The sequence below is a fragment of the Aotus nancymaae genome, unplaced genomic scaffold (genome assembly GCF_030222135.1).
Source record: "Aotus nancymaae isolate 86718 unplaced genomic scaffold, 86718_ANA_hifiasm-v0.15.2.pri h1tg000088l, whole genome shotgun sequence".
In the NCBI taxonomy this organism is placed as follows: Eukaryota; Metazoa; Chordata; class Mammalia; order Primates; family Aotidae; genus Aotus; species Aotus nancymaae.
The window spans coordinates 2361389-2433477 of NW_026988503.1; positions in this window are offsets into that span (position 1 = coordinate 2361389).

Sequence of the window (72089 nt, forward strand, 5' to 3'; positions counted from 1 at the left end):
CTCTTGAAAATTAAAAGGCAGTTATTAAAAAGGCAGAAAAGAGGACTCTGAGCAACACAGAGCAAATAGAACAGGTAGCTGTTACTTCTGGAGCGAAGGGAGACTAAAAAAGGAAGGATATTAGAATGTAGAAGAGGAACCTTCCCCACCAAAAGCTGAGATTTATACTTCACTGGAGAAATGTGGCTGCCATAGATACCTGCAGCCTGCCAGAGGGAAAGTAGCATGAAAAGTAAGAAGCTTACAGAGTGGGAAGAACTCACAAAAAGCTGTCAGTAGAATATGGCTAGTCTACAGAAAATGGCCCAATGATGGTGGGAACTCTCACGAGACAGCATAAGAGAGGAAGAGCTCTCAGTGAGGGACACGAAGGTGAGGGCCACAGAAATCCAATGTGCCAATCTACAGGCAGCCTCATCTTCAGAAAAAGCACTGGCACCAGGAAGCTCCTTTGTTATGGCCACTTATCTTTGCTATAGCATCCTCTATTAACAAGCCTATCAGTGTGCCAGCTGACAAAGGAGAAATGTTCACAAAGTGCAGCTCCAGTATCAGGTAGTAGCTCCAGTACCAGGGTTAGAAAGTAGATTTAGGTTTGAGAGTCAATACACTGATATGGGCAATAACTGGACATGAGACGTACAACTTTACACTAGATTTACACTAGTGTACAACAAATACACTCAATGTATTCTCATGAAACTACTTTGTGTACCCTACGTGTGATATTCATCTCCCTCTGACATGGGTGGCCCTAAGCCACTTTTGCTGTTTCTAGGAATTTATTGTCTGAATATATCTTGTTTCATGAGGTTGCACATTGAATGTCACTGGAAAGCTTCTACCCCCTTTTTTAAGATACTGAAACATTTTCTCTTTCTCACATTTATAATCAGACTTAATAAACTATGTCCACTTAAATAAATACATAAATACACAAAATATTTGATAACCTCAGGTGTTACCTAAATGTATAAGATCTTTTGCCAATGTTTATAAACATGGATACCATTTAATAAACATTCTGTACTAAGAAACATAACTAGATATTTATTGAAACTGGTATATTCTGAACCTTTGTGTCTACCCAAACTTCATATGCTGAAACCTAATCTCCATTGTGATAGTATTAAGAAGTGGGATCTTTGGAGGGCTTAGCCCTCACAAATGGGATTAGTACTCTCGAAAACGTGGCCTGAGGATGTTTGTTTGCCCTTCCATCAAGAGAAAACACAGTAAGAAGGTGTCATCCATTAGAAAGCAGGCCTCACCATACACTGAACCTGACAGCACTTTGACTTTGGACTCCTCAGCTTTTAGAATTGTGAGACCTACGAGTCTTTGCTGTTTATAAAATACCCAGTTTACAGTATTTTGTCACAGCAGTCCAAATGGACTAAGACAATAACCCTCATAACAGTTTGAGAATTAATAATATTATTAACTCTATTTTATACAGAAATTTTTAAAAAGTAGGCTCAAATGACTTCCCCAAGATGTCATAGCTAGTAAATATCAGGAATATTATACAAAGTATTTAAATTCCTTCCTTTAATCATTTTGGCAAATAGCTTTCTTTTATCACCCTTTGCAGCAGGTGCTGACATAATAACTTGACACTTCACTGTCATACTTTCCATCTTGGTACTGTTAATAAAAATACACATTTTTATTATATGACTAAGATTTGTTTTAGTGGAAATATTAATCTATTTTCTTTCTTTTTCATTTTTAATTTCCCTGTTTTCCCACATTTTTGCTATTAATTGATTCTTTTTGTTTGTTTGAGAAAGACTCTCGCTCAACTCAGGCTGTAGTGCAGTGACACTATCATAGTTCATATCAGCCTTGAACCCTTGGGCTCCAGCAGTGCTCCAGACTCAGCCGCCTGAGTAGCTATAATTGCAGGAATATGCCACCACATCCAGCTATTTTTTCTTATTTTTTTTAGATACAGGGTCTCATTATTTGCTCAGGCAATGTTTTTGGTTCCGATTTTGGGAAAATTTTTTTATATATTTTCCCCTTTTTAAAATTATGCAATCATCTATTTGTGATTATTCCTCATCTCAGTGCTTTGGAACTATCACGTAAAAACATTTGACAGTAGATTTATATTGATCTAATTGAGAGTTTACAACAGTTATTTTCATAGTGCCTTTGTCAATCTACATTCATTAGAAATTACCAATAATTACTTTTTCTTATTTAAAAGAGAAAACAATCATAATAAAAACAACAGCTTAATATGAAGCAAGTTTTTCTTAACAAATATATTTTACTTTGAGGTAAACACAGTTTCATTCTTGTTAAATTTGCTTAGTAGTGTATAGCAATTAAATAAAGACAGATTACTTATATTAAAATAAACAAAATATTCTAAAATATAATTTTAAGTGTTTGTTATTATATTCACAATTTTTGCCAGAACAACGAAATTTTTCAATGTAATCAAAATACTCCTATTTGAAGTAACTAAATGTCTCAAGAAAGAAATTAGTGCTTCTGGAAGGTTTAAAATCATCTTATTATTTAAGCATTGGCTATTATTATTTACAATAGTACATAATTAAAGGTCTGTACATTTTGTTGTTCATAGTTTGAGTTGAGGCTTAAGGGCAAAATTACTATCATGTATATTTTTTATCTAATCGCTAGTTTTGTCATTGTTTTGATTCTCTCATCAATGTCGAATAGTAACTGTCTAGTTTGAAATAGAATAAGCAGTAGGGAATTTCTACCCTCCTTAGACCAAGAGTTTTTTCTTTTAAATGACTGATAGAAAACAATGTTGCCTTTTAGCCCACAGCCTTTCTGGTCTCAGTACCTCTGACATTATAGTATGAAAGTAATCATGAATAATACATGAACGAATGAGCAAGATTGTCTTCCAATATAAACGTATTTATGGATAACAAAGTTTTAACTTCATAGAAATTTTATATGTCATGGGATATTATTCTTTAGATTTTTGAAAAAAATTATAATAAACACTATGCTCTTGGATCATACAAAATCAGGCAAACTGGATCTGGTTTGGCCATGGACCACAGTTGCCTGACCACTGCCTTAGATAAATAGAAGGAAACTTGTTTTTCTTCTCTCCAAGCAAGGATAGGATGTTTCTTGAGTAGAAGGTCATTGCGTTACAAACAATCATAAAATACTATAATTAAAGGGACTTATACAAAGATGTAAGTATTCAGATCACTGGACACACTTTTCCTTAGTTCAGGATGTTATGATACTAATTAGGAAACATTTCAAATCAAGAATTTCTATTCCACAATAGTACTAAGATTTTTTTCTGAAGAGAAGTCAAAATATTCTCACTAAAGTCTCTGACAAAATAAACTTCAATTTAATCTGACTTATTTTTTCCTTGCAGGTGAAATGGATTATTCTTCAGCTTTCACCATTTATGGCTAATTGCCATTTGATATTCACATCTTTTAATATGGGTTTTGTAATCCATTATATTTTAAATGTAGCAAGACTCCAGAATATCCTTTTGTATAAGTTTCATGTAAGTTGGATTTTGAAGGATAATTGTGGTTTTGTATTTGACTCTCACTTCAAGAATTCCTTTTAGAATATAAATTTCTATTTGCTTTTTCCAAGTTAGGGTTAATTTTAAGACCATTTATTTGAAGGTGACTTTTTGTTCAGTTTTGAACTCCAGCTAGTAAAAGACATATTTTACTTTTTTAAAATTCCCCTTAATAGTTAACTACTGGGAGAAACAGAAGAAAATATGTTAGTTTAAGAATTAACAGAAGATATATGGAATACCTGTCATTTTAATTTCATAAATTGTCCATTTATTCATAAAGATGCTACTATCAGCCTTATTAACTCACTGCAAATTAGACAAATTATAGGATGTTCTAGTGCCCTTCCAGACATCCTACTTTGTATCATCATGCCTTGGGGAATGTGAAGTTATTAACAACTTAAACTTCATCTTCTCTGAACCAGTTTATATCTAATTATAACAAAACATGCTCAATTCCCCATCTGAACTTACCATCAATATTGTTAATAGACCTGTTACTTTTTACTTCACTAAGTAGAGAATTTCTAATATACAAAAGATAAATTTCCTGTTTATTTCCACACAATGGCTTAAACTTACCTTTTCTTCAAGAACTAAAAAATCAGTGAATAAAAGCCCTTTCTAGCTTTACAGAATAAAAATTACTGTAAGGCAAAAATTCTAAAATCTATTTTTAAAAAAATAATGCAAAAATAACACCTTTTTTCTTAACTTGTGGCTGTTGTTGTTCAGGAGTTTCAGTTTAAAAATGTACTCAAAAGTGTTTTCTATATTCCATTAATAACAATTGTTCTCTGATTTTAGAAATAAATAAAAACTTTTGATAAGTCTTAAGTGTTTAAAATTCAGTATTTATAGAATTCAGAGTCTACCTTACTTTTACTACTTTTTTTGTTCTATTCTATGGCATTACAGTATCAAATTTATCACATCTTTAAGTGCCATCTTGAATTTGCTCTATATGTGCATTTAGAAGAAATTTATTTTCTTTCAAATGTAAGTGAGAATGGCTAGGCGCAGTGGGTTTCACCTACAATTCCAGGGACTCAGGAGGCTGAGGCGGAAGGATGACTTGAGCTCAGGAGTTCAAGGTTGCAATGACTCTGCTTGTGCCAGTGCACTCTAGCCTGAGTAAGAAAGTGAGACCCAATCTCTAAAAAAAATAATAAGAAGAATGTTTAGAGAAATAATGCAGAAGAGAATAATATTGTTTCCGTATTCTCTCCTTGTTTCCTGAATTTATCATTTAAATGCAAATAGAAATATTAGAAGTAGGGTCTCAGTGGATATAAGGCAAACACAGACTCTTTCCATAAAACATAGAACAAATGAAGGGTATATTTAATAGAATTGTAAAAGAGTTGGTAAGAAGATCTTGCATACAGATGTAGTCAATATAGCAACTATGGAGTGATTTTGGAGTATGTCAAAAAGTCAGTGCATTTCAAAGAATATTTACTTGATGTGTTATTTCCACTTGATTGCAGAACACATAAAATGTAACCACTCTTTCTCCTGTCACTTGCTTGTTCCTCCTCTATAGATTGGAGTGCCAGGACCTCAGTCCATGGATCTTTTCACTTTATATTTGTTTCCTGGTGATCCTATTTAATCTCTGGCATGTAAGTACTATTTACATGCCAGAGACTTCCATCATTATATACCTGACTCCAATTCTTCTCCTATACATTGTCTTTAAGTTATATCCAAATTAGTTATTGATATCCCCACCTGAATGGAATGCTTGAGTTGACGAATTTAAATTTTGCAAGATGAAATACTGATCTTTCCTTCTCTAAACATGTTCCAACCACAACCTTCCCCATCTCAGACAATAGCTTCTCTATCTTTCAAAATGTTAAGGCCAAAAATATTGAAACTGTACCTTCTTTATTCTAGCACACTCCATGTATATTTTACATAAAGACATCTAGTTAACATGGTCTAAAACAACATACCCATAATCAAAGCACTCCCTGATCCCCCTTCTCTCCATAATCAATATCCTGGTTCAAGCTGCCATTATCTTTTACCTGGATTAGAGCAATAGCTCAATAGTCTTTCATCTCTCTGCTAACACATTTATCATTTTAAAATCTTTTTTTCAACATAGATGACACAGAAACCTCTCAAAATGTAAATAATATTCTTTTATCCTTAAAATTTCTCATTGGTTCCCAGTTCACTTAGTTTGGAGCCAAAGTTATTACAAAGTCCTGCAAAACTTAACATATTCTGACCATCACCTGCTTGTCTGATCTTTCTTAACACTCTTCTCATAAGTCTGCTTTGCTACTTTAGTCTCTTTGCTGCTTTTCAAACACCTAGGGATGCTGAGTCCTTCTGGCCTTTGCACTGTTTCATTTTTCTAGAATGCTCTTCTCCCATAACATTGTGGCTACCTCCCTTAGCTCCATAATGTGATTGTTCAAATGTCACTTTTGAAATGAGGTTTGCTCTAACTACCCTATTTAAAATTAATACCTACACTCATATTCTGCTGAACATACTCTGCTTTTTCTTTTATTTTATAGTACTTTATACCTTCTTCTATAATAAATAATTTACTTATTTTACGTATATTATTTATATTTGCCTCCTGCAGCTATAAAAGAACTATTTCTTACATACTATAGGCTCTCAATTTATAAATAGAAGTTGTAGAAATTTCAATATTAGATAATTCAAAATTAGTAAAATGCAATTTTCAATCTCAATAGCTTATTATATAACATAAAAGAGAAACAAGCAAGCAGACCATTGTAATTCAGAATGACAGATATTTCACTACATATTCAGAGAAGAAACATTTGGGGCCATGAGGTGAGGATGATCAGCCTCTTCCCTGAAAACAATGTCTGAACAGTGCATTTTAAGAATTATTAGAAGGTATCATATTAATCAAATATGGAAAGTGAAAAGAAGGGTCATGAACTAGCTTGGAGCCTAGAACACTACATGTAACTTCAGTGTACTATAACCATATCCTAGCATGGGGACGGAAATTCAGGAAGCTCATTTATCAAGATTTTAAGGATGCTGTTACAGAACTCTGAAGATTTAGTAAAGACATCACATGATTAAGTGGTTACTAGAGCTGAAGAGGTAAGAAAAATGGATTATGAAGTACCTTGTAGGTAATGCTGAATAACACATATTTACTCTTTGAAAAGAGTGGGATCCATATGTGTCTTTAGAGAGGGGTCTGATTATACTTTGGTCGTTGGCATCTATCAACTTACCTGTTTCTCTCTCTCACTCTCTTTCTCTCTTTTTCTCTTTTGTCCATCTAACCATCTATGTACATTCACGTAGCTATCTAATTTGTAGTGGTCACAAAAACATTACACTAATGAGAGCTAAGCTAGAAATGGGAATACTAATTGCTAAGCTATTGCAAAATTACAAATGAACCAAGGTAGTGAAATAAAGTAGAAATACATTTAAAAGATTGCTTTTGTTAAGTATTGCTAATTATATATCAGCATCATATAAATTCAGAATTTACAGTGTCACAGAGTAGGACAAAAAACTGTAGTGTCTGAGTCCACAGCCATTTTTAAGTTAAGAATTTTATCCTTTGAAGACAATAATCTTTGGTGGCCAGATAGCTATCTTTGCAATAATAATGAATTTAAAAAAGAACTATGGTGCACAAAATTAGCTAAATTTGGCAATTAATTGAATATAAAACTAGACAAAATGGAAGAAAGTAGAAAGACACCCCAAATTATTGGTGTTAACAGTTAGTCACTGATGCTTTAAATCAATGCAAAAATAAGTAAAGCAGTAGTTTTAAAGAGAGATGATGATGCATTTGTGGATTTGGGTAGCAATCAAAAGAAAATCTACAACAAAAGTTTGTCAGACAATTTCAAAGCACTGGTGTATTTCAGAATAGCAAAATAGAAAAAGAAGTAATGAGTTCACAAAGCCTATAGATAAAAGAAAAAATAAATAAGATTGAACTAATAAAGCATTAAAAGTGAAAAAAGAAAGGTTATTTCAGAATTCAGAAATATAAATACTTAAATACAGAGGCAAAGGATGGAATTATAACAACAAAAAGTTCCCTGTTGTTGATAACCTAGTGTGTCATAAATACATAAACATTTCACATTTCACAGATGGGGAAACTGAGCCTGGAAGATGGCACATAGCCTTCTCAGGTTCCAGAAAAAGGTTGATCTGTTTTTTTCTTGTTTGTATTGATAGAAGTAGGATAGTGGTATCTGGCTTTAAATTATTTTCTCATTTGTCATATTTAAAATTGTGTCTTGAAAATAATGGTATGGCTGCCACTTAAGAAACTAAGTCATAGCTTAAGAATTAGGAAGAAGGAGCAAGAGGACATTATTAAGATGAGCAGAAAGACAACATATCTAGTGCAGCTAAGAAGTTTGGAAATATAAGCCAGAAAAGAAAAACGCCTCTTGGTATTGAGAAGCAAAAAAAGAGTGGTTTTAGAATTGTTCCCAATATAATTTTTTTTCAAGATTTCAGTATTCTTGCCATTAAAATCCACTCTTCAGATCAAATTACTTTCTTCAAGTCTACAAATAGAATTCGGTCATGATATATGGAAATGAGAGGATTATCTTGGATTATTGTTTTTCATTATTTAACAGATGAAAATCCATGCCAGAACAATTACAATGGTGTTATAACAAACAGAGAATTCAGGCAAAAATACCTTGGCTTTAGCTCTAGCTTTGCTGTAATACTAATGAGGGGACTCAAGAAAGATGGTTTAATCTAATATTCAGTTTTCTTTAAGAACTCAGTTTAGTGTCCAACTCAGGCAGAAAATCGAGTTTTAACTCTCATAAACTGAGATTATTTCCTGATCCATTCTACTCAGCTTTCATATCTTCCTGTGCATACCTATTATTTTAATTAGCATGTTAAATTAGAATTACGACTTGTGTGCCTTTCTCAAGATTCTAAGTTTATTTAGGACAGACTTAGGATTTGTTTGTGTTTATCTCTAGTGTGCAACACAGTATTTGGCATACACGGCACTCCCAAAAATGACAGTTGAACTGAAATAGTCTGTAAATGGGTCACTGAGGTATGCTTATGTCATACGGTGATTTGAAAGATAAACCCAATTTATCTGTGAAAGATGGTAAATAATTATTGCTCAACACACTAAACTAATGTTCCAGCTCTTCAGAGAATTAACAACTTAGTATGAGAGATATAACCTGAAACTGTGCATTAATAATATTCCAATAAGAAAGAATATCTAAAAGAGCTACATATAATGTGGATATTTGGGGCATAAGGAATAGTGTGAGGAGAACAAGTAATTTCACTTCATTCTTACAAAGAATGTATCACTAAAGAAACAAAAATTAGAAAATTTTGTGGGGATACCACAGTGAAGGATGCAGAATATTAAGACGTGGAACTCTTATTCTGCCCTACAGAAAAATGAAATTATAAGAAAACAGCCACATATGTACAAAATGAATTAAGAAAGGAAAACTGGAGAGAAGCCAAATGCAATATAACAGTAACATTAAACTGGCAGTGCTAAACTCTGTGTGTGTTTGTGTGTGTTTATTAGTTAAAAAGTGACTGTGAAATAAATGATAATTAAGCACAGATTAATAATAATTTTAAATAATCTGTTTTCATTTTTCAAAGCTTAATGTATTTGTCATAATTTCTGTAATAATATCACAATATGTGCCATGATGGTATAGATTTTTGGTCGAAAATCGAACAAATATAAAGCTACTAGATTATTCATTGCACCTAAACAATCATTTATTTTGTCAATAAGACAGATTTCCACTTACCTATCATTAATATTTTTGGTAGTCAGTTATAATATTGTCCATATGTCTTTGGCTTTAATTTTTGTCACATACTAAGATGCTTATAGACGTATGTCTCATGTGAATATCATTAGGTAACTTTTAATGTGCAGAAAGAATACTTGGAATTTCAGTCTACATTTTCAAAGAAGTGAAAAGCTGAACCAAGAAAGTGGCTATAGAAAAGAAGAGGCAGAAATAAAAAGCACTGCAGTTGTAGAAGAGAGAAAGCTAAATAATTGATTGGGTGTGAGGAAAAAGCAATAAGGGAAACTCAAGATTGACTCAAAGGTTTTAAGCCTGAGTAATAGTGCTTCCATAGATAGAAAGAGACAACATTATAGAAAAAATTGATTTGGGGATAAAAATTATGAGTTTACTTTAGACGTGCTGAATTTGGCAAAGCTTTAAAAGTATATAAATTAACTGCTCTTCATGTAGTTGATAATGTAGTTCAGATATTAGGAATGTTTCTATGTGAGCACGAGATTTGTGAGCCAGACGCTTAAAAGCCACAATACTAATTGGAACTTTTTAGTCAGTCAGTGGAGAAGGAAATTTTTTACAAAAAAGGAGTGAATAACAGCTAATGACTGTAACTAAAGATAAAAAGGGGAAAGTAAGCATAAAGATATTAGCTAGATGTGCAAAACAAGAAGAGTGTAATCTCAGCTAATGAAAGTGGAAAAGATTTAAAAGGAGAGGAATGTCAAGAAAGTCAAATGATGTTCAGATTTCTGAAAGTAAGTCTTAAGATCATTGGGTTTGTTGAAAAAATTCATTGCTGACTTTTTTAGGAATATAATCAATAGAATCTTCAAGAAGGGGCCAGAAGCAGTGGCTCACACTGTAATCCCAGCACTCTGAGAGGCTGAGGTAGGTGGATCACTTAAGGTTAGTAGTTCAAGACCAGTATAGCCAAGATGGAAAAACTTCATCTCTATTGAAAATATAAAAATTAGCCAGGCATGGTGGCAGGCCTGTAATCAGCCACTCGAGAGGCTAAGGTGGGAGAATTGCTGGAACCAGGAGGTGGAAGTTGCAGTGAGCCGAGATCATGCCACTGCACTGCAGCCTGGGTGACACGGCAAGACTCCATCTCAAAAAAAAAAATTAAAGAAAAAAAAATAGAATCATCAAGAAGGAAACATTCTCAAGACAAAATAATTGATTAGATATTGATTACATTGAGATTAACTGAGAATACAGATAAAACTAATATTTTAAGAGTCAAATAAAGGATACTGTTAATCTTACGAAGTTTAAATATCAAATGTTCCAAAACAGAACAGTGGATACTCTGTCTCTTCCTCCCTTCTTTCTCTCTTTCTATATATACATATATGTATGCAACTATATATATACATGCATATACATGTATATATACATATACATGCATACATATATGCATATATGCAAACATAAGTGTGCACATATACACATGCATACATATATGTGTATATATGCACATATATTATATACATACACATATACATATGTGGTAAGGCATCACATAGTAACCTTCAGTCAATGATGGACTGCATATACAAAGGGATCCCATAAAGTTATAATACAGTGTTTTATATTATACTATATTACACGTTTTCTGTCCTCAGATACACAAATATTTACAATTCCTCTACAGTTGCTTATAGTATTCAGTACAATAACATCCTATACATGTTTGTAACCTAGAAGTATTGGCTATATCGTATAGCTTAGGCATGTATCAGGATATATCATCTAGGTTTGTGTAAGCACACTCTATAAAGTTCCCACTACTCAGAGTGTATCCCCATTATGAAGTGAAGCATAAATCTGTGTAGGTGTGTATGTCTATAAACCCATTTCTGAAAGAACAAATATACATATATATATATACACATACACACACACATACATATATATATGGGCGTATATATATGTGTACATATATAAAATGTAATTATCATTGATGATATGCGATAACAGATCATGAGCATGGACAGCAAACTTTTTATTTAATGGAAAACATAATAAAATTTTAGGCTTTGTGGGTGTCTGGGTTTTTTTTGTTGTTCTTGTTCCCTTGGTTTGGTTGATTTTTAAGTTATTTAAAAATGTAAAAGCCATTCTAGCTTACAGGCTGTAGTTTGCCAACTCCTGGTATAAATTATTAACTTGGAAAATAGCCTAGTAAAATAATTATGATATTTTATTCATAGTATAACACTGCTTTTAAAATATGTATGTGTGTTTGAATGTGTGTATGTATGTGTGTGTGTTCACTTTTTGCCTGAAAGATTAAAACCCTGTGTTGTGACAGTAGTAAGTTTATTGATGTTTGCACTTTTTTTTCTGTTTTCCCCAACCAACCAAACTCCTATATATGATTAATATACTTATAAACTGATTTTCTCTTAAATTACTGAAATAGAGATGTTGGGTTATTAGGAAAAACAAAAGTGATGTAATTTTTACAGAGTTTTTCCAAGGTAAATTAAAATATGTCAGTTTTTATTTTGGCTGTACATATTACAAATGCCTATCCATTCTTTTCTAATTTTCATATATTTTGCAATATATTAATATCCCTATGGAATCTCTTTAGCAAAAAATGTACAATATTGACTAGGTATGAAGGAAATAGAATCAACACATTATCATAGAATTTTTAAGAATTGTTTAATGGTTTCATTCTTCAGTCCCAGGTGAGATATGTAATCTCTTTCTGTTTAGATTATTAATAATATACCTTAATCTATCAATGAAAGTATGATGGTTCTTAAGTGATTAAAATTAAAATAACAGAGTCTGCTGCACTCTAAATTTTAAGCCATTTCAAAAAACAAGTGAAACAAGAGATACTCTTAAATCAAACTTTGAAGAAAACATATAATTGTGGTGTTAGTGCTGCTCTATAGACTATTTTCTGAAGATTTAAATTTCTGATGCTCAAAGTGTTCGTTGATGTCTGAACCAATGAATCAGTAATGCCTACTGCTTTAGTCAGATGGCATCTCTAATTGCACATATAGATAATCAATAGAATAATTGAAAAAATGAGCACAGAAACTGTCATTAAGATCCAGGGAAATTAGTAATTCAGAATTCTAGTATAAAATCACTCCCTAAGTCACACTCACAAGTTAATTTCTGCATTTTATAGATTGAAGTAGTATCACCTAATAGCCAAAAACCAGAATTCTAGCATTAGATATTTTTGAGTTTGCAGTTTGGCTCCAATATTTGCTATCTGACACTGTGGAAAGTACTTAATATATCCAGGTCTAAATTTTATGACCTGTATAATGCTATATAATGAAATAAAGCTATTATCTACCTGATTGGGTACTTTTGAGGATCAAATGAGAGTGCTTAAAAAAAGAAGATAAAAATTTTGTATAGCTGCTGGGACATATTAAGCACTCCAAATTGATTTTATTATCTTTTACAACCTGGAAATTAAAGATAACAATAGACCTACTTACATCCAAGGATTCTTGTCAATATTAACACAAGAACAGTGAATGAAAAATTACCTTCAGAAAATTAGAATAGTAACCACTTAGCTTTGGAACACTGACCTTTTGTTTTCTATTCATTCTTTTTTCTTTAGATGTCTAACTGTTGTTTTAAAACTAGGATTATCTCCTCCATGGTAATTTTTATTATGCTCTTGTTGATTTTGTTTTTTCTCTGTGGCCTCAGATGTTAATTTCACTCTTTCTAGCTAGTTAAGGCCTGACATTTCTGGGAAAAGCAAACCAAACTCCAATATTCCTTCTTCTAGTAATATTTCAAACATAAATGTATCATTTTTATCTCTTCAGATATCTGCTTTTGTTTTTCTCTGTATTTTTAAAAACAATTATATAATTCTTAACCATCTATTTTGATTTTACTGCTCTACGATTTTTCATATGGCTTCTATTATGCCATCTTGACTGAAAACTCGCACTCTTACCTCCATATCTAGTGTGCTTTCCTGGATATCCTATCTCATACATTTTCAAAAGAAAATATACTGTCACAGCTTTTACAGGTTGTATGAAAGAATCACATTTATATAAAATTAGCCCTATATCCACGGTTCTGCATCTGCAGATTTAACCAGCCATGGATTAAAATTATTGAAAAATAATAACAATCTGAAAATTAAAACCAATACACTTTCAACATAATTTACACATTATTTATATTGTATTAGACATTATATATCATCTAGAGATTATTTAAAGGGTATAGTGGATATGCATAGGCCATATGCAAATATACTATTTTAAATAAGAGGCTTGAGCATCCACAGATTCTGGTATCCTTGGGAATCCTAGAAAAAATCTGCTGAGTATACTAAGGGATGATTCTACTTTCTTTATTTTTCTAACAGTTTTTGTGTTTCTCTCAAAAGGTGTTTGTGAACATTAATCCTTCCTTTTTCACAGAATTCATAAGCATATACTCTTATCTTGGGAAAAAAAATAAAAACCAGAAACAGTATTCATATGGCCCAAAAAAGTTTCTCTGCCTCTTGCCTCCAGGTAGAATAGAAAACACATCCTCTTAGAAGATATAAAAATAAAAGTTACTGTAATATACATATATTTGTAATGTTGGCATTGATTATTTTGATTTCATTATGTTATTGTCATATGTATTGACAAAAAAAAACCCTACCATCTTAGGCACAATACACGAAAGGGTTCAGATCATTAAATTTTGATCCAATGAGTATTGACAATGAGGGAATTTCAGAAGACAATACTTGGTGACAATAGGCATTAGGAAATATACAGACTATCCAGTGTATAGCCCAGAAAAGAGTTACTGGATGTCAGATGCATGTCAAGGCCTCCAATTATTATCTGGGTGTGGGGAAAGAGTTTGAGTATTAGAACTTCTATACTAGGAAGAATCTGGAGATATTAAAGCAAGATCTCAGTTTTGTGGACCATATTAATATGGGTGAGTAAAAAGAAGAGGTAATGAGTGCAACCTCATTTGGAAAAAATGTAATTCTTAGGCAGAAGAGAATCCTGGGAGCTGTGGCTAGTTTTGGTTAGTGAGTTATTAGATGTGTTATTCTGGATAGCACATACCTCCAGCTGCATACCTGAAATCAAACACGTGCAATGCAAATAAAAGAATAATGACAGAATAACAGTCTATATGGGATTTGTTGTTAATGTAACTTTTTAGTCAACAGTGTCATCCAACACACCTATTTTGGAATTTTAAAAATTGTCAAAATTCTGGCTTTGTCTCAATGCTGTCTCTTTTAACTTGTGTAATTTCTTATGCTCTCAGTGTTGTTTCATTATATACAAACCATAATAACACAATCTTACAGGTTTCTTTGAGCACAAATATAACAATGGATATAATGTATCTAAAATAATGCTTGGTATATAATATGTGCTTTTCTTAAGGGGATCCAAGACTACCCTGCACATTTGGGAATCACTGTAAGGGCTGGCATAACTCAGCATATAGTTATAATAGCTAAAATTTATTTGGGGGAAAACCAGATGAAAGCTTCCAAGCATCCCCTCCCAATACAGCCACATAAGACATGATCAATTCTTTCACCAACAAGTTGTGGCAACTTGTAAGAAGGGTTGTTTATCATGGAAGTTAATTAGTGACTCACCACTAATAATTTAACTGGGAGCTAGTCACATAATTACCTTCTGCCTACCAAATTTCAGAGCCCCATAGGGAAAGCTAGTGTTCAAGATAAACCATGTTGCTTGTATATACAATACAAGCATAGCAAGCCACTTTTCTCCAGGTCCCAGACTGCCAGCCAAGGGCAAACCTTGCAACCATATCATTCTGAGTATAGCAGACTCAGGCTTTCTGTGTTAATAGTTCCCTGAACTGTAACAAACACTATCATTACTGTAAAGAACATTGTATTAGTCCATTCTCATGCTGCTGATAAAGACATACCCAAGACTGGGCAATTTACAAAAGAAAGAGGTTTAACGGCCTTACAGTTCCACACAGCTGGGGAGGCCTTACAATCATAGTGGAAGGTGAAAGTCACATCTCACATGGTGGCAGATAACAGAAGAGAGCTTGTGCAGGGAAGCTCCCCTTTTTCAAAACCATCAGATCTTGTGAGACTTACTCACTCTTATAAGAACAACGAAGGAAAGATTTGTCCCTATGATTCAATTACCTCCCACAACATGGGAATTCAGGATGAGATCTGGGTGGGGACACAGCCAAACTGTATCACACATAATTACATACTAAATAATAAAAGTAATAAGTAAAAAACAGTATATTAACTAAAAATCCATCTTCCATTGAATATTAGGAATTGTTGAAGAATATTGTCAATAAACACCTGAATATTTATATTTACTCTTGCTAAAACTATATAACTTTTATTGTGCTACTGATAATAAACTATAAAATAAGCAAAGATTTTCACTCATTAGACTAAACCTACTATATGCTTTGTATTGCCTGATAGCAATAATAATGGCAATCATGAATATAAATCACCTGATAATCTTTCTACAAATACAAAAGCAACTATGACATTTTATTGTATAATATTTTCATTTCTACACTATTTGACATACTGTAACATACTATACTACGTTTATCATCTAGACAGAGGTGAAATACTGTAGTGAGTAGTTTATAGGATATTTGCTTCCTTATTTATGCTATATATAAGCATAAAAAGTATATTAAGAATTAAGAATTAATTTATTTTGCCTGAAAAATTCTCATGAAAATATAAAACAGTATTTTTATTTTAGATCCATTCATTAGATAATAGTTTTTATGTCTGATGACAATACTGGCTAGATTCTTCCATGTGGCATGGTTACTCCAGTCTTAAGCCCTAATAGAAGCAGCATTAACTCTTTAATGATTTTAAGGTTAATAAATAACGTCTCCAAATAACCAGAAAATTTTTGAAAGAGGCTGAGATAAAACAACAGCAGCTAGAAACAATAGTTTTATTGCCATAGGAAATAATTCTTAAAGATAAAGACCTATGTGGTTTGAAACACAAGTTTCCTTTTTTCAAAAAATGTTTCTCAGATGGAGAATTTATTCCCAGATATAATCAGCAAAGTTTTTCTTATATATTCACTCTACACATGGTTCCATGATTAATGTAAATAAATGAATGACTTATTTTATCAATTATGAGACAATATTGTTTGCATTATATATTTTTAATTGGACATTAGGAAAGAAAACAGAACTCTCAAGTAAACCAGGACGCAATGGTAAGCTTCACACATGGAGCTTTTATTCTATAATTATGAACATGTTGTTTTTAGATATTTTTAACCATATTCATTTATTTCCTTTCCATTGTTGTGCAAGTACAAAAATGAAAGCCTAAGTAAAATTAACTGGTAAGGCATGTCTAATAGTTTTCTACAATCAGGCCATGACTCAGCTTAATTATTCTCTGACTCAGATTAATTGAATTCCATGATTTACAAACAATATTTTCCTCCTGCTTTTCAAAAATACCAAGAAGCAACATTGACTAAAATAGAAAATCTGTTGTTGATTCTGGACTATTTTTTCCCCAAATCCTTGGCACTCATTCTTCTATTGGTGTTGAGTTTTTAGAGGTGCTAATGGAAGGTTTTGTAAAGGGGTGGGTGAGGGGGCATCTAGGATGTAAAGGGAGTAATGTTAGCAAGAAGCCCTGAAATCTCCTTCCTTTCAGGTAAGAAGCCCTGAAATATCCTCACCCACCTCATGAACCTCTGATTCTTCAACACTACATAAACAAATTCCCTTTATGAGAAATACAGAAACTGGCTGAGAGGTTTCTGCACCTTAATCAAGCATGAAACCAGCTACCCTGGCTAGTTTTAAAACACCCTTTCACCATATTCCTCATCCCCTGGCAGCACCATAGGAGCCCTTCTGTGCCAAGCTTCTCTTTAATGAGGAAAAAAGTTGGAGCACACATCCAACACCCTAACTTTTCTGGGAAGCTACTCAGAGGACTGGATTCTGCCTTGCCTATCTGAAAGAGCTGATGGAACCAGGCACAGTCAAGCGGCCCAGAGTCAAGTGAGAACAAAGATAACTGTTTTAGATGACAGTTACAGTAGCTCCCTCCCCACCATCAGCAACCTCCTAACACCAGGCTCAGTGCAGACCAAGCAGACAAAAACTTTAGCTCCCACCTTCTCCCTGGGGAGGGAAAGAGTTGGACAGAGCAACCAATGACCCAACATTTCTAAGGACCAAAGCTAGAAAATAGCTCCAGCCTTGCTTATCTCTGAACATTGACAGGATCCTGACTATTATAAACATCTAGGGGCCACAAAGTACAAAAAAAGCAAGTTGGACTAGCAGGAAGGCTTGAGATAGGCCACCAGAATCTTTGACTAAGCTGATTGGTGAGAGACTTCTCCTATATAAAAACAGTCTGTGAAGATTAGGAGAGGTAGCTGTTTTTTATAGTGCACAGATACCAACACAAAGTCAAGAAAAGTGAAGAAACAGAAACATATGTCAGACAAAGGCACAAACAAATCTCTAGAAACTGACTTTGATGAAAGGAAGATATGTAATTTACCTGAAAGATAATTTAAAATAACCATCATAAAGGTATTTGGGGAGGCCGAGGCGGGTGGATCACGAGGTCAAGAGATCGAGACCATCCTGGTCAACATAGTGAAACCCCGTCTCTACTAATACAAAAAATTAGCTGGGCACGGTGGCGCGTGCCTGTAATCCCAGCTACTCAGGAGGCTGAGGCAGGAGAATTGCCTGAACCCAGGAGGCGGAGGTTGCGGTGAGCCGAGATCGCGCCATTGCACTCCAGCCTGGGTATCAAGAGCGAAACTCCGTCTCAAAAAAAAAAAAAAAAAAAAAAAAAAAAAAAAAAAAAAAAAAGGTATTTGATAAGATCAGGAAAGCAATGCATGAACAAACTGAAAACAGAAGACAGATCAAACAGAAACCTTGGAGCTAAATAATACAATAACTGAACAAAAGTAAACAAAAATAAATAAATCCACACATGTACAGCTAACTAATCATCACAAGAATGTCAGGAACACACAAGGTAAAAAGGATGGTCTCTTCAACAAATGGTGTTAGAAAAACTGCATATCCACATGTAAAAAAATGAAATTGGAAGCTTTTTGTATACCACGAGTGATAATGAACTCAAAATTTAAATGTATTAAAAATGTAAACATAAGACATGAAACTCTTTACCTATAAGAAGAAAACACAGGTAAAAAGTTTCATGACATTGGTCTTGGCAATGATTTCTTGTATATGATACAAAAAGCACAAGCAACAAAAGTGAAAATAGACAAGTTGGACAATATCAAACAAAAAATAACTTCTGCACATCAAGGAAACTATTAACAGAGAGAAAAGACAATTTACATAATGTGAGAGAATATTTGCTCTGATAAAATATTAATATACAAAATATTAAGGATCTCATTTCAGAAGCAAAAACAAAAATAAATAACCAAACAAAACATAAAAGAAAATACCACCAAAACCCAATTTTAAAATCGACAAAGGACTGGAATACGTATTTCTCCAAATAAAGTTAACGAATGGCTGATAAGTATATGAAAATTGATGTTCAGTATTACTAATCATCAGGGAGGTGCAAATCAAAACCACAATGTCACCTCACACCTGTTAGGATGGCCATTATCAAAGAAAAAAGAAGAAACAAGTGTTGGTGAAGATTTGGAGAAATTGGAACCCTCGTACACTGTCAGTGAAAATACGAAATGGTGCAGCTGCTAAGGAAAACAGTAGGAACTTTCTTTAAAAATATAAAACCACCTGAAAAGTACCTATGGTAGTTATAGAATGACCATACGATCCAACGCTCCTACATCTGCATATATATTTTAAAAATTGGAATGAGTATCTTAGATTATCTGTACTCCCTTGCTCATTTTGGCATTATTCACAATAGCCAAAAAATTGAAACCACCTAAATACCCGTCAGTGAATGAATGGATATAAAAATACAACATACAGAAACAGTGGAATAGTATTCAGTCTTATAAAAGGAGACCCTTCAATATGTAACAACATTTTTATATCTTAAGACATTATGTCAAGTGAAATAAATCAGTTGCAGAATAATGAACACAATATGATTTCATCTTGTTAAGTATCTTAAATAGTCAAACTCACAGAAGCAGAGAGTGGAATGGTGGTTTCCAGGGGCATGGAGGAGGGAGAAATAGAGGGTTGCAACGCAAAGGGTATAAAGTTTCTGTTATACAAGATGAGTAAGTCCTAAAGATCTCCTATGCAACATCATGCCAATAATTAATAGTGCATTATACATCTAAACATTTTTAATGGAACAGACCTCATGTTAAATGTTTTTACCAAAATAAAAAATATTAACCATAAAAATATCACATAAAATAGTAATTATAAAGAAGATGATAGATATTAGAGTAAAAAAAAGATTTCATAACAAATCATTTATTTGATTTATTTCATGCAAACATAAACAAGAAAGCAAAACACAGCAAATAAACTATTGTTAAACTGTATTTCCGTGCCTCTTGAAAGTTATTTCACACTGTATGTTAAACTGTGTGAAATCAAATCCCATAGGAATAGGAATTGCAGAAATTAGACCATTGTCCTGACAATTTATTTTTAAACTTTGTTAAAATTAAGAAGAGTTGGTTCTTAGAAAAGAACTACCTGTTGAGATTGATCTAACCAACTTTTTTTTTTTCATGAGGCCCTAATTGTACCCTTCTTGTTGAGTGATTGCCAGGCTGGGGCCAGGTAAAATCTGAAGTAGCCTCAGATGGTTATCCAAGGTCACATTGGACCAAGTCTTAAGAATAACAATGCTGGGAGTTCTCCCTTATCTCCGGGCTGTCAAGGATATATTTTGGAAAGCTATGTAACCCATCAGTTAATCAATAGTGATGAAATGTAGATCAGCTACATATTTTTTTTCTTTTTTAGCTGATCTACACTAATACACACATACATGTGTGTGAATACATTCTGTGTATATAGATATATGCACACACACATTTTGCACACATTTATATACAAATTTTATATACATATGGAAAGAGTTAGAGAAAGAGAGAGAGCAAAAGAGAGTGAGAAAGAAAACAAAAGAGTGAGAAAGAGAGAGCTCTACTTTTGGCAAGCTAATTTGCTAACTAATGAGATATATGCCCTCAGATGCATAAAGAACTAACATACTAGGTGGTTGTGCAAAACCCTCAGACTTGTGTGACAGAAAAAATTTAATCAGCCCAACAACAATTCAGCCATTATCTATCAACTTTTTGATTTTGGGTGATTTCACAAATAACACCTTGGGGCTGTAATTTCATTCAGTGGTTTAAAACTAAGTATGATGGCAATTTATTTTTGGAAATTATTAAGCAGAGCCTCACAGTAATGTGCTTTTTTTGCAATCAGTCCTTATGATCTGTATCTCTTAAGTATATTTAGCATTAACAGTACATGTTTGGCATGTTGAAGAATACTGGGTATTTATTAGCATTTCCTATTTGACTAAATTCATGCTATCACTTTTCCTTAATTAAATAATGTGTCATTGTAAGTTTAAAAAATTCTATTCAAACTCAGCATGAAATTTTTGAAAAAGAGACTCATAGTAAGTCTCTATTTAGAGAATAAATAGAAATAGTAAGACTCATGCTTGAGGTCTTAAAGATAGTTCGGTGAGATGCATGAATATATCACAACAGCTTTTCTTGCTTTGAAAAATGTAACAGTTTTCCAGGCATTTAGAAACATCATCTAGCTTTGTTGTATTACTTGGTGTGTGATATTATTCTCTGTTATTGTTTTGTCAGAGAAATATTTTATTGCAACTATTTCCCTAATGATAAATATTTGCTTCACCAGTATCATACTTTTGTGGCATTGCTCTGTTTTCTTGCCTATTACTTTTCACAATAAAAAACTGTTTTGTGAATAAACCATCCTCAAAACATGTAACAAAAATGCAGTTAACACAATTGTCATGACAACTATATGAATGGGTATGATTAGTTTTGCACAAACAAAGGCAATGAGAACTACATTCCTATTGCCACCTGGCCAATAATTTTCATATGTTATTATTAATTAGAAAATATATTCCAATTTCAGACATGTTAAATTGTGAACACATATACATATAAGAAGAATTTAAGAACAGACATTAAGGAGGCAGCTGAGCTTCAGGAAGAAGAAAAAACAGAATTAGTGTATTATATATATATTCAGTTGCTAATCTCCATGTGTCTCTCTCCATCGGCTACATTCTTCTTCATTAGACCAAATTTTGTTGCTTTTCTGGACCCATGTTTACTCTAAAATGCCTAGGTTTGCATGCCTCATCTTAGTTGAACCACCCAGAATGACTATATTTAGTTATATCTCTAAATATCAAATTTCCAGAACAAACTGGCTAAATTGTGTCAGCTTTTCTCTTCTATTCCAATTCCCTATGTGAAACGGTTGGGTCATAAACAGTCAAACACACTTGTTTTGGAAATGCATATTTTTTTCTATTTGAATCACCAGCTAGATATCATATTTTGGAAAACAAGTCCACATCCAGTTCACTTTGTTTATCATGTCCTTTTCATAGCACATAGTAAAATTAGTCATTCACTAAATTGTTGAATTAACAAATTAATTAATTTAAAAGGTGGTGATATAAAATTAATCCAGAAAATATTTAGTACTTTCTAAATATGATTTACTACTTATATGCAGTAGGCTTTTCTGAATTGTGTTACTGTCAGCTAGCAATTGGAAATACAACATATTTTTAAATAAGTATAGGTACTGGAAAGTACTAATCAAGCATTAAGAAACCACTTTAGAGTTATACATTTCATCACCCAAGTTCAAGTAAATATACACTGATAATCAATTACTTCTCCATAGATGTGATAAGAATTGTCAGGTTTTAGCCCAAACTGAGGTCTGAGGGAAGTCAGCAGACAGGTGGTGGGTAGCTGAATAAACACTCAAGGAATTTTAACAGTTCCACATGGCTTCATTCTCTCTCTCTGGGTGCAAGCCCTGTGCACAGTCATCAGCAGCATAATTATACCTTTTACAGACAATAGTAGCTCAGAGCTGAGTCTGAGCATACACACACAAAGGTTACATAATAAACAGAGTTGTGTGCCTGCGCTCCAAACCCACTGAGTCATACTGGACCAGATGTTTACCTTGGCCTATTGTTGACTGAAGCACATCTATTTTCTTAACAAGAATCAAGAGGTTCTGTTATTGATAAAGCATTTATGAAAAAGGTATTAATTTTATGAAAAAGGTATTAATAATACATACAATTAATGTATATGAAATAAGGCACAATTCTAAATGTTGAGGGAAAAGATAAAAATTAGTGTGCTTCTTCCAATTCCACACTTTGGAAAAGAACCTAGGCTCAATTTTCTCTTATATTCCACACAAGTTAGAAATGGTAAACACCTGTGCCAAATGGCATAATTATGGCCAAAGTGGTCGTGGGTCTTTTCTCCAAGCTAGAAAACATTCATCATGAACAAAGCGGCATTTCAATGCCTCTCACCAAAGTTCAAATGCAGGGCTTACATATTTTCATACTCAGAAGTGATTCAGGAATGGTCTTTCTTTTTCCTCATCAAGAGAACATCTGAAACTGTGGTATTCTATTTGAAGGAAATTCTGTTTCTGGATGAACTAGTGAGATAGGTAAGTAGTCAGTTTCCTGGCAGCTCAGCTCTTGACAAATCACGGCAGCAAACAGGAGGGTAGATTAAGCACAATGCCATTCTGGGGGAGAAAAAGCCTGAAGATTCCATGGGGGCACATTGGGCAGGTGCTAGGAGAATCCCAGGGACGTACTGAGAGATACTAGTGGAAATTTTGCAGTAATCTGAGGGTCCCTTGAGGCTCTTCACCAATGGGTCTTAGGAAGTACTAGCAGAAGCTGCTGGACATTCTTGAAGGATGCTAGTGAGTTGTTTATATAAGCTTTTCAGTTCTGAGAAGGGACCACCCATCCTTCTTTTTAGTCCCCAACTCCCTGGCCAAGTTCACTTGGTGTTAGTACATCAGATTTCTAAGTATGCCTCATAGCAGAAAACTGACTCCCTATACCAGACCTGGGGCACAGTCAGTGCATTGCATCTTCTGAAAGGAGTTGCTATCAAGGACTCAGGAAACCCTGGCCAGCCATGCTCTTATGTGTATCTGCATTTCTAACTAGGTACCATCAATGAAAGGCTTCTTTATCATAGGCCCTCAGGTGAGGCCAACCCTAGATGCCTCTGTTTAGAACTCCTTAGCAGGGAAGAAGTGAGCCCTGAAGAAAATTATCTTCCATTCTGACTCAATGCTCATTATTTTTTCACTCCTGGCCTTTCTACCTCTTTCTCCACTCAGCACCAGGGTCCATAAAATTCCAGAAACCTTTTTTCATGGTTCTTTTGGCAGTGAGATAATTTCTTTAATCGGTGCTGACACATCTGGCCCTTGCCCATTGCCATTAGTGAGAAAAATGGAACAGTAGGGGAAATAGCACCTTAGTATAACTATTCCAGTAAGGTAATAAAGCCTTGGCTGTTATTTTCATTTTGCCTCGTTGTCTTCAAGCTATTATCCTGTCACCTGGCTGCTTCTCTCTCTCCAGTTCAGCTCTTGACAATGAGATTGGTTAGATGAATCTCCACATTATGTCTCCCTTTTTGACTGTGGTAATCTGATAAAAAGATTTGGGGCTTAGATAACAAGAATACTCAATTTGATTGCTTTTGCTAGGTTAGGAAAAGAAGTAAAGACTAGATAACAATTCAGTTTTCTATGAAAGGAAACAGAGCAAGGAACAAAATAAGGGAAGAAGGAAGAAAGGAAGGAAGAAAAGAAAAGTAAGTAGATTTCTTTTAATGAATACCACTGTTTAATAAAATCAAGTTATACAGTATTTGAGATGATAACAGAAAGGGTAACCTTCTTCCTATACGTAGATATACATATATCAATCATGATCAGATTGGAAGAATAAGGTATCCCACTACAAAGGTCAATAGAAAATCTCATCTTAAATATACAGGGTTCTAAAAAGGAAGTAAATATGTATAAAAATAAAATATGGGATTACATCTTAGCCAACAATAAATTGTGGGCATAATTTTAAACTATACATTTCCACCAATATGAGGAAAATAAGTCACTGTACCATACTATTTTGTCATCCATTCAGTAGAAAGCATTATGGCAGAATTATGTTCACAAAATACTTGATAAGCATTCCTGTGAATAGGTTAGTGTGGTATGGATAAGTGGCAGTATAAACAAAAGTTTCCAGGCCAGGCATGGTGGCTTATGCCTGAAATCCCAGCACTTTGGGAGGTCAAAATGGGCAGATCACCTGAGGTTGGGAGCTCAAGTCTGGCTTTGCTAATATGTTGAAGCCTCATCTCTACTAAAAATACAAAAAATGAGTCGGGTGTGGTGGTTCATACCTGTAATCCCAGCTGAGGGACAAGAATCACTTGAACCAGGAAGGTGGAGATTTCAGTGAGCTAAGAGAGTGTCACTGCACTCCAGCATGCACAACAGAGTAAGACTCTGTCTCAAAAAAAAAAAAAAAAATTCCAGAAAGGACTTCACTTCATTACTCAAATTTGTGAGTACTTATTCTGTAATCTGCATTTGTGTGTATTTTTCTTCTTTCTACTTCACATTGAGATTTTTAATATTATACTTCAACTGTTTTATTCTAGATTATATTGTATAATCCGAGTATATATTCTATAATATTCATTGATTTCTACATTCTACTTCACATTGAGATTTTACATATTATTCCTCAACTGTTTTATCATAGATCATTTCTCAGGATATTATAAAGTCCAATCTTTATCCAAGATTACTATCTTTTTTCTCACAAGTAACACTAGTTTCTAAGTGTGTGGCCTTCACCTCAGAATGTGCAGTCTCTATACTTTTGATACAGAGAACATATGGTGGGGGTAGAATATAAGTTCATTTTGTCACTTAATCTGTCTATAGAATCCTGAAAAATTCAAGATGACACATTGTATAGCTACATAATAGTAAAATAGATGATTTTAAAAAGAACAAGTAGATAGACGCCACTAATTAGACTGTAGGGAACAATAACACATCAAAGAAAATCATTAATGAGCAGAACAGAAGAAAGAAGGAACACAGCCCTGACAGCTTCTGCAATAGAGAATTCTGTCTGAAGTCCTTGCCATAGCAACCAGATGGAGGCAGCTAATGATATGAGATTTACTGACTTGCGGGCTTTAGATAAAATGGTAGTGGAAACTTCTGCAGTAGTTACTATTGACAGGGGTCGTTGGGAGTGACTGGAGTTACAGTGGGGACAATAGATGTCAGAGCTAACCTTCATTCTGAAAATTATCTTATAGCCTATCTATGTCTATCTACTTCTAGATATATTTTATTGAATATTCAGTCATATCCCATAAATTTTCAGCGTGTTTACTTTCAGAGATCAATTAATCCACTATTTCTAATACATGTTCCTTTTAACAGTGTCCAGATTCTTCACTATTAGAAAAATTATGTTGACACAGATTAGGTTTACAACCTAAATATATATTACATATATGTTACAACTGAAGTCTTTAAATTAGATCACCTTCCAAGTATATTTTCCTCCCTGAATCACATTTTAGTTTCAATGTTTACTCTATAAATGGACTTTTGCAAATAAATCTAGACAAAAATTAATGTTATTCCAAATGGGCACAAATCAATTTAATTCAATATCTGAGAGGATTCAAAGTAGGCATCTTCCTTTAGCTACCTCCTACAGTACAAATATTGATTTGCACAGCCTAACCATCATAAATAATTGATTTCAATCCATAGGTGACACTTAAAATTTTATTTCTCTCTTAATGTTTTGTGATATGAATGGGTCATACCTAAATCTTCTCTTTTGTGCTATAAATCCTGCACATTGTTTAAACCACAGATTCTCTGAGGTGTCTTTCTCCCTCCTTATGCTAAAATATATGTTTTGATCTACTTTGTTCTGAGGCTCAGTACTGTGCTTTCAGTTACTCCTGAAAGTCTCAATGACTGCCATGATCTTTGAGATTAACATAATAAAAGAATATTTCTCCATCCAAATAGTTAATATATATTTTCCTCCAAATTTTGTGATGTTAGGACTACATTATTCTGACAATGTATTTTTATGCTAAAATAATATCCTCCATGATAGGATTCCACTCTTTGTATTGCTGTATGCCACACATATTAAAACTGAAAAACATCTGAACTAAGTGTTTTCAAAAACTAGAAAACATATATTTTACTGATGCGGTATAAACATATAATTTTAATATAAATATAAATGCCTTTCATATAGAATATAAGACACTTTTTCCATACATTCATATCTTCCTATATCCTTTCACCAAACAAGAATTCAATCTCCTAGTTAGCATGTTAGACACAGGAACTACAAAGATAAACAAAACATTGTCCTTGTCCTTGAGATACTCAAAGTCTAGTGAGGAGAAGCAAACCAGCATGAAAAAAAAAGGAAATTATAATACAATGTAGTTAGTATTGCAAGAGTATGAATGGTAGTTATAATGTCAAATGTCATCTATTGATGTTGCAAAATTGCTTGTACATATTTTTTGAGTGGCAAAGTGCTAAAAGCATAAATTTTATATAACAAATAACCAAACAATTTATAAATTCTAGATCAGAACATTATTTTCTAAAATTTTCTTGACTAAGTTAAACATTATTCACAACTGCCAATAATAATATCTAAAAAATAATATCATGGCTATCTGCCATGCACTGTATTAAACAATTTATCTGGGTTTTCATGTTTCATAAAATCCTTACGCAATAAATCGTGTTTAATATTTATGTGACTATGATGTTTATAATATTAAATTAATATTTATGAATAAATTTAATATTCATGATTTAATTGACTGTGATTTAATTTGTGTGATGTGATTAAATTGAATTTTTAATTTAATATTCATGACTAACTCATAGTATTAAAAGTTTTGCAAACCACAATTTACAATCTTGAGAAAAGTTTTCTTTTGTAAGAAATACACATGGTAAATAAACATATTGATTATTTATGTGACATAATTAAAATTATAGTCAACACTTTTAGATAAAAGCAAAATATATTATTAATAGCAAAGAACAGAATAACTGAACTTAGCCTAAATTTGAATAATCACATTGATATAATTATATGTAAAATAAGTAAGTACAAGGTGTTTATTCTCAAGGGAAAAAGAATCCCAATATTACACTGTTAAGAGTTGAGAAGAATGTGAGATTTTATCCTGCTTGCAAGTTCACAAGTTAGCCCATCATAGTTTCATGCAAAATTGAGATGCCACTAAAACTGAGTCTGCTGATTTTTTTAAAAAATCAATTTTATTTTTACGTTATTAAAAATACAGAAATGCACAGCCGATGTTCTACAAATACAGCATTTACATTTGGTAAGTGAAGTTTTCAGGTTCCTCTCACCTTGTTAGTCATTGTATTCCAAACTGACCCCCATCCAAGTGAGAATATTAGGCCAGAGTCATAAGCCCTCCATGGAGAGGTATTCAGTTTCAACAAGAACATGGCAGGAAGCTAAGAACTGCTCTTCCAAAGATGTGTACGATACCTCATAGTCATATCTGGAAGGATGCAAGGCGAAAATCTTAAGGGGTGCTTCTGGCTGTAGGCTGCCTTTCTTTGCCAGACACTCCAATCAGAATCTCAAGTCACAGAACTGTCTCCAATACTCAGTGTCCAATATGGTGATGGGCCGCCTTTTTAGGGGTAAAGGGCTGAAGACACAATTTTTCTTTGGGGAGGCACTGAACACTGTGAATCTACACACATAATCTCAAAAAAGTTTATTTGTCAAACAGGCCCTCAGAATTTTCTCAGGGCTTATCAACCATGGCTTCTGGAGTAAGTGTGATAATAATACAGTCAGGACATTGCAACTGAGGCCTTTGACATGTTGACCAACAGGACCTCACCTATGTTGTGGAAGCTTTGACACAGGGCAGAGAGGCATTCCACTAAATTTTGATCCATTCATTAGTGGCAAATACCAGGAAAATGTGTCCCATTAGCACTTCTTTACCTGAAGCTCTTTCCAAACAGAAAATTGTCCTCTGGAACTTCTAAGATAGGATATACAAACATAGGACACATCAATCCATACTCTACATTTACATGTAGACACAACAACAATGCATTGAAATTAACCCAAGGAACTCCACCTACAAGGTCATGTTAATTTCTCGTCACAATATTTTATTATTTTATTTAATATTTACTTTTTTTTTTTCCTAAAGACGAAGCCCACAACACAATAGGCATTGTAAACCTGTTTCATTCCCCAAACCCGTTAACAGTGATGCACAGGTAATCTCATGTGGATGTTCTATAAATAGTGGGTTTGTGTCACAGCTGAAAAACCACATGCTTAGGAAATTCAATCTTCTAAAGAGGGCTGCTAGTAAACCTGTTCAACCTTTGTCTGAGAGAAAGACATTATCTTTATTATTCTAGTCAGGAAACAATTTTTTTCAGTGCCCTGGAGGGAGATAGCATATCTTCCAACATTATTTGCTATACAAACAGCTGTGAAAAAAAATAGTACAGATCTAAAGCTGCAGACTTGCAGAAACATTACAAACCCATGGAGATCTATGTAGAATGGGAGACAGTATTGTAAGTTAGAATTTTCCATGGACTATTTTTTTATGATTATGTTTTTTTGACAGAAATGTGTAAATTCCCTGAAACGTAATTGAGACTCTATATTTGTCAAATGAATGAAGTGTCATTGATTCAGATATGTATTTATAGCAGAAGATAATATTTATTATAAAATTGTAGTGGCATCAGTAGTCTAAAATGTATAAGAAGCTCCACAGTTAAAAAGTATCCACATTAGACATAATCTATTAAGCTATACTTTGTTTTGATCATCATATGGTTAAAATGAAGCAGAAATGAAGAAAATCCATCATAGTAAGTAGAAAAATTTCATGGTAAATGCTGAAGAAAATGTATTTTTTAGTCTAGAGAAGTAAGTGTGAAGAGGAAATAATAAACTATTTTTTCTAATAAAGAAAGAGTATTTGCAAAATTAGTGAGTACATAAATATCCAGATTTGAAGAAATAAACTCAAGCAGAAGATTCATTGGTTAAAAATGAAGATGGTTTATAATAATAATATTGAGATGTTATAAAATATTGTGGTTGGAGACCAATAAGATAAACTCAAACACAATTATTACCTGTAGAATCATGACTAAAACCTTCAAGTTAGACTTTAAACATGCTTTCCAGAATTTTTTAAAAAAATATTTGGCTACATATTATTTAGCTTTCTTAATATGACGTAGGCTTCCAAATTGTTTCCTAAGTTCTTGCTCTTCATCTATAAATACAGTCACGCTCCAACTCTGTTGAAATCCTCACACTGCTCCAAGGACAATTTCAAAGGATAAGTTCTTAATGAAATAAGTCTTGATTGATAGTGTTCCTCTCTAAAATCCACAGAATGTATTTTTATATTCTTATTAGCTTTTTTCTCCCTTTCCTACCTCCTCTCTTGCCCCACCCCCTCTCTGCCTCCCTCCCTCCTTTTCTTCTTTCCTCTCTCTCTCTCTTTCTCTCCCTTCAACAAGAATATAGCTCTTTTATTACTGTAGAATAAACTGTTGCTTTACACTGTTGGATTACAACATAAAAAAAATCTGGATGGGTTTTTAATGGCAAGTTACTATCTGTTTTATTACACATTGATTGAAACAGGGATTAAAAATAATGTTTTATTTCTTTTTATAATTTTAATGGACCTTGTCTTCAGATGATTAGGATAGCATTTAGTATTGGACTTTAACATACATCAATTTTTTTATATTAAAAATTAATAAGTAGAGAAAAAGCCTTTGGTATAATTTAGAGCTAATATTAACCTTCAAAATAAGTAACTAAATGATTTTAAGTAGCACATTCTTTTAGACAATTGACAAATAGTATTTATAAGCAACAAGAGAAAGCATACAAAATAGTATTTTGTTAAATCTAATAAAAGCTCACAATCAAATGGCAAATTACAAGAACAGGTAATATTGCTGTATTAGACCATTCTCACACTGCTACAAAGAAATACCCAAGACTGGGTAACTTATGAAGAAAAAATGTTTTAATTGGCTCATGATTTTGTAGCTAAAGGAAGCATGGCTTGGGAGGCCTCAGGAAATTTACAACTGTGGCAGAAGGCAAAGGAGAAGCAGGCACATCTTCACATCTCTAGAGCAGGAGGAAGAGAGAGGAAGGGAAGGTGCTACACACATTTAAACAACCAGATCTCCTGAGAACTCACTATCACCACAACAGAAAGGGATAAATCTGCTGCCATGATCCAATCATCTCCCACCAGGCCCCTCTTGCAACACTGGGGATTAACATTTGACATGAGATTTGGGCAGGGACACAAATCCAAAGCATATCATTTTTGTCAACCACTCTTTTCAGAACATTTGAAAGGTCTTTAAACCTTTTAAAACTTCAGGCTAAGCTCCATAGATGTGTAAAACTAAAAATACATTTCTGTAAGGGATTTTACATTTCTTCATGAAACTAAACTAAGACTGGAACATGGTTTGTACTCTGAGGAGAACTTCAGTAAAACTTATAAAATTATGTAGAAGATTCACATATGAAAAATTTACTGGCAGATGGGATTTAGGGAGCACTCAGTGTATATACAACTCCCTGAATATTAAATCTAATCCTAGTTGGAAATTGCATTTTGTTCCTCAATCCTTTATGACATCATTAGGTAATAGCTATATATTTTATCTAGATTGGCACTGACTTAATACAATAAAAATAATATAAAATAGTGTTTCTTAAATTTTCAGGTAAACAATAGAAAGGACAGCAGCCCTAATATAAAGAAATATCTCTCCTTACATTGTCTATTTGCAAGAGGACTCCAGAGAAAGAGGTGAGATGTTTTTATTGCTCTACTTGTCAGCAATGATAAATGCAACTGGGAGAAATAATTTGGGGCCTATAAGAAACATCCCTGTAGAATACAAACTTCGTTAAATTTTTGAGCAACAGTTTAACCTATTACTTATTGAAAAAATATTATCAGATAAAAACGGTTTACAAAAATTGGACAAAAACAAAAGAAACATTTTAATAAAAATCTACTCGTGTGTGTGTGTGTGTGTGTGTGTGTGTGTGTGTAAGATTTCAGTTAAGTTAATCCATACAAATAACCAAAAACCAAAGTATTATTCCTAAAAACTGTCCATTTTTCATTTATAAAATATGATAATTTAATTGATTTTACAATAATACATGTACTAATAAAATGCTCAAGACCAAAAGTAAAATATAAACTGAAAAGAGTTCCAGTCATACATATTAACACTAACTCAGAAATATTCAGTACTTCTATCTATCTGTATATATATATATGTAAATAGAAATTATTTAAAATATGGGGACCAATGGTGAGAAACGCTTTCTAAATATTGGAATAATTTTGTAAATAATGGAATAATATCCACAAGGGATAGACAGCAGTCCATCAAAGATTGATTTATTCTGTAGCTGCAACAAAGGAGGGTTTCCAAGAGGAACAATTGGATTTCTCTCACCTGTAAAAGAAAGGGACAATATTGATACAGGATTTGGGGAAGGGTGTATTTTGGGTAAAATATAATAAATTAGTGCTTTGACAGTCCTGGGAAAACTGTGCTGTGTGTAAAAAGTTTAATATCAGTTATTGGATCCTGAGTGGAATCAGGTCCTATTTTTTTTGGAATCTAAAACGTTAAGATAAATTTGCACTACTGTGTTTGGAAACCCCTAAACTGAAGTCTTGTGCCTAGACTGGAAATGGAGGATGCCTCTCTGTGTCAAAATGACTCAGATCCTTCAGGCAAGAGTGGAGTGTGCCAGTATTTTATGATTGCAGGCAGCAATGTCTCCAATGGCCTATGATTTTAGAAACTATTTCCTCAGCATTACACCTTTTTGTTAGTTAACGAAAATGGTATATACAAGTTTGCAATAGAATCCTGAAGTAGACACATTTTAGCAAATATATTTGATTATTTTCTGTATTTAACAAAAGAAAAGAATGTCAAATGGAAATGTAGCTAAAGATGATAATATCAGTCATAATTTCTCCCTCAGAATAAGGGAAGTATTGATCCATTGGCTTCTACTGTTGAATCTTACTGTGGAAAAATCAAAGGTCAGGCTGATATTTTCCTTTAATTGACATTTTTCCTCCTATGCACAGGACAACTCTCTCTTTTTTTTTCTAATTTTTGGTGTCTTCGTGGCATTCCAAAGAATTTTAGTGTTTATTCCACCTGGTCAAGGGTGTATCATAGCCCTATATCCCTATACAAATACAATCTATGGCTTCACATTGGACCCTTAACTAAGCACGGGCCTGGAATTTATCTTTTCATCTAAATATTAGCCTATTTATTTTGCCTACCCTACTTGACTCAACTTACTTTCTCCAGAAGGACCTATCTACTTACCCGAAGATGGATGAGATAAAAGTACTCGTATTTTTATATCTTGTTTTTAATACTTTGCAATGGAAGATGATCTTTTCCTAGGTATCTCATCATGTACTATTTGCTATCTTTGTCTGGGTGTTAAGTTCTGCAGAACCCTATCTTATTTTGAGAGAATGATTAGTTCCATGAACATTTAGTTATTTTGTCTTTCTAGATTGCTTACTTACTATTAAAACACACTTAAATGATGAGTTCAGGGACCAACTCCTCATTTTTTGGGGAACTTCCTGGTGAGGTAGACCCCACCTCTGGTCTTCCTGGACATTTTAATTTTTTTCCTGAGTTGACTATTTTCCTTTCCATTATCTTGAATTTGGGGTATGTTAATTTGTAATACAAGGATTTAATCAGTTTGCCTTTTTTCCCAAACTTTATTTCTGTGATGTCAGTGTAGAGACATAAGCCAGAGACCTCTGCTGAAATATTCTCTTTCCTTGGTCACTTGCATGAGGTTTTGGAAGCATTATTTTTCTGTGGTAGATAAATATTTTCATTATTTTGTTGTTGCTATTCTTTAAAAAAGTGGCCTGGGCATGGTGTCTCACACCTGTAATCCCAGTACTTTGGGAGGCTGAGTCGGGCGGATCATGAGGTCAAGATATCAAGACCATCCTGGCCAACTCTACTAAAAAATACAAAAACTAGCTGGGTGTGGTGGCACGTGCCTGTAGTCCGAGCTACTCAGGAGGCTAAGGCAGGAGAATCACTTGAACCTGGGAGGCCCGGGTTGCAGTGAATGGAGATCATGCCACTGCACTCCAGCCTGGCAACAGAGCAAGACTCTGTCTCAAAAAAAAAAAAAAAGGAGGGAGGGACACATGTGGGAGTATTTTCTTTGATGGGAAATGTACAGATTATCTGAAATTAAATACTTCTTCTTTCTTGACAGAGATCCTAATTCATAACATATAGGGGATTAAAGGTTTAATGTTGTTTAACAAGATGGAGTTTTATTTTTGTTATCAAGACTGTTGGTATGTTTTACATATTTAAATGAATCTTTTATATCATAGTCTTCCTTGTCTAAATTCTAATTAAAGTATGTAGAATTTAAAATCCAATAAATAAAAAGTATAAATACAATTAGTTTCTCAACAGTAATTTTATTAGTAGCCTTTGTAATATAGCTCTCTTACTATTTCTCAAGTAATTTTAAAATGTTTAAAATATTATGTTATAATTATCATCATCATGCTATTTAATATTATAGATAGCAGATATGGAGTGAGAATCTGATAAAATATTAGAGTATCTGAATTTTGAAATGGAATTAACATACAATAGAAAATATATTTTCACATAGATAGTAAACAAATTGCTAAGAATTATCCAATTTTTAAGCAGTTGCCAATTATAGTATTAATTACCCAGTAATTTCTCATATACCTCTTTTATTTTATTGAATAGTACTGAAACTTTACAAAGACTTTTATCGAATTATCATATCTCATCAACCTTTTTTTCACTCATATGATTTTGCTTTAACCTTCACTGAAGGGTTCCAAAAGACTTCTTATTTTTTTGCTAAGATTCACAATAATTTCTGAAGCAAATCATACAACATGTGTAAAAGTTATGCACTGCTTAATAAACCTATGTGTTCTGATTTTTCTCCCCTTCTATCCCTTTTCTCACAGACCATATGTATTCTATTATTATGAAAACATTTGTAGAAACAATTGTTCTATTATGTATTTTCTTTCTGTTTTAGCATTGTGGTTCTTTACTATAGTCTGAAGAAAATGAATACTATTTTAGGCTACTATGCAGAGAAGTGTGTCATTTTTATCTAATCTCCTTTTGATAATATGCCTAGATCTACCTCTGAAATTCAAATATGAAATCTTTAAACATCTTTGATTTTAATTCTCAGAAACCACAAAAGTTTTTAATCCCTTTATTTTTGTAAGTTTGTAAACTTGGCAGAAATTTCATCTTATTCTAAATATGCAATTACATGGTATCAAATATTTATTTCACTCTATATATAGCCTCTGCCTTCCCACCTCCACTCTCATTCCTAGCCCTAAATTTCATTGGTCCTTTTCTCTTGCTTATAATCTTATATATGGAACTCAGATATTCCCAATGATATTACTTATTTTTTTTTAGTTTTCTTTTTTAATCCAGAAATGGTCTCTGCTGAACTATCTCTCTGTGTTTCTATGTTAAAGCTCCTGCAGAAGCTTATTGACCCGTTTCACTAATTCTTGCTGATAAAATTTTCCCTATGTTTATGTTCTAATTAATTTGACAATACACTGTTTTCTGTAGATATACATTGCATTGCTTAATATTAAAAAACTTTCAGAATAACAATACTCCAAATAACATTTTCACAAAGTTATATTAAATTGTATATTATGTCCTTTACATCAGTATTATGGGAAATGAATGTTTTTAATCTTGCCTTGTTTTTATTTCATAAAAATTTTCATATATGACTTAGTTTTGTATATAGCGTAACTTCTTCCAGTTGAGTTAATAAGTTTAGGTTTAAGTGCAAGAACTATAACAAAACAGTAAAAAGGAAAAGAGAAAGCTGAAAATACTTGTCCTGTAGTTTTCATAGAATATTGCCTTACATGACCACATTTCAACCTACGGCATTATACTTAGCTAACAAACTTTTTTTAGAAATTGCAAATATTCAATACACATTTTTAATGATACTGGAAACCAGGAAATGATGAAAATGACACAATCAATGAATTGAAATGGTAAATTTCAAAAACTGTACAAGGAAAAAGCCATTTATTTATTTTTGATAGATTATCTCTTTATGAGGTTAAGAAATTTAGTGCCTTATTTTCATGAAAAGTAGGATTTATATGAGAACAATGGTAGTGGAAACTATAGCAAGAAAAATTAAATCAAAAAGGAAAACTAAGTCATAGGCCTTATAAATCTAAGTGTTCTTACCATAGGTCATTAATAAACCATATATTTATATTGTTCTGAGGTAAAAGAGGCTACACAATGAAAATGTTAATGAAATTAACCAGAAAACATAACAATAATATAAATATTTTTAGTTTTGCTTTTCAGAACCTGGTAACTCTAATTTTATTCTGAAATTCTCAAAAGCTTAAACAAATAAAAATAAATTAATATCTGAAGTACACTAATAACCTAAGAAAAAAAGTAAAATGATAACTGGGCAAATTTAAAAATGAATTTATGTTTCTCTCTTACCTTCTCAAAATAATTTTATTATGTACATACATTTTTTCTCAATAATATAGTTTAATATAAAACATGAATTTTTTTTTACTCTGAAGTAATAGACTATATTTTCAAAATAAATGTCTTCTGAAGTGTCAATGCTTTATATATTACACCGAGAGATTTAATCTCTGTATTTATATATATATTTAAAAATTTTAAAAAGGCTTAAATGTGTAGTGGATGAAGAAAATCATACTCTTTTCAAAAATAATATTTGGGATATTAATCAACATCTTCAAAACATTACAAATGATATCTTTATGCTTCTCTGCATAAGTTATTTTAAAGTGCCATTTATAAGAAGAGAGAAAGTCAATGATGGGTTTAGATTAATTGTTTTTTGCTAAAACATTTATTGTCAATTTCTACCTAAGTACTAATATTCCCATGTGTAACCTTTAAACATGCCAGTGGGCTACATTTAACTTTATATAGAAAAAATAAAAATTTAAACAAATTGGGAAAATTAAGTTTATCAAACAATTCTTGTTTCCCTTCCTACATACATGTTTGCACCGTGTTTTACATGTTTTAAGAGAACATAAAAATATAAACAACTTCTTATAATATTCCAAATTTAGAGTCAATATTTTAAGTCAGGTATGTTTTAATTTACCACTTCCAAAAGAAAGTACACTTTTCATTTCTATAGTTTTGTTCTCTGTCTCCAGAATGAGACCATAGAAGGAAACTATCAGGAAGGCTCTGTTAATAAAATAGGATTTCAGTTTAAGAAACAAAACTAAAAAAATATAGACAGAAGAATTACAATAAGGACTATAAATGCACTTTAATACTGATTTCATTTCTTCCTTTTAGTAATCAAATTGCTTATCTCCCAAGCACTGACTAGGCTTCCATTTACTTTCTGTCATCTAATGAGAAGAAACTAAAAATTATGATTAACATATCATTTGGACAATGCAAGGAAAAGTCAAACCTTTTAGAATAGTGGAAAAGTAAGACAAAATAACCTAGGTACCTGAATGACCTCATGGAACAGAACTGACTACCTGGCTGAGACCATCTGTCTAAGTGAGCTTAGCATGCGAGGAAAATAAAATTCCATATTGGATCTATTGTTTGGGGTTCATTTGGGAATAATTACTAATAAACCTAAAAATATATTTATTAATGACTATGTAAAGAAGCTGTAACATATCATGGAAATGTCTGCAGATTAAATGCTATAATTAGAGTTTTTAAATTTTTTCTTATAATTAACTATTTACATTGATATCCCAAATCAGTCTTTACAGTATTATTAGCTAGCTTTCTAGAGAACTGAAGATGTATATATTCCATAGTAATATACCATCATGAAGTCATGTTCTGCCAAGGACTAGGATATATACATTCCTCACACTTACAGTCCACTAGGGCTCCTCCACTGGGAGAGAGGGAAGGATGAAAGGAGGGGAGGGCATTAACGGCCTTGAAGGAAGGAGGCCTCGTGGCCTAATTAACCTCTTGAGCTCTCCACCATATAGTACTGTTACACTGGCAACACCTAAATTTGGCAGGTGACACGTTAAAACCATAACACCTGAGTAGTAGTGAATAATTTTAACTACTGATTTTTTTTTTTTTTTGGTCTAGAAACTATAATTAGTGTAATTTAGAAAAAACATTAGAAATATCTTCATACACATTTTCTTAGGCTATTTTTTAAAATTTATTTATTTTACTTTAGGTGCATGTTATATCTGGCATTTCTCCCCATGTTATCCCTCCCCACCCCCCACTGTCTCTCCCCTACCCCCACAACTGCCCCCAGTGTGTGATGTTCCTCTCCCTGAGTCCATGTGTTTTCATTGTTCAACACCCACCTATGAGTGCATCGTTTTTCATGGCTGCGTAGTATTCCATGGTGTATACGTACCACACTTGGTCCAGTCTATCGTTGATGGGCATTTGTGTTGGTTCCAGGTCTTTGCTATCGTATACAGGGCTGCAATGAACATACGTGTGCATGTGTCTCTATAGTAGAAGGATTTATAGCTGTTTGGGTATATACCCAGTAATGGGATTGCTGGATCAAATGGAATTTCTATTTCTAGATCCTTTAGAAATTGCCACACTGTCTTCCACAATGGTTGAACTAATTTACACTCCCACCAACTGTGAAAGAATGTTCCTATTTCTCCACATCCTCTCCAGCATCTGTTGTCTCCAGATTTTTTAATGATTGTCATTCTAACTGGCGTGAGATCTCAGTGGGTTTTGATTTGCATTTCTCTAATGACCAGTGATGATGAGCATTTTTTCATGTTTGTTGGCCTCATATATACCTTCTTTTGAAAAGTGTCTGTTAATATCCTTTGCCTACTTTTGAATAGGGTTGTTTGTTTTTTTCTTGTATATCTGTTTTAGTTCCTTGTAGATTCTGGATATTAGCCCTTTGTCAGATGGGTAGATTGCAAAAAATTTTTCCCATTCTGTTGGTTGCCGATTCACTCTAATGATGGTTTCTTTTGCTGTACAGAAGCTCTGGGGTTTAATTAGATCCCATTTGTCTATCTTGGCTTTTATTGCCATTGCTTCTGGTATTTTAGTCATGAAGTCCTTGCCTATGCTTATGTCCTGAATGGTTTTGCCTACATTTTCTTCTAGTGTTTTTATGGTGCTTGGTTTTATGTTTAAATCTTTGATCCATCTGGAGCTAATTTTAGTGTAAGATGACAGGTAGGGGTCCAGTTTCTGCTTTCTGCACATTGCTAGCCAGTTTTCCCAACACCATTTATTAAGCATGGAGTCCTTTCCCCATTGCTTGCTTTTGCCAGGTTGGTCAAAGATCAGATGGTTGTAGATGTGTGGTATTTCTTCTGGGGTCTCTGTTCTGTTCCACTGGTCTATGTCTCTGTTTTGGTACCAGTACCATGCTGTTTTGATTACTGTAGCCTTGTAGTACAGTTTGAAGTCTGGCAGTGTGATGCCTCTGGCTTTGTTTTTTGCTTAGGATGTCTTGGCTATGCGGGGTCTTTTGTGATTCCATATGAAGTTTAAAGTGTTTTTTTTTTCCAGTTCTGTGAAGAAGGTCATTGGTAGCTTGATGGGGAAAGCGTTGAATCTATAGATTACTTTGGGCAGTATGGCCATTTTCAAGATATTGATTCTTCCTAACCATGAGCATGGAATATTTCTCCATCTGTTTGTGTCCTCTCTTATTTTGTTGAGCAGTGGTTTGTAGTTCTCCTTGAAGAGGTCCTTTACGTTCCTTGTTGGTTGTATTCCTTGGTATTTTATTCTCTTTGTAGCAATTGTGAATGGGAGTTCGCTCTTGATTTGACTCTGTTTGTCTGTTATTGGTATATAGGAATGCTTGTGATTTCTGCACATTGATATTGTATCCTGAGACTTTGAAGAAGTTGCTTAATGGTTTGAGAAGATTTGGGGCTGAGACGATGGGGTCTTCTAGATATACAATTATGTCATCTGCAAAAAGACACAATTTGACCTCCTTTCCTAATTTAATACCCGTTATCTCATTTTCTTGCCTGATTGCTCTGGCTAGAACTTCCAATACTATATTGAATAGGAGTGGTGAGAGAGGGCATCCTTGTCTAGTGCCTGATTTCAAAGGAAATTCTTCCAGCTTTTGCCTGTTCAGTATGATATTGGCTGTAGCTTTGTCATATATAGCTTTTATCAGTTTATAAAATGTTCCATCAATACCTAGTTTATTGAGACTTTTTAGCATGAAGCTCTGTTGAATTTTATCAAAGGCCTTCTCTGCATCTATTGAGATAATCATGTGGTTTTTGTCTTTGGTTCTTAGGCTATTTTAAAATACAGTAGATCTTTATGATTCATGAATTTCTATATTCGTAAAATTACCTACTCACAAAAACCTATTTGTAACCCCCAAAATCAAAATTTGAGTTTCTGGATGTGCATATTTCCAGCTGAGGTAGAATAAGATCATGTTCTGAATATATATATATATATATATATATATATATATATATTTTTTTTTTTTTTTTTGAGATAGAGTTTTGCTTTTGTTCCCCAGGCAGAAGTGCAATGGCACAATCTCAGCTCACTACAACCTCTGCCTTCTAGGATCAAGCAATTCTCCTGCTTCAGCCTCCCTAGTAACTGGTATTACAGGTGCCTGCCACCATGTCCAGCTAAGTTTTTTTGTATTTTTGGTAGAGATGGAGTTTTGCAAGTTGGTCAGGTCACAAACTTCTGGCCTTGGGTGATCCACACGCCTCGGCCCCTAAAGTGCAAGGATTACAGGCATGAGCTACCATGCCTAGCCCATGATCTGAATTCTTATTTCAGCTCTTATACTATAAACAATTGTCCTTTTTTTCATTGATCTAGTATTAGGCTTTTCACAATTATTTTGTATTTTTTAAATGGCCCCAATCATAGAGCTGAAGTGCTGTCCAGTGTTCTGAAATATAAGAGGGTGTGATGTGCTTTATGGACAAAACATGTGTGTTAGATAAGCTTTATTCAGGAATTAGCTACAGTGTTCAATATTAATGAGTCAAATTTATATTAGATTAGATATCTTTAAGGAGAAACATACATAATACAATTTTAAGTATTGATCAACTCACAAAATTGTGACTAAAGGTTTTCAGGAACCTAACATTATATTTCCTTTAGAAACAATAGTTCAATATTCATTAAGGACCAGTGGTGACTTTATAGGACATAACTGCTGCTAATAATGACACTCAGCTGTATATATTTTAATAATTTTACAGAAATACAAGTGAATATGATTCTGTCTCAATGTAACTTTTTTCTAGAATCAGATATGACAGATGAAATATTATTTGTTGCTTCCCTACCTTCCTTTCTTGTTTCTTTTATCCACAGGGTGTTGACAATTATTTTTTCCTTTCTATATTTACATCTTCCCTACATTTTCCCTTCCAATATATATAAAACATCTATGGACACATTATTTTTGAAACTTACCTTTAACTATTACAAATCTTCATTTTCTCATAGAATTATTAAATATTTGCTTATCTCATCATTATTCAGCTTTAAGTTTGATTTTAGTTGATTATGACATGAAAGAAAAATGGAATTTAATTTAATCCATTCATCCAGTACTTACTACTTTTGAGCTGAAGTGACTGTTCACGTCTATTGCACATTTTTAATGTGTGTATGTTTATTATTTATTTGTAAGAGTTCTTTTTATATAAACTAGTATCAATCTGTTATCAGGCATATATTTTTCTAACATTTTCTCCCAGTCTGTAGATTATTTGTATTTTCTTAATTTTTTTAATAACCAGTTTTAATTTTGGAGAAGTCTCATTTATAAAGTGTAAATAGTGATTTGCACTTGTTGTTCTATAAGAAATTTTCTCCTGGCTGGAAGTCACAATGATGTCCCACTATTTTTTCTTCTAGAATTTTTATAAATGTAGATTTTACATTTAAACCTATGATTTATTTGAGTTCTTTTTTATTATGTTGTGAGAAATATGGTAAGGTTTGGGGTGTTCTACATGTGAAAATTTTGCTTCATGTGCAAAATTATTTAATAATAATGTAAAATTTTCCTTTCAAGGTATGTCAATAAAGTATATATAGATATAGATAACTCTTGTGTTTAGACTTGGGTCCTATCCCCAAGATAGCTGATTATATATGCAAATATTTTTAAAAAATCAGGAATCTAGGTCTGGGTGCAGTGACTCAAACCTGTAATCTCAGAGCTTTGGGAGGCCCAGGGAGGAGGATCATTTAAAGCCAGGAGTTCAAGACCAGAATGTGCAACGTATTGAGACCCTGTCTCTACAAAAATAAATGTAAATAATAAAAAAAATCCAGAATCCAAACACTTCTGGCCTGAAACATTTTGAACAAGGGATATTCAATGTGTATGTATCTATATGTGTATCTTATGTGTATGTGTGTATGACGTAAAGAATTACCTTAACTTTAGTACCATGAATGTCTATGCTCACAGTCTTTCTTCCCTTTAGAGCACATGATGAAAAAGCATAAGTGTGTGCACATAATTATAATGCTGTAGCTTCAATGAGAACTAAGAACAAAAGATGAAAATTAGATTTAAGGTCTGGAAGAAAAAAATTAATAGTTTTAGTCTATTATTAGTGTCAATATTTGAAATTAAGTATTTTCCCAACTATTCTTCAGTTGATTAAGATTTTATACAAGTGAAAAAGAACATAAGGCATAAACATGACTTGAAGTCAGTTGTTTGAAATTAACTCTAAAGGGAATACAGATTTAAGAACAAAACTTTACATTTGGCAAGATAAGAAGAGAGAAGATCAGTAGGAGTCGTATGTAAGATTGGTCACTTGAGATTTGAGTATACCATTAGCAAAATTGCTGAAAGCTCACCTTGCTGAAAAAATAAATTATTTTCAGAACTACCAGCCTTGTTAAAAGCAACATTTGGAACTGACTAATCCCTGGGGTAGGAGTTCTTCTGCCTTATAGTTTAGAAGATGCTTTTCCATCAAATAATAATTAAACCAATTTGCCTAACTTCTCCTTTAATGAGAAAAGAAGACAAAAAATAAATAAGAAAAAATTTTTTTAATCCTCAAGAAAGATTGAATTAAGTACTTGACTTTGAAATCATGTGTCATTTTATCTGATACATGACTGCTAATTTGCATAAATTGTGACATTTAAAAATGTGTCCTTATAGTAAAAGTACTTTGATTTTCATATTTCTCTTCATAATTGTACTAATGCAATGATCAGTTCTAAACATGACAGAATATTGCTCATGCTCCCAAAAGAAAATATATATTAATTGTAACAATTTTCAACACATCTAGGTCTTTTTTGGTCCAAATTTATTTTTAGAACTTTAATTCCCGTGTGCAACATTATTGGTATTACTATTTCCTGTCTTAACTGAAAGTGCGCATTCAATTGCCTGAGCTTCTCATATTTCACCAACATCAAATATAGCTAAAGAGGAACTTTTCAATTCAGATGCCACATCTTATATGTGGGAAGATGAGTACATCCAGATAATGATATTAATATTTATCATGAATATTAGTAAATATAAAATACTTATTAATTAATTTTATTTTTTGTTTTAGACTATGTAGAAGCACCTTCTCTGTTAGAAGAGTATTAGGCTAAGAGTGAAATCTACAGCCCAGGCCCATGAGGACCATTTCATTCTTTTCTATGCATTTAATAATTTTCCATTCCTTCAAGATGGAGTAAAGTACAACAAACTCATATTTTCTCCTATGGTTACACACTGCAGAATTTTCACTTACATTCTGGCACATCATTTGTAATAATATTTAATTTTTATTCAACAGTACAAACGTCACCATGTTTATTTTGTTTTTTTTCCTTATATAAAGAATCATGTTTTAAGTTAGATATACTGGTAAATAATTAATTCATCACTAAAAGCTTTGTCATAATTTGATCTTTTCATTTCTCACAAATTCCCCATTGTCTGGGTTACTTTTGAATATACCTGCATACATGTGTGTGTATGTATGCATGAGTGCATGAATATATGTGTGTGTGTGTGTGTGTGTGTGTGTGTGTGTATCAAGGTAATATCTACCTCACAGTCATCCTTCCCAATTGGATATAATAGGAGAAGTTAGTTTAGGTCATTTACCAGTCATTTATAAGATTAGAAATAATTTCAAACTTAGAAATCCTATCTGGCATAACACCACTTGATCAGACATAAACCAACTACTTCCCTTATTCCATTCCAACATCCCAGTCAACCATGAGCCATCAATAACTTCTTCTGAGTACCACACTCTGATGACTTTTATGTCAAGTGAACAATAGCATAACCTAAACCATATTTTCCTGGCTTGTTGATGAGTATGCCATGTGGGACAGAGTTAAAAGACTTCCTGAGGTCAAGCTCGATTACACTTACTGTAGATTGAAGGAATCAAGGCCATTATTCTGTCATAGTAGAAAATACATTTGGTTTGACAATGATTTGTTCTCAAGTCATGCTATTTATAACTGAGCACTTTGTGATCCTCAAAGGGTTTGCAAATTGGCTCTTGGATGATAACCTACAGAACCTTTCCCCATTTACATTAAAGTAGCTAGTCTATAGTGTACAGCACTATTTTTCTCCTTTGAAAGGTAGTTTCTTTTCGTTGTTAAAGTTTGTGAAATGGTAGTCAAAATGTAAACTTACATGGGAGACTAAGTGCGCAAGTATTTTTATTATAATATAATGCTTTAGCACATATCAATTTCTAAAATGGTAAGATAAATAGATGTTTTTACTTATATTAATTCTTAAATTTTAATAAAGTGAATTAAAAGTCATTTTTTCTACTTTTAAAATTGTTTACAAAACTATTAATTAAATAGTTTGTGGGATTAATTTTTCAGCTTTTGAGATGATTCAAGTATTAAATCATATACTTCAGTAAACTGACAGCTGATTATTTTATAATAGCTACCAGAACATGAGATCCTAATTTTTAAATATGTCCTTGCAGTTTGAAGGTTATCTACCAACTTGATTAGAACTGTCAGGCCCCATGGCATCTATTATATATTGTTCCTGTTAAGGTTGCTTATGAAACTATTAGCCTTTTCCTTTGACATTTGCTGTTCTGCATGAATGAGTATGTTTATAATGCGGTAAACTTACACTGCTCTTAAGGTAATTTAAGTAGAGCTCAGTTTAAATAAATTGCTAACAAGTTTATATTGAATTTTTTAAATAATTATAATTCATCATTATTTCATTAATGGTCTTATTCTCTTATTGTTAATTTACGGTAACTAATGCAGGCATTTGAAAATTATACTTAACCATTACAATAATAATAACTAATTCAAAAGTGTTAAATGGCCATTATAGGCCATAAGTACAATGAATATATTTAAAAATATGTTTTAAAATAATTCTCTTCTCCCTGAGTCCACGTGTTCTCATTGTTCAACACCCACCTATGAGTGAGAACATACAGTGTTTGGCTTTCTGGGCAGTTGGCAGGGGCTAGGGAGAGACAGTGTGGGGTGGAGAGGGAGGGGAGGGTAGGGAGGTATAACATGGGGAGAAATGCCAGATATAGTATGCACCTAAAGTAAAACAAATAAATTTAAAAAAGTGGAAGCCCCTGATAAAACCAAAAATAAAAAAAGAGTTTAACGCTAAATGCCTCTCAATTTTTTGTATTTCAGGCATTCGGGATTGTGACCTAATTTGAGCTCTGTGCACCAGACCAACATATGGGTTGTGCAGAGCCCTGCAGAGGATAACATATTAGGGGGAGAGCTAAACTTTCTTCCCCACCTTCTCCCAGACAAAAGCTTGCATTGGTCACACTACTGAGCATTAGAACATCCTAATGTTGCCTTTGATGGGAGAAAGAGTATCAGGTTCATTAATATTGTAAACAATATAATCAATTGGGAAAGAAATGTGTCAACCATGCATTAAAAACATTTGCTTTTAAAATCTCTCCCAGCAACTACCCACTTGATATTTAAGAATTACAATCACACATGTAGATCAAGGAAATTCACTGGAGCAATTACCTATGCATGAATGATTTCACCTTTCAGGACACTAGTAAAACTAAGACATCAAATAAAACTAGTTTATCTTTTACTGTGGTGTGGAGATTGAGAGGTCAAATCATGCTTGAAAACTGGCATTAAAGATCTAGGTTAAATAATACATATATATGTTTTAAAATAACAGAAGTTTTACTCCTTGTCAGAGGTTAACTTAATAAACCAAAACCATCACTTTTAGCCCATTACAATAAACCAAAATGTATGCCTCAAATAAGAACTAATCTACTTCTCTTCCATATTCCAATAGCAATATATACTGAAATAGCACATATCAAATGTCTGCTATATAGATAATTAGGTAAAAATTTTCTTGATTAACTTGATTGACTGTAAAGACAGAATATTAGTTAAATGTTTATCTTCTCAGTTCCTAGCACAGTGTTTTTACTTACAATAGCTTTTAAATTCTAATTAAAGTGAATTAAAAGTAGTTTTTTCTTCTTTTAACTTTTTCTCCAAAACTATGAGACACTTTAAAAATAGAATTTAGTTAATTATTGGAAATAATTTTTAAAACTGCAGTAAATTATAAATTTAAGAAATATATTTATGTTTGCATGAGTGTAAGAATATAAAATCAAGAATTGAAGGAATACGTTGTTTGAGGCTTACTTTTAGATCAGAAATTTTCTTCAGTGCAGTATGTGTAATCATCCCTTGGTATTGGCTTGGTATTGGTAATCCTTTGGTATTGGTTCCAGGATCCCCTCAGATATCAAAATACACATATGCTCAGATTCTTTTTTTTTTTTTTTTTTTGAGACGGAGTTTTGCTCTTGTTACCCAGGCTGGAGTGCAATGGTGCAATCTCAGCTCACCGCAACCTCCGCCTCCTGGGTTCAGGCAATTCTCCTGCCTCAGCCTCCTGAGTAGCTGGGATTACAGGCACACGCCACCGTGCCCAGCTAATTTTTTGTATTTTTAGTAGAGATGGGGTTTCACCATGTTGACCAGGATGGTCTCGATCTCTTGACCTCGTGATCCACCTGCCTCAGCCTCCCAAAGTGCTGGGATTACAGGCGTGAGCCACCGTGCCCGGCCCATATGCTCAGATTCTTGTGGAACCCATTAATGGAAAAAAATGGTCCTCTGTACATACCAGTTTCACATTCCACAAATTATCTTCACTTGTGTACATCTATAAATGGACCTGTGCAGTTCAAACATATGTTTTTAAAGAATCAGCTGAATCAACTGTAGTAAAAGAACAATATGTGGCTAATTTTATATAAAAGAGACTCAAAAATTAGTAGACTGTGTCCATGTAAATATAGACTGATTCTCTTTATTTATTTTTTATTTATTTTTTTTTTTTTGAGACGGAGTTTCGCTCTTGATACCCAGGAAGTGCAATGGCGCGATCTCGGCTCACCGCAACCTCCGCCTCCTGGGTTCAGGCAATTCTCCTGCCTCAGCCTCCTGAGTAGCTGGGATTACAGACACGCGCCACCGTGCCCAGCTAATTTTTTGTATTAGTAGAGACGGGGTTTCACCATGTTGACCAGGATGGTCTCGATCTCTTGACCTCGTGATCCACCCGCCTCGGCCTCCCAAAGTGCTGGGATTACAGGCTTGAGCCACCGCGCCCGGCCTGATTCTCTTTAAATTGTGTTAATCCCCTCTGAATGCTAAACAAGATGTAGATTTTGAAAAATAAAAACAGACCACATATTTTTAAAGTCACTGAAGTAAAAGTATTAAGGAAAGAGTTAAAATGGGAGGATCAAACTTTCTAGGATATGATTACCAACGTAAATCAGATATATTCAAGTGATTTCTTCCCCAAGTCCGTAGTGCTATTTGTTTTCTTTGTTTCCCACCACTGAGATGATCATTATATTGAGATGGAAAGAAAATAAATTTTAATGGTAATTTTCAGACGAAAACATTCAATCTCATAATACATCACTAGCTTTCTTTCAGTTATAGAATGCCTATATTATTCTCTCTTACAAGGAGCCCAGAATTCTGAGGTTGTTACATATTTTTCTAAAGACAATTGATAAATTACTATGCCTTTTTTTGGTAGCTAACAAAACAATATGTGCATAGTAGCCATTCTTTCTAAGATATGGGGATTTAGTGTGGACTCCTTGATATTTTTTTACTCGGCCCATGTTAGCAAAATGACTTAAATCAAAGGTGCTACTCACATATAACATTCTGCTTGTTTTACTGCAGAGAGTTTAATAGCATTTATTGGAGTCATATTTCGGTAATATTTTGTGCTAATAATTAAAGGTTTAGTTATATAAACTTAGGACAATAGAGAAAAGTGTAAATTAAAATATAATAGGACTACAAAACCTATGGTAGGAGCAGAGGATGAAGTAAAAACCCGGAACTGGCATCAATTGAGCCTAGAGGGGAGAAAACTTCCCAAAGAGTCACGTTCACCATCTAGTAAGCCTGTATAATGAGAAACAAGAGCTAAGATATGGATGGTGCAGGAAGACACATTTCATTTAATGATCAAGCCAATAGATAAGTTCCAATAAATGGTAATAAAAATGACGTATTTAGTAAATTGTGACAAAGAACAAAAGAAAATCAGTTTAGAAACTGGGCTCCGAGCAGTATTTGGAGTTTGTGGTCAGTCAACTTTATGCTTGAATCCTTGCTGTGCTCCGAGCAGCCAAAATAGATCTTCCTTCTTTGATGAAAGAAGAAAACAGGGTACATTAGAGTTCCCCTGAATTAAGATAAGAACAGATGTAGAAAGAGAAACTAAAATTTACAGTAAAACAGGTAGAGAAAAATACATTCCAGTACAAATAGGGGCTCTGTAACTCTTTGACTCTTCAGTTTGACTCATTTTACATAGTTTCTATGTTGTTTTTCAAATTAAAAAAATACATATATTTATTTCAGTATACTCTAAGGTATTGGACAAATCTGCTTTTATCTAAGGCTTACAGAGAACCAAGGCATCATTTATCCCCCATCTGTATTTTTGCATAATGATAGCACAAGTGAACAGTTGTAAAATTAAGAAGTCTTCCTGGTGAAGGTCAGGAGGAGGCCTTAGTGATTTGTACAAATTCTCTCCTGGATGCCCTATTCAGATGTCGTGCATTCCTTCTGAAAACAATGATGTAAGATTTCCTTTTTGTTCAATAAAACTACTATGGAGTAGATTGCTATTTAAAAAGAACAAAGCATTTCTTACTCATTTCTTTGTATTGACACATTATCAGTGACATCCACAGCAGAAGTTGATGTTGTATCATTTAAATTCCTATACTATGTGGTGTAGGTATTAAGGGAAAAGGGATTATTGCCTCCATTGCCCAGAGCTCATTAGCTACCTGATGTTCATTGTATACAAGTCTCAGAGGGTAGCTTAGCAAATCTCAAAGCCTGAGATAATTTTGGCATGGCAGATTCTTCAGGTTGAATGTGTTTCTTTTTAAATTAAAAAATAGATAAAAATAAAACTGAAGGCTGGGTGCAGTGGCTCACACCTGTAATCCCAGCACTTTGGGAGGCCAAGGTCAGTGGATCATGAGGTCAGGAGTTCAAGACCAGCCTGGCCACGATGATGAAACCTCATCTCTATACTAAAAATATAAAAAAAATTAGCCAGGTGTGGTGGCAGGCACCTCTAATTCCAGCTGCTCTGAAGGCTGAGGCAGAGAATTGCTTGAACCAGGGAGTCAGAGGTTGCAGTGAACCAAGATTGTGCCATTGCACTCCAGCCTGCACTACAGAGCGAGATTCTATCTCAAAAAAAAAAAAAGAAGATGCGAGTGTAAAAATTTATTTTGGTTCAAATATGTATGTATGTATTACCAGTTGAAATATGAACAATTAATATGTAAATCTAGAGATGTCAACTTGTAAAACTAACTCACCATCTACTAGGAACGCCAGACAGCTTAGCATTACCTAGGTTATCTTACAATGGTCCAATACATTTTTCAACTTCTATTATAAAATCAGGGGGCACATGTGCAGGCTTGTTACAAAGGTATATTGCATGATGCTGTGGTTTGGGATACAACTGAACCTGTCACGCAGACAGTGAGCACAGGATCCAATAAGTAGGTTTTTTTAGTCCTTGTCCTCTTCTCTCTTTTCCCCCTCTAGTAGTTCCCAGTATCCGTTGTACCTGTCTTTATGTGCAAAAGTATCCAATGTTTAGCTACCCCTTATTACTGAAAGCATGTACTATTTGATGTTCTGTTCTTATATTAATTTGCTTAGGATAATAACCTCCAGCTGTATGCAGCTGTATCTATGTTGATGCAAAGGATATGACTTTGATCTTCTTTCTTTTTTTTGAGATGGAGTCTCACTCTGTTGCTGGAGTGCAATGTCATGATCTTGGCTCACTGCAACCTCTGTCTCCTGGATTCAAGCAATTCTCCTGCCTGAGCCTACCCAGTAACTGGGATTACAGGCTGGCACCATCATGCCCACCCTGGGACTACAGGCAACCACACCTGGCTATTTTTTGTATTTTTAGTAGAGACAGGTTTTCATCGTGTTGGCCAGGCTGGTCTCAAACACCTGACCTCAGGCGATCCACCTGCCTTGGCCTCCCAAAGTGCTGGGATTACAGGCATGAACCATTGTGCCAGGTCAATTTTGATCTTCTTAATAGCTTCATAGTATTTATTCCACTGTATATACATAACAACTATTCTTTGTCCAATCCACCATTGATGGGCACCTGGATTAATTCAATATTTTGCTATTGCGAATAGTGCTGCAATGAACACATGGTTGCATGTGTCCTTTTGGTAAAATGATTTATTTTCCTTCCCCAGTAAAGGGATTGCTGGGTCAAATGGTAGCTCAACCTTAGTTATTTGAAAAATCTCCTAACTGTGCTTAGTGTCTGGACTAATTTAAGTTTCTGCCAACAGTGTGTAAGAGCCCACTTTTCTTTTAATGGAAGCCATTACAACTGGTATGAGATCATGTCTCATTGTGGTTTTTATTTGCATTTCTCTGAAGCGTAGGGATGATAAGCATTTTTTTTTTCATGTTTGTAGGCTGCTTGTAATCTTCTTTTCAGAAGTGTCTGTTCATGTCCTTTGCCCACTTTTTAATGGGATTATTTGCTGTGTGCTTGTTGATTCAAGTGCCTTACAGATTTTGGATACTAGATCTTTGTTGGTTGTATAGTTTGTGAATATTTTCTCCCCATTCTGTAGATTGTCTGTTTACTCCATTAACAGTATCTCTTGCTGTACAGAAGCTTTTAGTCAAGTAGGTCCGGCTCGTCAATTTTTGTTTTTGTTTCAGTCGCTTTCGAGGATGTAGCCATAAATTCTTTGCCCAAGTCAGGATTGATTAGGGCATTTCTTAGGTCTTATTTCTAGGATTTTTATAGTTTGAGGTCTTAAATTTAAGTCTTTAATCTTTGAGTTGATTTTTTTATATGGTGAAAGGTAGGTGTCCAATTTTATTCTTCTGCATATTTATAGGCAGTTACTCTAGCACTATTTATTGAATAGGGAGTCTTTTCCCCACTGCTTATTTTTGTTGAGCTTGACAAAGATCAGATAGTTGTTGTTGTGTGGCTTTATTTCTGGGTTCTCAGGCCTGTTCCATTGGTCTACATATCTGTTTTTAAACTAGTATCTTCCTTGATGTTTTTGTTACCATAGCCTTGTCATACAGCCTGAAGTTGGGTAATGTGATCCCTCTGGCTTTGTTCTTTTTGCTTAGGATTGCTTTGGCTATTGGGGCTTTTTTTGGTTCCATATGCATTTTAGAAAAGTATTTTCCTAATTTTGTAAAAAATGTCATTGATAGCTTGATAGCAATGGCACTGAATATGTAAACTGCTCTGGCAGGATGGCCATTTTAATGATACTGGTTCTTCCAATCCATGAGCATGGAATGTTTTTCCATTTATTTCTGTCATGTCTGATTTTTTTCAGCAGTGTTTTTATAGTTTTTCTTACAGAGATCTTTCTACAAGAAAGAAGATGTATTCCTAGGTGTTTTACTTTTTGGTCGCTATTGTATGTGGGATTGTGTTCTTGATTTGGCTCTTGGTTAGAACATTATTGGCGTCTAGAAATGGTACTGATTGTTGTACATTGATTTGGTATCCTGAAACTCTACCGAAGTTTATCAGTTCCAGGAGCCGTAGAGTTTCCTATGTATGGAATCATATCATCAGCAAAGAGATATTTCTTTTCCTATTTGGAAGCCATTGATTGATTGATTGATTGATTGATTGCCTGATTGCTTTGCTTAGGACTTCCTAGTACAAGGCTGAATAGGAGTGATGACAATATTCAGTGGACATCTTTATCCTGTTCCAGTTCTCAAGGAAAACGCTTCTACCTTTTGCCAGTTTAATATGATGTTGGCTCTGGGTTTGTCATAGATAGCTCCTATTATTTTGAGGAACATTCCTCTGAAGGCTAGCTCATTGAGGGATTTTATTGTGAAAGGATGTTGAATTTTATCAAAAGCTTTTTTAGTATCTTGAGATTATCATATGCGTTTTAATTCTGTTTTCATGGTGAATCACATTTATTGATTTGTGTATGTTGAATCAATCTTATATCTCAGGAATAAAGCCTACTTGATTGTGGTGAATTAACTTTTTGATATGCTGCTGGATTCAATTCACTAATATTTTGTTGAGGATTTTTGCATCTGTGTTCATCAGCATAACTGGTCTCTGGTTTTGTGGTGGTTGTTATATCTTTGTCAGGTTTTGGTATCAGAGTGATTCTGGCTTTATAGAATGAAACAGGAGAGATTCTCTTCCTCAATTTTTTGGAAGAGTTTCAGTAGGATTTGTACCAATTATTTGTATTCTGTTCTGATATAATGTAGTTATGAATCCACCTGGCCCAGGGCTCTTTTTGGTTGGCAGGTTTTTTATTATTGATTACATTGGGGAACCCATGACTGGTCTGTTCAGGTTTTCATTTTTCTTCCTGGTTCAATCATGGAAGGTTGTGTGTTTGCAGGAGTTTATCCATTTCCTGTAGGTATTCTAATTTGTGTGTATAGTGCTATTCATAATAATCTCTGAGGATCTTTTGTATTTCTGTGGAGTCACTTATAATGTCTATCTTTGTCTTCTCTGACTGTGCTTATTTGGATCTTTCTCTCTCTCTCTTGCTTTGTTAATCTAGTCAGCAGTTTATCAATATTTTTAAAAAATATTTCTCAAAGCTAACTTTTTATTTCATTGATTTTCTGTATGGATTTTTATGTCTGAATTTTGTTCAGTTCCTCTCTGATTTTAGTTATTTCTTTTCTTCAACTAGCCTTGAAATTGGTTTGCTGTCTTTTTCGCTACTTCCTCTAAGTGTGATGTTGTATTGTTCATTTGAGATTTTTCTAACTTTTTGATGTAGGCATTTTGCACTATAAACTTTTCTCTTTACATCGCTTTAGCTGCATCTAAACATTTTGGAATGTTGTGTCTGTATTTTCACTAATTTCAAAGAATATTTTTATTTCAACCTCAATTTCACTGTTCACCCAAGAGTCATTCAGGAGCAAAATGCTTAATGTTCATGTAATTGTTTGGATTTGTGAGATGGTTTTGGTATTAATTTCTATTTTTATTGCACCTTTGTCCATGAGTGTCTTTAGTATGATTTTTATTTTTTGAATTGAGACTTGTTTTATGGCAGATCATGTGGTTAGTCATAGAGTACAATCTGTGTATAGATGAGAAGAATGTATATTCTGTGGTTGTCTAGTGGAGTATTCTGTAGGTGTTTATTAGATCTAATTGGTCAAATGTTGAGTCTGAGTCCAGAATTTCTTTGTGAATGTTCTGTCTTAATGACCTAGTTAATGATTTCAGTAATGTATTGAAGTCTCCCACTATTATTGTGTCACTATTGAAGTCTTTTGGTAGGTCAAGAAGAACTTATTTTATAAATCTGGGTGCTCCAGTGTTTAGTGCATATATATTTAGGATAGTTAAGTCTTCTTGTTTAATTGAACTATTTATTAGTATATAATGTCATGTTGCTTTTTTGTACTTGATTGCTGTTGGTTTAAAGTCTATTTTATCTGATGTAAGAGTAGCTACCCTTGCTGTTTTTTGTCTTCAGTTTGTATGATACATCTCTTTCTATTCCTTTACTCTGAGTCAGTAAGTGCCATTACATGTGAGATGGGTTTCTTAAAAACAGTAGACAGTTGGGTCCTGTCTTTTGCCACTCTATACCTTCAAGTGGAGCATTTAGACTGTTTATATTCAAAGTTAGTATTGCTATATGAAATTCTGTCTTGTTATCATGTTGTTAGCTGGTCGTTTGTAGACTTGATGATGTGATTGTTTATTTACTTTGTAATGTCTGTGTGCTAAGTGCTTAATTGTGTTTTTGTGGCAGTAGATATCATTCTTTCATTTTCACATTCACCACTCCCTTAAGTACTTCTTGTGAGGATGATCCAGTGATAACAAATTCCTTTAGCATTTCCTTGTCAGAAAAGGATCCTATGTCTCTTTTGCTTATGAAGGTTAGTTTGGTAGGATATGAAATTCTTGGTTGTGATTTATTTTCTTTAATGATGCTGAAAGTAGGACTCCAGTCTCTTCTGACTTATAAAGGTTTTTGCTGAGAAGTCCACTGCTAACCTGATGGGATTCACTTTATAAGTGATCTGACCCTTCTTTCAAGCTGCTTTTAAGATTTTTTTCTTTCTTATCGACCTTGGTGAATCTGATGACAACTGCCTTGGGAATGGTAATCTTTTTACCATATCTTGCAGGAGTTCTCTGTATTTCTAAAATTTACATGTCAATCTCTCCAGCAAGATTGGGGAGATTTTCAAGGACTCTATCCTCAACCATATTTTTCAAGTTGCTTATTCTCTCTCTTTCTCTTTCAGGAATGTCAATGAGTCATACGTTTGGTAACTTTAAATAAATCCGTATTTCTTAGAGGTTTTGCTCAGTTTTCAGATTATTTTTTATTTGTTTTTATCTCAGTTGCTTTGGAGACCTTGTCATGAAGCTCAGAGATTCTATCCTCAACTTGGTTTATTCTGCCATTCATGCTCCCAACATTATTAAGGAATTCTTGTAGTTAATTTTTAAATTCTACATATTCAGTTTAGTTCTTTCTTAAACAGGCTATTTCATCTTTCAATTCCTGTAGTGTTTTATTGGATTCCTTTCCTAGAGCATTTCATTGAATTCCTTGGATTGAGTTTCAACTTGCTTTTGAATCTTGGTGAGCTTCCTTGCTATCCAGATTCTGAATTCTGTGTTTATCATTTCAGTCATTTTAATCTGATTAAGAACCACTGCTGGAGGGCTAGTTCACTCTTTTGGAGGTAAGGGAATACTCTGGCTTTTTGAATTTTCAGAGTTCTTCCAGTGATTCTTTCTCATCAAGATGGCTGGTGTTCCTCTTTTTGATTAACTGTCATTTGAATGGGGCTTTCTGGTTTTATGTTATTTATTTCTCTTGAAGGTTCAACTGTAATATAGGTTGAGTGTAGTTAGTTGGCTTCATTTCTGGGTGCTTTCAGAGGGCCAAGGCTCTGTACAGAACATGTATTTGTTGTGAGATTCTAGCCCTAGGTTTCATAGGCAATGTATATTGTGAGAATATTCTTTGTGTTGTAATTTGGGCTGCCACAGTAGGTGGCACTGAAGAGTAATGGTCAGCAGATAGGCTTACTCAGCCAGGTGGCTCCTCTGTATTTCAGTGCCTTTGCAGCAGGCTCTGTAGCTGGCTGGGGTTGGGAGTTGTGGAGAGAGATGACCCCCGTCTTCTCTCCAGGTCTGCTTCAGGGCCTTAGGGGAGCTTGTTGTGATTACTGGTGCTGCACATGTGTTTCTTTCCTTAGATGTTCTGGGTTATGGGGCTCCCTTGGGCAAAAGCTGCAGTTGGCAGAAAGGCTAGCTAAACCCGTCACAGACCAGCCCTAGGAGAGAAGGTATGTTCTGCTACTGTGCCAGCCCACAAATCACACATCTTTCACCCCTTTTCAGTGTTCTGAAACTGAGGTTTCCCCCATCTGCTCAAGCACCAGTCACAGATCTCACCTTGACACTCCCAAGCTGTGTGCTACAACCTTGAGGCACTGGAACTGAGCCCCTGGTTTTGTATTCTGGCACCTTGAAGTTGGGCACTGGTTGTGCTGGGAGATCCAAAGTGCTCCTAGGCGTCTTGGAAAACACTCAGGTGGGGCCACTGGCAAAGCTTCCCTGTTGGGAAGCAGAGGCTGTGCTGTGCACATGCTCCTGCAGAGGCAGCCAGGCAGGGGCCCCTGGAGGCCCTGGCAGGTGGGTAATGTAAGTAATCTAGAGTTGATTTAAAGTATATGGGAGGATATGCATAGGTTACAGGCAGATATTACACCTTTCATATAAAGGACTTGAAAATAAGCAGATTTTGGTGTTTGTGGGATGTCCTGGAATTAATCATCCAGTGATGCTGAGGGATGATCGTAACAATAAATGAGAAGTTCTATAAGGAAATGATTGGGGCCCAAGGACATTAGGAATAGAAACAATCTTCCTTGGACCATGTGTTTAAATACTATCTCTATGAAGCTAGGATATTTAAGCTGAAACTGAAGGTCCAGGATAGAGTCAGTTTCCCAGGAGTGGTAAGAAGAGTGGGGTCCTCAGAAAAATAAGTCTATATTATGCACCTGAGTTAGTGAGGGGATTAGAAGTTTTGAAAATGCAAATAAAAGTTGAATCTGTCTACACGGGTTTAGAAAGGACAGAGAGAAAGACACAAGAGAGGGGGAGAGAGGGGAAATTGAGTTTAATCAGGAATGTCTCTTGATCTGATTTATATTATAAAATTATGACATTGGCTGCAGTATAGAAATTGTATAAGGAGGAGGCAAGACTGGGAGTGACATACTCATTAGATTATCTGCAAAGGGCATATATAAAACATCCTACATAGCTATCAAAAATGGTAGCTTAAGAAGTATTATATATATAATTAGAAATTCAGAATCACTACAACTTAGCTAATAGGATTATAGGTATTTGACCAAAAGGTCATATTATTTATTACCTTGTCATCTGCTACTAGAATCTTGAGCCTCTCTAGAAAACTTCATAAAACTCTGATATTGGCTGTATTGAAATTTACTGTAACTCACATTTAGTTTTTCCTCAATTTCCAATCCCAATTGATTTATTCACACCTAGAAAATTCCTTATCTCATGCTTCATAGTCATTCTTTTTATAATTAGTTAGTTTGACTCTTTCCACAATGTACTGATAGATCAAAACAACATGTTGTACCCCATAAAGATATACAAATATTTGTCAATTGCAAATAAATTAATATTAATAAATAAAATGGTACTATGTTTTAAATAAACTTTTATGTGTTCTTCTTTCTTTCATAGATTATTTTCTTACTTCTTCCCAAGTAAAAAGTCTATTTTTTTCTGGGAACTAGTACCTCCACTTATCTGTAATTTTTACTGTTAGGCTAAACCATATGAAGTGCCATTCTTGCAGGACAAGAAGAATTGAACATCATCAATTTTATTTGGTTCAACTTAATATCTTTAATACAGACTTTTTTTTTTTCTTTTTGAGACAATGTCTTGCTCTGTCGCCAGGCTGGAGTGCAGTGGCGGGATCTTGGCTCACTGCAACCTCTGCCTAGTGAGTTCAAGTGATTCTCCTGCCTCAGCCTCCCAAGTAGCTGGGACTATAGGCATGTGCCACCAGGCCCACATCATTTTGTATTTTTAGTAGAGACAGGGTTTCACCATGTTGGCCAGGATGGTCTCAATCTCTTGACCTTGTGATATGCCCACCTCGGCCACCCAAAGTGTTGGGATTGCAGGTGTGAGCCACTGTGCCTGGCCTAGTCGTTGCTTTTAAAGACTTTTTTTAAAAAGCACTTACAGGTTAAACACTATGTGAGGACAAGGATAGGGAAGTTTATACTACAGAAAAGAAAGATTCAAGAATATACACAAAAATTAAGTACATGGTGGCTGTCAGAAACCACGAAGTTTCTGAAATTTTACTTTACTTTTGAGCTAATAATTTCCTCTGCCAGAGTTTCCTGAACCTGGTAAAAGGCGTGAGACTTCTGGCTAAAGGAAAAATTACTATTATTCACAGCACAGCAGGCAACATGAGCATCCTATTCACAGCAGTTCTCCCTATCCAATCACACCCACATCTCATAGGGTGCTACACATGCAGTGGGTTTGCTGTACACCTGAGGAACCCTGAGATTATAAAGTCCAGGATACTTTTATTTATCTTTATTAAAATCATAAATACATTTTTAAAAATATAACAGCTTTATTGAAATATAATTTATGTACCAAACAACTGATCTATTTAAAGTGAACAGTTAAATGGTTTTTTTTATATTGTTACAACCTTATGTAATCATCATCACAATCAATTTTGGAACACTGTTAACACCCCCTACATAAACCTTATGCCTATCAGCAGGTACTCCCCATTAACCAACTCTCTTCCCACAACCATACGCAACCACCAATCTACTTTTTATCTCTATATACTTTCCCATTTTTGACATTTCATGTAAGTAAAAATCATAGAATATATGGCTTTTTATGACTAACTTCTTTCTCTTAACATAATGTTTTCTAGGTTCATCCATGTTGAAGAGGCCCCCATTTTATATAAAGGATATCTGGTAACCTGTCCCATCTTAGCCAGGAGATGGATACTATCTAAATTACATTTGTAAGAAAAACTGTCTGCCCTCTCTTTCAGCGGAAGAGCCTATTCATCTTCTAAGGCTGTTTGCTTTGCACACATCCTAAAAAGACAGTCTACAACAAAGTTGTTATGAAATGTTTAGAAACCCCATGGAGAACTGCTCCCCAATAATCACCCCTAGACAAAATGCTGAGAAAGAAAATGGCAAGCTGCTATAGAACTACATAAGAAGGAAACACACCATCTGAGCATCCTTGGAGGCTTTATCATGAAGATACTTTTTGAGCTCTGACTGGAAAAAAAAGATGATTGAGTTCAGAAGCAAAAAAACAAGAGAAAAAATTTTAGGCAGTAGCATCAGACATTTTTATTTCTTTATCTTTACTCAGGTCATAAACAATCTTTTAAAAATAATAGCTTTATTTGTATAAAGAGTGTGCATAAAGCTGAAGAGGCAGAAGATAACAAGGTGCAGTCCACATGGCTGGAAAGTAAAGCAAGAATGAAAGAATGTCATGAAGTGAGACTGGTGTGGCATGGAGATGACAGATTATGCAAGACTTTGTAGGTAATAAGGGATTACAAATTCATTCCAAAACAGTGAAATGCAATTGAAGGAATTTAAGCAAAAGAGTAAAATTATCAGATTTATTTTGTAAGGGACTTCTCTGCTGTGTGGAGACTGGTTGGAGAGCGACAAAAATGGATTCAGGTAATCAGTTTAAAAAGTGTATACAATACATCAGATGAAACATGAGAGTAATTTGAAAGAGGGATGATCAGAGAAATATCTAGACTAATTGAGGTAGGTAGTGGAAAGAGAAGTGTTGAAGGAGGTGATATCATGAAAAACTGAATCATGATACCATTTACATTTGAGTTGTCTGTAGCTGTATTTGTCGGAGTTCTCCAGAAAAACAGAATCAAGTGATGTATATATAAAAATCAAGATTTTATTATGAGGAATTGGCTTACACAATTTTGGAGACTGGTAAGTCCTAAGATCTATAATCAGCAATCTGGATATCCAGGACAGCTGATTTTGAAAATTCAGACCCAAGGCTGGCAGGCTTGAGACTGGGGAAAAACCAGTGTTTCAGTTTGAGTCTCAAGGCAAGAAAAGCCAGTGTCTCCGTTCAGGCAGGATGAATATTCTCTTATTCAGGGGAGGGTCAGTCTAATTTCATATCCACCTTCAGCTGATGCGATAAAGCCCACTCCCATAGGGAGGGTAATTTGCTTTACATAGTCTATCAGTGTAAATTTTTAAAGTCATCCAGAAACACTGTGACAGAAACACCTAAAATAAGGTTTGCAGAAATATCCCAGTACCCAACTGCCCAGTCAAATTGACAACTGAAATTAACCATCGCAGTAGCTAAATAAATGACACAGTTGGATACACAGTTTTCCATAAGAAAATTTTAAAAGAAAACTGAAACAAGAATTGTAGGCCAATTTTGGAAGGTTTTTTTTTTTTTTTAATTGCTCAGTCTTGTGCCTCACTATAATCTAAGTTGTTTTATGTATTTTCCACTGCAAAATCTTCCCCATCGCTACACATACAAGTTTGTCCAACTAGTTATGTATTTTGGCTAGGATGGAAAATATGAGAATGGAAATAAAGGAATATGTCAAGAAAGCTGGGAAGCATATGGTAGGATTACTCAAAGAAGTACAAGGAATTTACAAAACATAGGGGAGAGAGGATAGGGAGTAGTACAAATGAAAACAAACACATTTTATAAAATTGTGAGGAAAATGATGTAGAAAGAGCTACAACATACAAAACTTTTGAACAGAAAGATATGTCATATGCAAAATGAAAGAGAATTCAGTTTAATTTGAAATTATATTAAATTGCTTGCATTGTCTTAGTATCCCAGGCTGAACATTTTAGTCACAGGTTTTTTTTCCTTGAATATTTTACCTACATAACAAAATATAATTATGGAAATACACTATATCACAGAGGAAAAACACTATGTAGAGTAAAAACAGAAGGAAGTCTAAGACTTAACACAGAGGAATAAAAAAGAAATAAATAAGTATTTGACAGAGGAAGAAAAACCAGTGAAATATGAGAACGTGTAGAGAGAAGAAAAAAAGAAAATCAGAGGATTGTGGATAGGAGGCAATTCAAAAAGAGCGTTTCAAAGTTTCATCACCAAGCCTCAACTTATTACCAAAAATTTTTTTAACACTCTCTTTCTTCTCCTTTTGTCTACTCAAGGTCTGTCTTAACTTATAAGAAATTAAGATTACTCTTATTTTCTCAACATACACATTCAAAATCCTTTGCTACCTTTTCTCTACAAATCACACTTTTAGTCACTTTCTATATAGTCATAAACTTTTTAAAAAATAAATGTTTATTTTTAAAATATTACTATGTTCCTTGGTGTCCACCTAAAACTCTAAGGTTCCCTGAAAGATTTGGAGGCAAAAATGTGCTGAAAGACCCATGGAACTAAGGAGTCAGAGGTATAGGTCATTAAATTCCAACTCTGCCATTTAACCTACAATACAGCCTCAGACATTACCTAGGTGCCTCAGTTTCTTTCTATGAAAAATAGGATAATTGTACCTATAACATGAACCATTGTGTCTTCAAGGAGGCAATATTTAATAGGCAGTGACAAAGATAAAATCATAGAGATAGTATAATTTGGCATTTATCGAATGTCTTTTAAATGCCAAACATGCTGGAAAATAATTTATGGAAAACTGACTTAGAGTCTGAATCAATTATGTTAGAGTCCTCTGTATGGATTTTCATGTATGCTTTTTTGGCTTTTATTATTATTTTTAACTGACGTATAATGACTGTATGTACTTATGGGGCACCGTGTGATATCAGGATACATATATACAATGTGTAGTGACCAAATCAGGTTAACAAGCATATCCATCACCTCAAACATTTATCATTTCATTTCTTTGTGTTGGGAATGTTCAAATTCACTCTTCAGCTGATGGGATGCAGCCCACTACCATAGGAAGGGTGATGTGCTTTACTTAGTCTATCAGTGTAAATGACAGGTAATCCAGAAACACTCTCACAGAAACATCTAAATAAGGTTTGCAAAAATATCCCAGTACCCATTGACCCAGCAGAATTAACATGAAATTACCATCACAGTAGCCAAATGGATGATACAGTTGGCTACAAAGTTTTCCATAAGAAAATCTTAATATAAAACTGAAAAGAGAGTTGTAAGCCTGACAATTTTGGAACTTTTTTTTTAATTGCTCAGTGTTGTCCTCCTCTGTATATAATATTTGTAAGAATACAATACTTGAAATAAAATGTTATTTTAGTCTCTCTACAGTGCTTTAGAACACACTAGAGCTTATTCTTTCTACCTAGCTGTAACATTTATATATTTTTAATCAACAAGTTGTATGCATACATATATTTAATGTATAAAACATACAATTTGAATATATATAGCTGTAGATATATATATCTATATATCTACATAGATGTCTATATATCTATATAGATAAATATCTACATCTGTATATATTCAAATTGATATATAGATATGTAGACACACAGATCTATATAGCTACAGAGATATGTATATCTATATATATAGATAATATAGATATATAGATATATATCTACATCTCTATGTTTTCATATCTATATTACATATGGATATATACATATATATAGATACAAATATATTTAAAAATTAAAGATAGATAACCATGTATTTATTATATGGTTATTGTCTATAACTCTACAAAGAAATACACAAATAGCATTTTTAGGCATATTAAATAAAAGCTACTCTGTACTGATATTTAAGTGTAGTTCACTGAAAATTACTAGAGACAGGCTAGCAGGAGAATAGAAACAACCATGCTTAACAATTGTTTTCAGTTTTGTTCAGAACAAAAATATCCCCAACTTACTTTGCAGATTGTAATTATGACTGGGTTAACCATAATAGTTTACGGTGTCCATAAAAGCCTTCAAATTGAACACTACTAGTATTTTTGAGTCAATTTATCCCATTCCATTAGAGAATAGAAACCAAAACATTAAATAAACTAAAAGAACGGAACAGACATATCTGAAATTAGTGGCTAAGTGCTTTCTTCTGGGTAAAAGAAGTAACAGTGAAAAAACACAATAAAAACTTGTTTGTCCAGAAAAGTTTTCATTGACAGCTACAAATAGACTTCTGCAAAATTTTCCAGGGGGAAAATGTCACCAAATTTGATTGCCTAAATCTTCTTTAAGGTTTAAAATAAAATAGCCATGCTATGTTTGAATTTGTTTGCTTTTCTCTTCCACCCACACCCAGTCCAGAAAGCAATGCACCCATTTATTTCAATATGCCAGCAATTACCAACCAGAGAATGTCTATAATGAGACCATTAGTAACAAAACTGGTCATGGCCTGTTTCTCTTCCTCTCTTGCTTCTAATGCAAGAAAACATTTTCAATACCAGTCCAAGAACAATTTTGAGCCCCCCAAAAATTCAAAGACTTGCAGCAGGTGGGAGCACCACCTGTTCATCTCTTATTTCAGAAAAAAACAATTGCCTTTTCAGAGTTCCCAGCTGTGGTGAATTCCCAGCTTTGAATACAAGCAAATATTGAGAAAAGCTCTCTTTGAAAGACTGAGCCTACTAGGAAAAGTGATCATGTAATATAGGCAAAAAGAAGGGTTAAAAACCTCAAGGCTGAGCAGTAGGCAAAGGCTAAAGCCACCACAGGTGTGAATCTTAATGGTTGTTAATTAGGTAGAGGTTCAACAGAAAAAGAAATCACAGCAGGTGTGAGGTGTGTGTTTTTGCTGATGAAGAAGTAGTGTAAATATTCACCTCTGTAACTGAACAGACAAGTTCATTTTTATTTTTTCTATAGTGTACTTTGTTTTAATTAGTGCCAGATGATTACTTCCTTTTCTGATTTAACAAAGGTACAAAATTCTCCCTCCTCTAAATATTAACAATGGGAAATACCATGTGGCATATCTGTGTGTTTAATTTGGATTCACTTTGAGGACAGGGCAATTTGGTATGGTGAGTTAAAAAAAAAAAAAGAAAATTCTACCCTCGAACACTGAGAGCTTAAGAGATAGTCTTGTAATTTTTCTTTGGAGGACGAATTAAACTTCTTCCTAGTTCACTGAACTCATCTAACCCACAACACTTTTGGCATTTCCAACCAGTCAAAGCTGATCTAAGATAATTTTGTTTTCAACTTCTGAGAAATGGCCCCTGCTAGCTGTCTTATTTTTATCAGTATTTTAGCTGGAAAAGAACTAATGATATGAATACAATTTCACTATCAAAGTCTCTTCTTTGGATATATAGAGACACATTTAGTTCTGATAATGTGAAATAAGTTGTTTTTCTATTTCTGAAATACTTCGTCATCATGCTAATCAATTCCAACTCTGGTAGAAAATCCTCAGAATGTTTTAAAAATGAATACTTAGAAAAAGCGAAAGTGCATTTAATCTACTTTCACATGTGTGTGTGTGTATGCATGTGTCTATTTTTAGTTGTTTTTTTGGCTTCCCTCTTTTATCTATTGTCAACATTTGCAAAGCAGATAATTTGTGTTAAAATTATATATATATTAAAGAATTATGATGTATAGTCACATATATATTGTCTAATTTACTTTAAATCACATCTGAAACTAGTTAGCTATCACTACCGTCCAGATGATAAAATGACAAGAAGCATGAAGCATTCAAAACATACTCGTACAACAAATGACTGGATGAATAAATGACCTGTTCTAAATCCCCATAATGCTTAATTATGAAGACACGTAATCAGAATATGTTACCTTTACCAATGCTATTTCTACATGTTAATCAGTTTTTTAAATAACATCTACACAAGAGAAGTCATTTACTCAACATGAAAGACAATTTCCAAAATTGTTCTGAGGTGTTGCTTCATACCCTAGTCTAAAAGAGCTGAATAATTGTAATCTCTTTCTCTTTTGTGTATAATTAAGTTAAATGACAGGAAAATATAACATTTGTTTGGTGTTCTTTAGGACATTATAACTAGACTAAAACTGTTGTCCACAAGATTTGCAAATGCTACCAGTTTTGCAGAAGTAGTTTGGCTGTAACATCTACTTAGTCTGTTAATAATTGGATACAGCTAAATATTAATCCAAATGTTTCTTTTATATGCATGTGCTGAATCAGTCCATCCTACTAGTACTTTGAAACCATTTTATTTACATTTAATGATTAAAACATTTCAATATAATCTTCAAGTGAATCTTTGAAGATTCTTCTTTTTGAAGTCCCCAGGATAATGTGCCTTCTTCATTTGGAAAAAGCACATTGAGTATTATCTGTTGGTAAACATAGATTCTATGTTGCTGTATTTTCACATTTAAATACCATAATAAGAATATTCTACCAAAGATTATTCTTTTTAAAGTAGCAACCTACTAAACTTCAGAATTTGTAATCTTAGAAGAGTGTTATTAACCTTTAAGAATTCTGTGCTTATTGTGTAGGCCAATTTTGATGTAATATTGAAGAATCCAGTAGTCATGTTCATTTCACTGACTTTATCATTGGCCTATAAATTAGTAGATGAAAGATAAAATCTTATGGTGAAATAACATGAACATAATTAAACTACATAACCTTTCCTATTTTAGGAATGACATTTTGGTAAATTAAAACTGTAATTACTTTAACTTTTAGGAGGAGATATTATTGAACAGAAACCTTCATTCCTTTCACATGGGGAAAAAAATGCATTCAAACTTTATTTAATTTAAAAAAAAAAAAAGACTGGGATAGGTGAATTGTTAATTCTGGTAGGACTCCCTAAATTGTAGGTCAAATATACCAGCAGAGGTTTAGTCATTTGACTCATATAGAAGAAAAGTATGTTACAAAAGCAATAAACGTGTCTGCGTCATGCAAAAATTACATTTCTGATCTGTTAAAAATTTTATTATTTAGAAATTTATTAGGCAGGACAGAACCAAAATAACTATCATACTACCTATAATTACATGTTATTTTTAATATGCCATTTGAATATTAAACAAAAATATATTAAATAATTTCTGTATTTTGAACAAATAATAATTTTAACATAGTTAACATATTTAACAGAGTTAAAACAATAATCTAAATTTAAAATATTTTAAAAAATAGTTTAAATGTTTATTAAAGACAATAGACATATCACCATTATAGAATAGAGTGAGTGAGTCGTTTTTAGTTTTGTGACCTTGAGTCAGCCTCAGTTCTCTAAAATTGTAGAGTTAGGGTCAATCATTCCTATAATATATTCCCAGCCTGAAATGATCAATCAAGAAATAATGACATGCTAAACTAGAAAGTTTTATTACTTACTACTTTCATTATAAGACCTCTAAGATTGAAGTATTATTACAGATAAATAAACTCAGATAATATAGGATGTTTTTATTTTGATCTAAGTTTTCCAAGTCCAAACTCAGGCCTGAACCTAGATAGGCAACAAGCAATAAAAGCCCACACATCCATCCATCTATCCATCCATCCATCTATCCACTCACCCACCCAACAGATAGGCCACAGCTCAACAAAACTAGATGTGCAACAAGCTCAAAACTAGATAGGCAACAAACCATAAAAACTCTAATGCATTTATTGTTGTACCTGTAGTAACTCACAAAATAAAATTTAAAATATCAGCCTGTATATATATCTTAGTTTTCTTCACAATAATTTGTTCTAACAGGTGTGGCCTTATAAAAGATGTCACTCTTGCTCTATAAAGAAGTCTATCAAAATGGGCAATCAGCAAGTTGGATCAAAATTGTGGTTTACAGCCAAATTTAATCTAAGTTTTGTCTACAAACTAATGAGATTTAAAATATATAAATAACATGAAATTCTAGAATTATAAAAAACAGAATTCATCTTATAGTATTAACCATCATATTTCAGTCAATATAAATAAATGTATACTTCACTGAAATCTTCTAGACTTTACTGGCCATTTTGATTACCTCTGTCAGTACATCTCATCGTATATTTTTATTACATTCTTTTGGCATATCTTTTGATTTTCTTAATAATATGATTTTTTAAGCAATAAACTGAAACCTTTACTTCTGAGAAGGCATTTACACTGAGTAGAGTCAAGAAAGTGACTCTACTCTACATAAGACATTACGAATTTTTGAACAATCTTGAAGAAAGACTGGAGAAAATGTCATTTTAAAATTGCAGGCATTATCTTACTATATCTATTTTAAACATTCTCTGTTTCTTATTAAGGTACTGATAAAACTTTGAGCCAAAGGTGGCTGTGGGAAGTTCCTTGGTTACATTCTGTCTTGGTACTGCCTGGATACTCTTTTAATTTTTTATATTTTTATCTGCCTTGAATTATTTTCTGTGTCCAGTATAACTAAACACCCCTGTCTTATCTAACAATTTCTTTAAATCAAGGACTGTGTTCTCACTAATGATAAGTATCCCTCACTTATGCCACAGTGTCAGTTTTGGCTATATATAACATGTTATACTCTTTTAACTTTCAGATACATAAATTATGTTAAACCATTTAAAAGGTCTTCTTTCTCGTGAAAATTCTTGTGAATTTTCTCAATGTCAATTTACTCCCCTCATATCCTTATTGCCATCACATCACACACTTTCACAAAAGATTAATGCATGACCCAGATGAAATAAAATGCCAACCTTTACTTCTTACTCCCCAGTAACAAAATTCCTTTATCCCTGACATCTTAGCCATGTCAAAAGGCTCAAATTTCTTCAGTTTTTATTATGAGCAAACATCCTTGATGTACAGTAGGAAGACTACACTGCTTTTCATAAAAATAACAGGAAAGAACAATGATAGTACAGAATCTACAAACCGTGCATCCATGAGAAAACAAATTAATGTCTTAATTATTTAATGTCTTAAGTCTTCCCTTGACAATGAGAGTCATGTTATAGAAGTTATTAAGAAATTATTTTAGGCAGTTAGAGAGGATAAGGGGTCCTTGAGAAGTTTTGTGGTTTTTTTTCTCTTAAAGTAGCCCAGAAATGTTTCTTATCTAGCAGAAAAGCACAGCCCACAAATTTTGATATGCAAATGCCAGCTATCAGAAAATGGGTTCACTCAATGTGGTGATTCTTACCTTCTTATTCTTGTCACCAAATGTGCCTGGCAACACGGCAGCTCCCACTTACCCCCACTGTGCTTGGAGACCCTAGTCCTCAGGGAAGGTTGAGGAAACTAATGATATTATCAAGAGATACCTCTGAAAATTATCCCGAGAAACTCTACCTTGGGTCACTCTTCTTCCCATAGCCTTACTACAAATCAGAAATACCCCTTTAAAATTAGGTCTTTGCCCTTTTGAGATACTGTATAGATGGACTCTCATTATCAATGATTTTCTATTAGATTGGGAAATCTCTGAGCTAGTTAAGCATGTAAACCTCTCTAGTTCACTTCCAACAGGAATTAGGGCAATTAGTAAAAGCCCAACCCTAGGAAATTGGACCACCTCTATTTAACCCTCCCTAAGCCCAAGCTGGGAAGGGTCTTACACTGTTCTTCTTTCAACTTCCTTAGTAATAAAAGTTACGAGAATGAATTCCTGGATACATTATACTCAAGTCAAAGCCTGGACTGGAGAGCTGAGGAAGCAATCACTGACAGCCCAAACAACTTCCTGAATATCAATGTGAAGAAATAGGAGATCTTAAGCTGAAAAATCACAAAAGATGAATCACAAAAGTAGCTGAGTGAGAACTACTCATCTTAGTCTCATACCTACCTCTCCTTTGAGATTTGTCATCAAATATTAGAACTTCTTTTTGATGGGAATTATTCACTACGGCAGCCTATTGGAATTGCCACAGTCACTCTTATTTGCAGTGGGACTATATACTGTGACACCCTCAGGGAGGAATATTGGCCAGAGAATATCAATTACTGTAGCATTTTGCTTAATTATTATCCTCATAGCAGGAATAATGGTTACTAACAGAAAGTAAACATGAGCATTTTACTATCACTAAGTCTGTTAGAACACTTTATCAGACTTAATAACATGTCATACCCTTTAGCTCCCACAACATCCACTATGGCCCATTTGTACAATAAGACTAATTGTTGCATCTGTTCTAAGTGATTCACTCAGTTCAGTGACACTGAGGAACCTTATGATGACCCAGAACTCATTGTCTTAGGGTTCTCTTTATTGGCTTTACCTTTAACTCCTACAGATTTATCAGGCATAAATGGGACATGGTATGGGTGCACTTTCAACTGGGTAGCTAACTCCTTTTAGGAGAACACTCCACCCCCAGTGCCAAAGAATACTCTCCCCAAAAATGTGCTTCACATTCTCAGGCCTGGAAAAGTTGACTGAGTAATAGCAAATGTCTCCCTCTGCTTTAAAAGTAGCAGGGAAGGACCATACTTGGGAGATCTCAGGTGTAGTAACATCACACTTGTAATTGCTGATAGCTCAAAGATTTGGGGAAGACAGTGCAACAATGGTGATCTAAAAGGATCAGAAGCCCCAGTGAATGGCTTTCAGAATCTAGCCTCTCCTTCTGGTTGGAGTCCCAATGGGAGTGGCATGCTTTAAGTAACTATCTTGACTATAATGTAAAAAATAACACAGGGGCCTTTCCAAATATGCCCCCTCATGGAATTCCAGACCCTTACATGATGTTTGCTAATAGTAGCAGCTTACAAACCTGTGGAGAAACTGGAAACATCTGAACTGACAGTCCTTGCCTCAAGGATCATCTGTGATATTGGCCAGGGCTTATTATGTCTCTAATTTTTCAAAACTTTATTTGTCAGGTGGACCCTCCTCATTTGGCGTGTCAAAATTCCAAAGAGCATCGTAAATGACTATGCTAAATATGGTTATCCTTATTCCAAGGATTCCCCTGCTAGATATAAAGAAGGGAAACTTCTAAGATATAAAACAAAATTGCTGGTGTTTCTCACAAATCGCAACTTAGAACCTTCTCCTTAACAAACCGGGCTATATTTTCTTTGTGGCTCCTGAATACACTTAATCCTCCCAAGGCATTGAAAGCGAACTTGTACTATAGTTACAGTAGTTCCCAACTTACTATTTTTAAATTTTACCAAGATGGCAGCACCATCTGGGCACATCCCTAACTTAGGCTCTTTTCTAGAAACTGCACTATCTCGAATATACCAGACAAAGAGATCTATTAATTTCAATGCCCTCATATGGAGATCTAATTGAAAGAGCAGACTGGGGAGGGTAGGCACATGACAATCCATCTTAGAAAAAACATGGATGGGAAATTCTATAGCCAGAAGTCTATTCTGGTTTATAGGCATCCCTCTCCTTGAAAGATCAATATTTAATATATCTATCATGATGCAACAAGGATGGAAGGCAATTGTAGGGGCCACAGAGGCACAACAGCAATCTATAAACTCTTTAGCCTCAGTAGTAGCACAAAATAGAGAGATCTTAGATGTCCTTACAGCTGAAGTAGGAGGTACCTGTGCACTTTTAAATGAAACACGCTGTTTCTGGATTAACATCTCTAGTAAAGTAAAGGAAAATCTATAGATACTTAAAGATCAAATCAAGATTACTGGCAGGTTAAGAGAAAATACAGCCTTCAGCCATGGATGGCTAAAATCTCTATTTAATGAACTCCAGTCTTCTTTATGGAATTGGTTAACCACTTTATTAAGTCCCCTCTTGTTTGTATGTCTTGTATTAATATCTGGATATTGTATACTCAATACTATAACTTAAATTCTTTCCTCCTGCCTACAAGCAATCAAACTCCAAATGGTGTTGCAAACCAAACCATGCATGGACACACCATTCTTCTGAGGACCCTTGGATAGACCCAAGGAGGAACCCTAGCTGCCGTTACCCATTCGACACCCCTTTTCAGCAAGAAATAGCCAGAAAGAATCATCGCCCAAAACTCCCTAACAGAAGTCAGGATGATATTTCCTCAGTGGGGGATGTTATAAGAGTTACGAGGATATTATTTTTGGCAGAAAAAGAGAATAAGGGGTCCTTCGGAAGGTTTTTTTTTTTCTTTTACAGCAGCTCCAGACACATTTCTCGTCTAGCAGAAAAGCTGGGTCAGTAAGCTTTGATATGCAATTACTGGCCATTAGAGACTGGGTTCACTCAATATGGAAATTTCTGCCTGCTTCTTTTTATAACCACAAGTGCCTAGCAACATGGCCACCCCCATCTTCCCCACATGTGTAGAACATGGCGCCCTGTATTTGCATATTAAAAGGCTAGGGCAGGAGAGCCAGTTTTTTCCAGGGCTATGTGAATGGCATACCTGCTCAAACTAATCCTCCGGACCATAGGCAAATCAGACACCACCTCCTCCAACTGGCTGTTTTCTGCTGCATTCTGGGTTTCCTCTCTCAGCTGGAATCCCTCCTCCCTCTGTCTCTGTATTGGGGAGCCTCTCCCTTCTTTCTTGCCTATTAAACTCTCTCTGCTCCTTAAAACCACTCCATATTCGTGCCATTTTATTTAAACCAGCACAAGACAAAGGAACCTGGTGTTCCTCTAGTCATTAGAGAAGTATCAATAATCTTTATTTTGATGATGGTGAGCATTCAAGAAATGAATGTATTTAGAATGATCGTTAAAACTTTGTAGATACTTCTTAAATTATAATTCCTTCTTCTTTCCCATATGCAACACTCTGGATGTCAAGTTCCTGATAACTGCTATGTATCTAATCAAAATTACTTTGAATGCTGGATAGCCAAACCAAGATAATCTCTGGGTAATGACTGCCATGTTGAAGGCTGCTATATTACACAGAAAGATTAGCAGAAGTAGTCTGAGGGATCTGGCATGCAAGAAATAGTAAAGCAAAATGATGTTAAAGTAGGATTTCTTTTTATCTTAACATCTTCCTAAGAAAGAAATCAGCAGAAGAATGAAAAGGATGAGAAGAAGAGATATTCAGATCATGATGATCGCTATATATCTCCTTCTTGATTCTAATCTTTTCCTCTATCTCCGTAAAACTGCCAGTACAGGTGGTATGACATTTAGAGAAAGCATTGCTGTGGTGTTAGTTAATATTGATTGTAAATTTGATTGGATTGAAGGATGTAAGTTGTTGTTCCTGGGTTTATCTGTGAGGGTGTTGCCAAAGGAGATCAACATTTGCATCAGTGGACTGGGAAAGGCAAACCCACCCTTAATCTAAGTGGGTACAACATAATCAACTGCCAACACAGCTAGAATAAAAGCAGGCAGAAAAACATGGAACAGCTAGACTGGCTTAGTCTTCCAGCTTATATCTTTCTTGCATGCTGGATCCATCCTGCCTTTGAACATTTGACTCCAAGTTCTTCAGCTGTGGGACTCTTGGACCTTCAACTACAGACTGAAGGCTGCACTGTTGGCTTCCTTACTTTGAGGTTTTGAGACTCAGAATGACTTTCTTGTTCCTCAGCTTTCAGACAGCCTGTTGTGGAACCTCACCTTGTGATCATGTGAGTCAATACTCCTTAATAAACTTTCCTTTATATATACATCTATCCTATTAATTCTGTTCCTCTAGAGAACCCTGACTAATAGAGTTGTAAACTACCAGAGAGAGTAATCGC